At 41.9% G+C, this 56,455-nt stretch overlaps 1 protein-coding gene across 13 annotated transcripts; it reads right to left on the bottom strand.

The window, feature by feature from the left end:
* Positions 1–742: 742 nt before the first annotated feature.
* Positions 743–51,253, bottom strand: DUSP22 (dual specificity phosphatase 22). 13 transcript variants are annotated; one of them, XM_057399343.1, is made up of 7 exons: positions 51,215–51,238; positions 39,315–39,348; positions 31,094–31,176; positions 15,263–15,312; positions 8,935–9,009; positions 7,262–7,433; positions 743–4,531 (listed from the first exon to the last, which is right to left on the bottom strand). In XM_057399343.1, the coding sequence occupies exons 1-7, from the start codon at positions 51,221–51,223 to the stop codon at positions 4,346–4,348; spliced, it is 609 nt and encodes a 202-aa protein (XP_057255326.1). In that variant the 5' UTR covers positions 51,224–51,238; the 3' UTR covers positions 743–4,345. The 13 variants fall into 13 exon arrangements, with proteins under 13 accessions (XP_057255326.1, XP_057255332.1, XP_057255328.1 ...); XM_057399349.1 differs by lacking the exon at positions 51,215–51,238 and adding an exon at positions 45,700–45,706; XM_057399345.1 differs by lacking the exon at positions 51,215–51,238 and adding an exon at positions 45,388–45,610.
* Positions 51,254–56,455: the final 5,202 nt, after the last annotated feature.

Below are 56,455 nucleotides of genomic sequence, written 5' to 3'. Positions count from 1 at the left end.
TTTGCCTTCACGATGAGGGAGTTGAACTGCAAGTTCAGCCTTCAGCAGTGACTGAAGTGGCCATGAGATCTGGGTCCTTAGGCATGCCTAAGGATACCTTCAGAATGGTGGGGGGGTTTAGGTTTGGTTTGGGTTTTTTTGTTTTAACTGCTCCAATGCCAGAATTACCCTCATAGCAGAGCTAGTGTCAAACCAGAAATTCAGTGTGTTATCTGTGGGAATTTAAATGGGGCTTTTCCCCTCCCCCCTTAAAATATAAGCTTTTAATATCCGTCTCCACCCCCCAAGAATCATCATCTGCCATTTAGATCAGCTTCCTCTGACAAACCACTTCTGAGAGCCTTGAGTCTTAGCTGTCAGTAAATCAGCTAAGTTTCACAGATAATTAAGCCCTAAAGCAGTGTGCTATGGTAAAGAAGGCATTTTAAAAGAATAAAAAGTTTGGATTCATCACATCACATACCCAGTGTCACAATGATGGACCAGCAACAAGTGAGAGCACAACATGCAACAGACTCTTGTGGGACTACTATCAAGAGATGCTTATGCTGCATTCTTGAACTCACATGGAAGAACTTTGTGAAGAGGGGAAGTCTCAAGTAGTCTGTGTGCAGGAGAAAAAAAAAAGTAATCGAAGTACCCAAATGAGTTAGTTTTGTACTCTTACTGTACCTGCAGGGATACAAACAGTGACTAGAAGCCTTCAAGATGCTATTATTGATTTCAAGAAATACGCAGCAGATCAGCTGTTAACATTTAATTTTATTTATAAAAAAATTGTGTAACGTATTAAATACAAACATTTGGAAAAAGCAATCAAGGCTTCGCTAAGATGCCCAGGAAGACAAAGAATCAAGAAGCTTACCAGGTTTAGAGTTCTTAGACCAGCTGAATTAATTACTGTAATTTTTCACTGACTTCTTTACAGGCAGTGGCCACTACAGCAACCAGTGTCCTTTTTAAAAAGCAGAGATATGATTTGCTAAATCTTCCGACTCAACCACAAAAAGTAAGGAAACAACTCCTTTCAGGTTAAAAATCAGGGTAATAAACACTAATGCATTTAACCTGTTACCTACATCCTATAACACTAAACATTTGCTTATAATCACATGTGGATATCAAGTTTAGCCCCCCCCAAATCACTTTTACATTTAAAACCTGGGTATCCAATAAGGTGATATAAACTTTATACATTTTCCAGTGAACAATAAAATGAGGACAGTGTTTTGAAGTACAGAAACAAAACCAAGTATCATCTACACGACAAAGGCCAACTACTAAGAGGTGGATGGGGTCTAGTCATGTTCCAGATACCTGGAAATGTCCTACACACTGCCACTGAAAGACTAGTTGGAAGACAAATCATGTCACGTTCTCAGTTTGTGTTAGCTCCTCTCCCTTTCTAACAGGCCAAGGTGGGAACTGTAGCTACTCTCCTTTCTGCACCTTGTGCTAATAAAGGTGTGAACTATCATTTTGCTCTGCATGGACAAATCAGATTCAAATTTTCTTAGACTGCTCTTGCTCTTTTACCACTCTTAAATGCAGTATGCAGTACATAAACCACTAAACAGTGAGCAAGAGAGTACAAAGAAGACCTCTTCTGTCTTTTGAAGAGAGAGGAGCGCTTCCACTTACTGACAATATGGCACTCCCTCCATCCTCCTTCTTTACCCTGTATTGGCTTTCAAGCTGCAGCATAATACACATTGATGTGGCTATATGGCCCTAAAGCCAAATTCAGCTCTAAAAAAATTCTGTTTGTGAGGCTGATTCTTTGGGAATAACCAAGCTATTTTAAAAAATCTGGTACAGAATAATCAGACAAACAAACATTAACAGATGTCTCCCATTCTACCTTGCATTTGTCACAACAGAAAAAAGAATTGCCAATCTACCAGCACTCACAAAGCTTACTACTGCAATGACAAGAGTGCCACAAGTGTTATGGAATACACAGTGTTGTCAGTCAGCTACAGAATGGACTGACTAGATACCTGCAAGAGCACAAGCAGAATGCTTCTGGCAAAGCTGCCCTTTGGGGACAGGCTAAGTTGCACTACATATCCTATTATGAGTAGAGGGTTGAACAAATGGACCAGAATCCTGAACACATGTCAGACCCTGTTACCGAGCAAAGTCATTTCCGATTACTACATCAGCCCTCAGAGCAGAGGCAATTGCCAACATGGGCACTGCTGTGCTGGAATTCCTGAACAGCCAGTTATTTGGTGATCAACATCTTCAAGAGCAAAAGGCTACTCTTACCAGGCAAACACAGAGCAGTTGCTCAATATACTAAGTAGGTAATCATTCATTTAGCTACAAGCTTGAAAACAAGTCAATTCCAGCACCTTTCCAAATGTAATAGCATCTCTTACTGCAACACAGACATGATTATCCTGCTCTTGTGTTCAGTACACTCAGAGCACTTAGTGCAATGAAAACCCTGATGCAGGCCTTTGACTCACATGAAACAAATGGTCAGGCCAGTTCCATCCCATTCCCTTTTTTTTTTTCCTTTTTGACAATTATTGATATACAAGATCCATATTTCATAAGCCATAACATTTTTTGGAACATACTTGGCAACAGATATTTAACAGCGAGAGTTTATTTGACCCCAACAGCCTTGCTCCCACCCAAAGAATGCACTGCCACGCAAAGCAAGCAGGAAATCACATGAAGACTAATCTTGTGAAGGGATGGGAGGTCAAAATACGAAGAATTTGAAAGAGACAACAGTCTATTTAGCGTGCTGACTGCTTCTTGCTCAGTGCATAGGTTTTAGCATGATATACACCACATTTAAACAAATGAGGGGTTTGGTTTTGTTTTTCTATCCTGGCTGTTTGGGAAGTACATTTTATTTTCTGAAATCTTCAAAAAAAATAGGCCTTCCAGCCTCTGAGTCAAAGACAAGAAATCACTGTCTTGGCATCAGTGCTACCCCCCATTACACCATCAGAAGTCAATATACTGTCCATCATCCCTGGTGACATATTTGAAATTACAGTCTTAGAATACACTTGAGTCAGGCAATGGCTCCATTCCAGAACACACAATGTTGCCAAGAGCAGAGCATGGCCCCTAGTTTTAACCTAGTTTAACACATATTTTACAAATGCATTCCTCAAATCTGATCACAGCAAAATATATAGTGGTTTTAAAATGGCAGAAAGTTGAATTCAAACAACTCAATTTTTAAACCAGTGAGAAATATGGGCAGTTTTGAAAGAAAACAAACTCCTCAAATACAGACATTTGTGGAATATACATGCACACTCACGCTCTCGCACACACATGCACCCACTTCACTCAGTGTCAGATTAAGATTACACAAGGCAATTTTCAAGGTTGCATTTACAACCACAATGACAAGAACAGCATTTTTGAGGTAGCTGAAGTCAAAGAGCAAACCACAGCACAAGCAAAGAAAAACAGGTGCTCGCGCTCACACCGAGCCCACTCTTTGGAGACACGTTATCATGTGCGCAGGGGCGTGTGTTGAAGAGGCACGTGTTCCACAGGGAATGAAGTTCAGCAGCACTGGAGACCAGATAAACTTGTCTCCAGAGAAGCTTATGTTGAGAGACAAGATGCTCAATCAAGGGACTACGGCTTAAATCACTGCACATCAGCTGAGCTGTGGTAAGTCTCGGTGCTCTTTGTCTGTGGCAATTATACCAACAACTCTGTCTCACGTGCACTGAAGCAAATACAACTGTGGCAGTTGAAGATGTTATTAGTCAGAGCTGTCTGTCCCACTTCTCTCCTAGATGCTACTGTTGGTAGAAAGGTACATGTACCCATATCTCACCTACTCCAGTTTGCAGCCTAGCATTCAAGCTCAAGCCCACCTCCACAGTATTACTTGTCAACAGACTGTGAACTGGAACAGCAGAGACAGACTTGAGTTGTCCAGGTGCAATAATATCTTTGCCACATTAATAGTGCAGAGACATTAAACTGTCACAGCCTGAATCACCAGACTTCATCTCTCAGAGCCCTTTGCTACCCTCCAACGAACGGAGTTGAGCTAACCTCACAGCAAATGCCAGGCAATGTGGGCCTAAGGCGATAGATACTAGCTGTGGCTGGCTGACTGGCTCAGCCACAGTAACTGGATCATGTCCCTGGGCATACAGAGAGCTTGATCCTGCCCATATTATAAAACTGTGTGAAACACACTCATACACACACACATAATGCAGTATTTTCATCAAGAAGCTTTCGACAAATCAGTTTGCAGGATTACTGCTGAGAGTCCTGAAAATGGGATGGAAATTATGGCAAGATGTTTTTTCAAAGGTAGAAAGAAAAGAAAATCAACCCACTACAATTAGGTCTCTGTTGTGTAGTTACTGTATGAGAGAGACTGCACAGATGAGAAGTTGTTATTCCACTGTCTTCCTCCAGTACTCTGCTGCAGCTCTGCCTGCTCTTTATATTTAGTCAGAAGATTTTTGGCTTCTTGCAGATCCTGAGAAGAGTTTTCCCCGTATTCTTCTTTCAGCCACTGCCTGAACTGCAGAAATTGAACATACATATACAATATGATGAGACAATAACATGAGACTGAAGAAGCAATACTCCCTCCTGTCCTACAGAATTGACAGCCTTTAAGAACACAAGTAGTTTAAAGAAAAACTCTCCAAATATTGCATGTCCCTCAACAACACCACAGAATACTTTGGCATAGGAACACATATTTGAAATCACTGAGATCCCTTATATCCCCTAAAAATGATACACATCCACAACAGCTTGCCTGACTGGAGAAATACAGAGTAAGGAACACTTACTAGGCAAGGACGTATGGATTTAAAAGCACCCTCCTCCTGTTGCATATACAAACAATCAGATAAATTAGCATGGAAGCTAATACAGGAGCTTTACAAGCTATAGAATAGTACTCTATATTACTGACATAAATGACTGAATACGGTTCATGGTAACAGAAGTACCAGGTCCAGTTGAAGGCCAGCCCAGCTCTGTATCCTGGTACAAGTAGTCAGATTTAAATACTGAAGAAAGAATCAGGTGATGGCAGGGCAATAATGCTGTGACCTTTTTCCTAACCATTTCCTCAGCTTCCACCAACTTTCAGCTCAGGTACTTTCAGAGGCTGAGGCAGTATTCTCTGTGTTTGATAGCAACAAATGAATTTTTCTGCCATGAGATCACTTTTCGAATCCACAGATTTTTAACATAAGGTATCTGGACGCCAACAAGCTCCATATGTACATACTGTAAAAAACTCCCTCCCCTTTTTCTTGATTGGGACCTGCCAATTGGTAGCTCCATCTCACATTACAGGGAAGACTGGAAACCACACCTGTTCACTTTCTCTATTCCACTCAACTTTTTAGGCCTTTATTACATCCTTCTCTGTAATTTTTTTGCCAGTTGATGAATTTTAGTCCACTAACAATCTCATTGCTTTTCTCTGCAGAAGCAGCAGGTAGACAGAGACCCCAACCAGTTGGTTCCAGTGGGGACAATATTCATTTTTGAAGCCTTAGTTTTCATAGCCTTGTTCTGTTTGGGGCTTATGGACAGCTTTACCCATAGAGATAATTTACACTGGGTGACAAGAACTCAGTACAGTTACTCCCTCCCATCTCTAAATGATCATAATGTCCTGAGTCAAATCTGAAGCCTCAGACTACCACATGGAAGTTTGGAATGGGTCCAAACCATGCTGTGACCTTAGTGACTGAATCCCTTCCTGTAAAACTGGTATCTAGAGGATCCCATTCCAGAAACCCCACCGGATACCACCCTGTAGTGGCACAGCAAAACACCCATGCTAGTGAAATCAGAGAAAAGTTCACACCCATGGCAGGTGGCATTATTCCACTGAAATCAGGTATGTAAACAGACACCTGCTAAGGATGTGGTTGCTGTTAAGAGACAGTAGGAAACTACAGCCCAGCCAGTGACTACAGGTGGATATTGCTTTTTGCAATCTACTGCCTCCCCCTCAGTAAAAAAGGCAGAATGTGTCGTCCATGGTGGATGAAAAAAAAAAAAACACCAACAAACCAGAAGAGACGTTACTGTCTTTATCAGGCTATTTGCATATAGCCTTAATTGTCATTGCTGTTAGCCCAGACCAATTAGAGCAGAAATGACTGTAAGGGAGGAAGGAGACAAGCCTGGAAAGTCCCCTCTGACTTTTGTCTCTTAAAAATCAGTTACTCTACCATTTACACCAGTCCCAAACGATCCAGGAAACATTCAGTTAAATATTAACAAAAACACAGAAATATTTACAGTTGCAACTGCATCATGCAAAACAAATTTCTAAATTTCTAAACTCTGAGCTCTCTGCAGCAGAATGACAGGCATGGAACTAAAAATGAAAACAACATCCTTCGCCCATGTATTTTGCCTTCCGATTTTGGTTTGCCTCTGTTGTTGATTTTTAATAAGCATGATAGGCATAAAAGTCCAGAGAACAGTAACATGCTGAGCAATGGAAAACAGAGGACGGCAGAGTAGATTCTTAACATAAGTGGAAGTTACAGATCACCCACAGGGAGCAGGTCTTTTGCGTGGGATGTGCTTTTTAAGGGTAAGAAACTAATTTTTGTATTATGAAAACCACTCTGTCTCATCGGACTCTGTCACTCAGTCTTACTGTTCCCTCAATTCCCCTAGTCCTACAAAGCCTTCCAAGGCTAAGGAAAAAAAAAAAAAAAAAAAAATTCATGTTTGAGACTGTTCTACACATCAGAAAATTTATAAAGTCTCAGCCACAAAAGCTAGGAAGAACATGACAAGTACATCATAATGAAAACCTAGTTTAACTCCTGGATAGCAAAGATTTCTGATTATGATTTTTTTCCTGCTTACTATTCCAAAGGAATGTGTTGAGGGGAAACCCACTATTTCCATGCAACTGGTACTTACAGGTTGATCATTCTGCTGCACTCTGAGCAACTCATTTTTACCTCTCTGAAGGTGTCAGTCTTGTATTGTCTTAGCACACATGCAGCAATCACTGCATTGAGAGCACAGCTGGGCAGGAGGTGTTTAGATGTTGTGCTTCATCTCTTCTCTCATCTAGCATCCCCTGACACCTTGAGTTCTACCTGCACCTCCTCAGTGGAGCAGGCTTGGCCAAGAAGCCACTCTCTCAAAGCAAAAACAGGGAGTCAGATAAGCCACCCAGACCACAAAATAATGGGAAGTAGCCTATGATCTGACTTGGGATTTTGTTTCACAGCTCATTTGTTTGCAGTTCATTTACCTGATCAACATCATGTTTCTCAAAGTCCTGTAGCTGCCTCTGGAAGCCCATGTTAGGATTGGCACATGATCTTGCTGCGCGAACAACTGACAGTGCATCTTCCCAACCAAAGTCTGTGATGGTCATGATGTAGGCAACCACTAATGTCACACTCCTGGAGACACCTGCAAGGCTGCATGAAAAAGATGGTATAATAAACTGAAGTAGTGCTGTACTTCAGCTATCACAGTTAAAAACATCACTTCCCAACATCACAGCAGACTGCTGTGCTGCTTGCCATAAAGAATATTGCAATGTTTGACTTAAAGGGTTTTGGGGATGCTTTTTAAAATGTATCAGAACAAATCTATGACAAGAAAGGGGGTTCTGAATACTAATTTGTATGACACTGCAAAGGAACAAATAAGTATGAAGTCTTCTTTAAAACAGGGGACAGTGCACAGTTCCAAGTTAATCTGGTTTTTGATAATCTAGAAGTCAGTCACCCACTTTCTTCTGCTTGTGCAGATTAGAGCAGCAAAGTAAGACTGTTCCCTCTTCCCTACAAATAAAGGCTTCCATTTCATTGGGCTGAAATGAACTTTAACTGAACTGTTGAAGTACATAGGTCTGGTTGCTTTTTTCCTCTTTCTGCTAGCCATTAACTGTGCAACTTCAACTCTCAGGATTCCAGTTTCACCAGATGAAACACTAGGATAAAGTAATAAACATTCACTATGAATAGTCTGACAGTGCTGGACAAAACGTTCCCAACTATTACTATTGTAAGTATAAAGAATATGTTTGAGTTACATTTGTACCAGACTCTTTCACTTGGCATTTAAAGAATAATTTATGCTTTTGAAATGCTTCACAAATTTAAATATGTGGGTTTTAAAACTCTTAACAGAATTCAGGTTAATTATTCGTGTTTTACATACATGGACACTGACCAAATGACTCATGCACAGCCCTATCATGAGTCTGTAGCAAACTGGGGATTTATGCTCAAGATCTGTGTACAAGTCCAGTGCTCATATCACAAAATGACTCTGATTCCAAATACAGACTCAGATACGTTACTTGGACATACAGCATAAAGACTATAACCAATAGCAGAGAGTTAGAAAAAAAAACAGGGTGGGATTTCCTTTTCTATTTTCTACAGTCCCAGGAGCATCTCTCTAATGAGAGACTTGCTATTAACAAATGCAACATCTGAATGCTTCAGCAGTGTAAAGGTAAAAAAAAAAAAAAAAACAAACAAAAAACCCAATTGCTGTTCAAAGGAATTTCTTCTTAACAATTCTGAAGTCAGCAAAATAGCTGTTACAGAAACTAATTAAATCGGAATTATGGAAATCACATTTAGAAACAGTGATTAAAATAATGAGAAATAAATAGTATGTCTCTAGTCAATGCATAAGTCAAATCAATCCTACAACAAGGTTTGATGAGAAGCTCAAAACCAACTTCTTGGGCTCCTTTTATCTCCAGGCAGCTGCCCACCCCAGGGACTCAAAAGTCATAGCATGAGGCTTTAACAGTATTTGTAAATCTTCTAAGCCACTTCAAATAAAGGGGGCGTCTCTGTCCAAAAGGATTTTGCTATACAATGGAGATGAACACTAACTAGTTAAAACAATGAACATCCAAACTAAGGTAAAGAAACCCTTAAGAAGTGGTATACATACCAATGAACTAGGCAGCCTTCACCTCTAAGCCGGCACTCATGGATAAATTTGATGCTCTCTCTGAAATGCCTTGCCCTGAAAACAGAAGCAGAATAAAGAAAGTGCTCTATTTAGTAAAATCACTACTTAGAAAAAGAGAAATGTATCCGAAAGCTCACTGAACGCTGTTTCTAGAATTTTGAACTGAAAACAGGTCTTACAAAGTAAAAGTTAATGTCTGCAAATGAAACTAAAAAACTCACTGGCATAGTTACACTCCACTGTACCTGAAGAAACAGGTAATCTTAGGCAATATGATGTGATAAACACTAACACTTTATTCTGATGACTGTCAAGTCTGTATTTCAGAGTTTTACTCCTCTTTAAACTAGTAACTTGATGTTGCATGTCTTTATGAATGCCAAGTGCAAGGTCCTACACCTGGGTCAGAGCAATCCCAGGCACAGCTACAGGTTGGGCAGAGAAGAGATTCAGAGCAGCCCTGTGGAGAAGGACCTGGGGGTGTTGTTCAATGAGAAAGTGAACATGAGCCAGCTTCAGTGTGCGCTTGCAGCCCAGAAAGCCAACTCTATCCTGGGCTGCATCAAAAGGAGTGTGACCAGCAGGTCACAGGAGGTGATCCTGCCCCTCTACTCTGCTCTCCTGAGACCTCCTTGAAGTATTGTGTGCAGTTCTGGTGTCCTCAACATCAAAAGGACATGGAACTGTTGGAACAAGTCCAGAGGAGGGCCACGAGGATGATCAGGGGACTGGAGCACCTCCCATATGAAGACAGGCTGAGAAAGTTGGGGCTGTTCAGCCTGGAGAAGAGAAGGCTGCATGGAGACCTCATAGCAGCCTTCCAGTATCTGAAGGGGGCCTACAAGGAAGCTGGGGAGGGACTCTTCATTAGGGACTGTAGTGATAGGACAAGGGGTAATGGGTTAAAACTTAAACAGGGGAAGTTTAGGTTGGATATTAGGAGAGAGTTCTTTACTGTGAGGGTGCTGAGGCACTGGAATGGGTTGCCCAGGGAAGCTGTGAATGCTCCATCCTGGCAGTGTTCAAGGCCAGGCTGGACAGAGCCTTGGGTGATATGGTTTAGTGTGAGGTGTCCCTGCCCATGGCAGGGGTGTTGGAACTAGATGATCTTAAGGTCCTTTCCAACCCTAACTATTCTATGATTCTATGAATGCACAGGTGTCAGATGAAACTCAGCACAACTACATGAACAGTTCTCAAGGTATACTGTCTCCCAAAGAGGCACCCACTACCAGCTACACAAACTTACGCTTAAATTTGACTTCACCTTCTCCTTCAAACCATGTACTAGGACACATCTAAATGCTACTATTTTCTTCTTTGCAATATGAAATCTCTCCCTTTTGTCCCTTCTATGAAAAATGACTCGATTCAAGCCCTGTCTTCTTCAGCTTCTTCCAGTCTTCTCACCTCAGAATGCAGTACCCCTCTGCCTGCCCTTACTGAGGATATCAGGCAACCCCTGCCTATAGCCTGCCTCTTTTTTTTAAGCAGTGGAAAAGGGAATGTGGAGAAGCTAAAGACTCAGTTTACAAACCTTAAGGTTTTTACTCTTATTATCCTTTACTTATTATGCCTCTTCATTTTAAGTGGGGCAACTCCAAAGGAAAGGAAGTGGGCAGCTGTTATTACCTCAGTAAATCTGCAGCACCACTTCTTAGCATCCCAGTCCCAATTTGTTTGCCCTGCCTCTGCCTTTCAGACTGCAAAGCCTTTGGGGCAGCCTGCAATTAATCACAGGTGCAAGCAGAACCTCCTGTTAAAAAGAGCTGGAGTTCACTGTAGTCTTTGAGTGCTCCTGCAATTTAAACTTGCAAGCAGTAGTAATGTGTGCGACACAGAGGAAAGAGCTTCTTAAGGGGTAATCAATACCAGGCTTATTGGCAAAGGCGAACCTGAAAGCACACTGCAGTCAACACCCATGAAACACAATGTCCTGTATTCAAGATGTTTCCCCTCTCAGGGTGAATATTATACCACAAGAGTAAAAGAAAAAAAAACCTCAGCCCAGCACCAGCAGCCACACAAAAAATCAGGAATACCCACATAAAGGGAAGCTTCCCTTCCTGCCCAACAGTGCAGCTGCTGATACTATAAAAACTCAAGACCTGGAGGAGGACAATGGTGATTCAATAGAGTGACAGTGCCTGTGGAACTTGGAAAGGCAATAGTATCTAAGCTTGAACATCCAAAAAAGAAGGATCCCAAAGGCGAGGACTCCCTCTCCAAGGCAGCTCTTACATCACTGGATACAATATGGAAAACACAGTCAGAAAAGACCTAAGTAAATTATTTGGAAAATCTCATGGCACAGTGAAATCCCAAGCTTTAAGACGACTTGTCAACTCAGGATTTTGTTGTTCAAGAAACCAATTGAGCATGTAAGACAGACTTATCTGCATTTCTACTCAGACAGCCACTCCACACATTTTCACTGGCTAAGTTCTAACAAATCATGGCACTCAGATCTGCGTGAGGGGCACAAGAAGCTTCACATAAACTAAGAGGACAAACGACACATTGGGCTGTGTGTCCAAGAGGCGTTGCTATTGCACAATGAAGGAGCTCTTATCCAAGATTGAATGGATTCAGCCAGATGAAACTTGGCTAGGGACAACATCCTAATCTTCCCATACACCCGGTCCTTTCTCTTTCTAGAAAATCTGGCCAATGGCATAGCTACAAGCACCAGTGAATTCACTTCTATGGTCTAGCACAGGTTTTGGTTAAACACTTCAATGCTTTGGTTTGAAAAATACCTGCTAATGAGCATAACACCTTTGCAAGGTATTAAATATAGCTAGTAGTAAATTCCATTCACTCAGCTTTATTCACCTTCCTTACTGGTGAAACACTGCCAAGTGTGTTTCGGGTATTCATGAAAAAGAGAAGAGAAACGGCCAAGCTCAGAATCAGCGCTGCTCTGCAGAACCACAGCCCCTCCTCACTTTGAGTCAGAGAGTAAGAGACATGTATTCCTCCACAGCCCTATGGTATCAAGGGTCCCTGCTGCCTCCAAGAGACACAGTTACCTAAACTCATTTTCAAAGTTATGGTACAAACCATATTTACACGAAAACTAAGATTAAGGACCAGTCATCTGCATGGCAAGTGCCAGACACGAAGAATGGCATCTTACACTAACCGCAAAACAGTTGATTATCATCTGTAACAGGAAAGCACTTGACAAATGTGTTGATTTGCAGCCTATTTGTTGGACTGCACAGTTACTTCAAGACAATTTATTACATGATATCTGGCTTTTACATCTCCAGGCTTAAAGCTGGGTCCTGAACGGCATCATCTTCACAGTGGGAAAATACCACAAGAAGAACCACCAGTGGAGTGCCCCTACCAGCACATTGTAAAAGTTATCTAAACTTACACATTAGCAAGCTGGATAATCCAAAACTAGGATGAGGGCAGCTATGATACCAGATCTGCATGTTTGTTTGTTGCTAATCAGACTTCTGTGAATGTTATAAAGGTTAAAAAGAAAGCATCCAAATCAGACAGGAAGAAGCATCTCTCCTTTAGCAATGGTTTAGTGTGAGGTGTCCCTGTCCATGGCAGGGGGGTTGGAACTAGATGATCGTAAGGTCCTTTCCAACCCTAACTATTCTGTGATTCTATGTAAATGCAACAAAGATCCACCTAATTTTTTCTTCATAGGTTATCTGGCTTCTATCTACCACTAACAGCCTGACCATCAGAAGTTAGTCCTTTAGAAATATGTAGCCTAGACAATTAGCTGGAACAGGACAGGAAGGGAACATTTCATTTCTATAGAATTAATGTTTTAGCAACAAGTTCTAATAGGAGATGACATATCTGGAAAAGTCAAAGGCCCAAGGTAAAGTTCTCACAGTCCAGGGAAAACACTCATTTAATGCATAGGAAGCACCTGGAGTCTCAAAAGCAACTGCTTGATTCCTAGGCCTTGGTAGCAGCAGAACATGCAAGTAGAAGCAAGACACTTTGGAGTCACTTTAGTGAACCACCACATGTTAACAGGGGAATCCCTGCTGTATTTCCCTGGCAGTTCATGCCTCTGAGGAAGGGAACTCCGCTAAACAAACTTACTAGGAGTAAATGTGTATTACACATATAAGAAGCCAGAAGTTTCCATCACAAAAATGAGCTGAAGTGAATTAAGAGCTCACAATCCCAAAGTTCAGCAGGTAAAGGCTTCATGCTGGACCTTATCAACCTGCCAGCAGCTGCAAAGTAGCAGCAAAGCATCTGACAAACTTGCTGTTGGGAGAGACAGTGTCATGGTTTAAGCCCAGCTGGTAACTCAGAGTAAGACAGCAATGCGTATCTGGTCAGTTGTGCCTGTCAACCATTGCTGAGAAAACACAAGGACCTTTTTTCTTCCTTTTTTCCCCTAACACCATCAGAATCCCTCTTTCAAAAGAAGAGGGTAGATTCACAAAGATATTGCAGAGGGACCAATTCCCTTTTCTGTTCCCCAGCTATCCCTCCCTCCACAGGGGAGTACAGTTAATTGCTCCCAAAGAAGATTGTGTCAAATCCAAAGACAACTTCCTCTTGCTTTCAGAAGACTGCATATGCAAAGCAAGCAACATTGCTATTTGTGAGCACTGTGACTTGATTTTACTTGAAGATCTGAACTGTGCAAAGCAAAAAAGAAAAATCAGTTACTCATCAAGTTTTAAGTGATAAAAATATATCAGTATTAGAAGTAATGACATTTGCTAGCAACCACCCGATACTAAAGCAAGTGTCTGCAGCATAACAGAAACAACACTCATGCAAATATTGTGTCTTCTTACTGAAGCTGTAAGAGCTTTGGTAGCATGCCAGACAGCTCAAGCGCTGGAGGTGGTTTTTCAATATAGCTCCTTGATATTTAACAGTGAGGGAAGGGCTGAATTGTACACTGATTAATGCTCATCACAAATGCCATTCTATTTCCATTCCCAACTGATCCAGATCTCTATTAACAAAGGGAACAGATTTTCAAAACATTTTCAGAAATGCTACAGACAACAGAGTACCAGCAGACAATAGGAGTATTTCCCTCTAATCTCACATTCTTTTTTCCTTCCCAAAATAATCTTTTACATTTTTTTTATTTATTTTAAGTTATGTCCAGTTGTCCATGACAATGGCAATTGGTCACCTGCCTCCTCATTACAGACCTGTCTTGAAATTTAGGGTTTTGGAGTGTTTTTTGTTATGGGTTGGGAGTGTGTGAGTGTGTGTTTTGGTTTGTTTTGTTGTTTGGTTGGTCTCTTTTTTCCTTTCACGACAGAAATGCAGAATGAAAAGGCAAATCACCACACATGCAGTGCCATGCTGGAATCTTTCTAGGGTATGATACACACATACTCTAAAAATATCCACTGAAAGCATAAGCCGGAATATTGCTGTGATGTGAGAAAAACAGTTCTGCATTTCCTTCCGTACCTACCAGGCCTCTTTCAAATACTTGTTTCTCTACAAAACTTGGTAGCAGGAAGTGGCTGAAACCCCCCTCACCTCTCCCCAACATAAACAGTGAACTCTAGAAGAAAGAGCTGGTCACCATCCAAGTTCTCTTACAAAACCTGTTTTGATTTCTCTCTGGAATCAAAACTTGCTATGCTCAATGGTTCAAAACATTAAAACCAAGGATAAGTCCATGAGTATTTCATGAATGTTAGCAGAGGTGAGAGAGAAGGGTTGGGACGCCCTGGTTTCAGTACATATATCCTCAAGGCAAGAGTCATTGCAGGGCAGAAACTCTCTGCAGTGCCAGCCTACTACCAAGAGCAGCGGGGCCTTCTGAGGTAGGTTTTAAAAGTCTAGAGCAGATAGTTGCAGGGGTAGTTAGCACACTGGACTTTATCTTGAAGGCTGACTGTAAGGAGCTTATTTCAACCCTTGAAGGTTTCATACCTCCTTCAAATATTTTCTTTTTGTTAATGGCTGGAGGTAACACAAACAAGGAACAGACAAGCAAAAAGATTTACAAAAACAATGGCTAAAATAAACTGAAATTAAATCAGGAGCAGACTCACTAAGAAATTCCTGAAGTTTAAGGCCAAAACCAAAGAGTGTTTACAAACTGATCCCCCTACAAACCCTGACACAAAAAAAAGCAGGGTCTGAACCAATGTGGCTGGGATAAAGTGCTACTGTGTTTTCTGAACAGATTAAAAACCCCATTTGTGTAATACAAACCCCATTTGTGTAATACTTGTGAGAGATCAGAATCAGATCTTTCAGCTCATTGTAAAACAGGCATCACAGTACTGAGGGATTTCTGGGGTTCTGCATTTTATTTTTAAAGAAAACTTACAAGTTCTGTGAGGGTGAGTCAGCAGCAGGAATGCAGAGATACTTCATTCCCTGTGTAAAGAAGCAAAAAGGAATGAGAAGAAAACATCCAAGTTAAATACATTTATCTACCACCGTGCCAAGTCCTGCTCTACACTGGTGCAGTTTTATTGACTTTGAGGAAGGCATACCATTATTCAGACAAGCAGACATCATCTCTATGCAGCCAAATTTTAGTTTTAAAACTTTTTTCACATCTGCTTTGTTGCTAAGACACCAGCACATAGCTTAGTCATGCTTATCCCAATGTCCAATAATAGAGCTCCTTAAAATAGAAGCATCTTTAGTAAAGAGGCATAAACCTCTTTTTTATCATCTCATTCTTCTTACATTTCTAGTAAAACTAAATTGCACCTTCTCCTGCCCTTCATCTTCTCTGAACAGAGGCTACAACCTCAAATTGTGATAACCGATTTCTTCTGATCCCATGAAGTCATTTTTCTTTACCTCATTGATAAACCAAACAAAATGCATTTCAGAGAAGAAAGATGTCTGTGGCATGGGTTTTGTATTTTGTTTTGGGGAAAATTCAAGCAGGACAACTGTAAAACTCACACTTTTCTTTCACAAACTTACCCTTAGTTTCTTAGTCCGCTATCATGAAAAGTTACAAGATCAAGTCGGGAAGTCAGATAACCATTTCTGATGCATTAAAAATGTTACTGGTTATATTTAAAACAACACTATAATCATGCACTACTGTTTTGCATTGCCAACACTTGTTTTAACTGTCATTTTATTTTAAAGCTTGTTTTACCCCATAACTGTTAAGAATAAGAACACTTCTGAAAGCATATTTAGCTACCTTCTTAAATAGGACTTCCAAGAATATAGGTTGCAGCTCAGACACAAAAAAAAAAAAAAATAAAAATCATTCACTGGGAGTCAAAAGATGCAGTATGAATTTTTCAGATTTACTTGTAAAGACCAGGATTCATAGCAAAATAGCCACCATAAAATGCACCATAGTTTACCTTTCTGTAACAATACAAACCCCTATATAATAATCCTGCATGTTCAACACACAGGGAAAGTTATACATTTATCTGTAAGATCCTTTGCCAACAAGGTGGAACACAACATGCATATATACCTGGCATTTCGTTTGCCAGCTGGGGTGAGGACAGAGTTTCACTGCTCAACTCTTATGGCATCTTCCCCAACATCACCTTTGCTGGCTCAGAAACCTCTATTTCCCCTACACACACTCTGTTACTTCACTTGCCATCTTGCACCAAAGAGCAATCCCTTTTCTAAAAGGTCCAGATCCCTCGCATCATGATACACCATCATGCTAATCCTCTGCAAGATGCATAAACTTCACCACTGTGGCAGAAAGGACATGGGGAAACCTCACCCCCACGACACTACACATGGTAGAGCCATTTTCTCAACAAAGCAGAACCCCTTCAGCCAGCATCTTCTCCACAGCCACACAGACCTGAGAGCCTGCCCTGTCCTCACCAGGCTTTACCACCACTCTGACAGGCCATCCCCAGCATGCCACAACTGGAGGAGAGTTACTTGTCTGTGGCCTTCTGGTTTGGGGAAGGCAGAGTCGGAGGGGAACACTCTGCAGACAGTACTAAGCACAGAGATGGAGACATGGCAACGCCTGACAACAGAGAAGGCACCATCAGGCCAACACCAAGGCAGTGACAACACATGGCATTTTGCATGAGAGCTGCATGGCAAAATACAGCTGAGGGGAGAGAGATTAAGAACAGTCAGTTTGTAAACCAAAGCAGCCTGCTGCTGTAGGCAATGACATCAAGTACAGTCCCTCCTGCCTTGCATCAGAAGGGATGCCTGCTGTGGGAAACCAGGATGGCTCCACAACCATAAGCTGACCCACAGCAGTTCACACAGATACATTCATTTCAAAAGACAATGAAGCAGTAATACATATATTGATAGGCTGCTGAACCAAAGATGATAATTATATTGTGACAGATGAATAATGTTAATAAGCCTTTTGTATGACACATCTGAGAGGCCTGCCTTCGACATTAGTATCACTTCAAGTCACTCCAGCAGAATGATGGCCTGAAAGTAAATTTACATGCTATTCTCTCCCCCACACCTCTAGATAACGCCATGTCACTAGGTGCACCACCAAGGCCAGAAACAGGAAGATAACTGAAGGTAGGAGATGGGTTAACTCCAGAGCACACTATATGCCAGAAGGTTCTCTCCTCCAGCATGCACTGAAGCAAGCTGTTCCACAGATTTCGGAAGCTGTGGCACATGCCGAGAGCTTTTCACAAGCTGAGTGCAGAGGGGCTTTCAGATCATGCTCACTTTAAAAGCAGAAGTAGCACCAGCACAAGTTTAAGACCCACAATGTTCTTTTTTTGTCATGGCTAACTAGTTCCCACTACCGCAAGCAAGCATGAAACTAGCCTATGAGAGACCGCACATGGTACTGAATGGCTCATCCAGAGCCTGATCCTGGAAGGCTTCAGCACCTACAACTTCCAGTGAAGCCCACACCACGCTTTTCCTTACTTTGTCCACAGATGTTCAGCATCAGGCTATTAGCTTTACTAATACAGCTTTGGAGACAGGCAAAGGTTAAAGTTACTGGAATTTGGTATTTTGACCAACGCATGTCACTTGCATGGTGTTTTTGGAAAGCTGTGGTGATGGACTCCTCCCTGTGAGGAAATAATCACACACTCAACTCAGAAATAGTTATAGGTGGGATTTCAAAAGTACTGTGCAGTGACCTAACCTGACTCCCACAAAAATCAACAGCGAAACTTTCGGTGACTTTGACCCAAAAACACTTTGGCCAGAGTTGGTAACTCCTGAGGATCCCACCCTACCATCAAGTTTTGCTTCTCTTGGTTGAAGTAATAATAACAGAATTAAATAGCATTCATTAAAACTGCATACCTGAAATACAAAACTGCACACCTGAATGACACAAGATTGAGCAGGTATTCATAAATGAGACTTGGGATTTTCTGTATAGACATTCATATGTTGATTACTGGAATTAGCTTTTCCTCACATACAATGGATAGACTTTATTTTTCAAACATATTGGCAAAAGGAAGACACGTAATCACTGAACCCTACTGTCTGTGCCTGTTGGTTTGCTTTGTTTTGTTGGGTTTTGGTGTTTGAAGTTTTTTTTTAAACTACCCAGGATCATAATGTTATTTGTTTATTTGTGCCCCAAGACACTGCTGTCCTTCCTGTGCACATACACTGCAGATAACATCTAAGAACTGTCCCAAAGGGACCTTTCAAAGCAGAACAGTTTATGCCAACCAAACATGTAAATACCTACAACATTTTAGATGGTGTAATAGCACGTAAGAGAGACATGTCACTTTTTTATTGCCTAGTAGTTTGTTTGCCATTCTGAAACTGCAAAGTGTAAGATGTAAGATGGCAATGATCATTGAAACAGCAACTAAAACAGAGTAAGCCAAATCAAGAGATTGTTGAAGAGTCAAGCAGACCAGCTCCTACTGAAAATTTCAACAGGCCCCAAATCAGTACCCAGTCTGCAGTTTCCTTAAACTTGAATCAGGTTGCAGATGCAGTACCCCAAGTTGAACCAAAATAGCATATTAAGAACGCTGGGAAAACAAACAGAAATTATATGTCAATCACATGGAAGTCTTTATTTTATTTATTTATTTTAAAATTAACTCTATTTTGTTCACTAGTAATGACAATTCACTGAAAATTATTCAGTGGAGGAAGGACAGAACAACTCAAAACAGGCATTGTACCACTTTACCTACACACACTAAATTAGGCGCCACAGAATAGGCTACTTATCCCAAAATGTGATATTTGTTCAAAGTAAAAAGCTAGAAATTATAAAAACTGAGGAAATAAAAATATTAATTTTAAATCCTACATGAAGTAGTAAATCCACTTTATTTACTGAATACTGCTGCCAATATGCTGTTATTCAAACATTTCTTCAGCTGACAGTTGTGTCAGTCCTGTCTTACCTCTCCAAACAAGTTTTTCTCCAGATTTCTCATTTAAAAAAGAAAAAAAAAAAATAGATTTTATGTGTGTTCTAAGGTAATAAAACAGTCCGTACATGTGGAATGCGTTCAAACCCAAGCTTCTAGGTCAATGAGATGCTGAACAATGCTTTCTTCTGCTCATTTCAATTCACTACTTCTTCACACTTGTTACTGTTACTCACTTTCCTTTCTCCATCAATCATCTTCACCACCAAACACCCCTACCCTCAACACACACACTTCTCTAACCTTTGTTATTATTCACATCATGATCCTAATTGATGCCCTCATCAAATAAAAGCAGCACTCCCATTTCTTTTGGTGTATTTAATCTGTTAAAATTGCCCCCTCAAAACAAATCAGTAAAATAACATATAATTTACTTTTCTGAGGTTTTTGTTTCAGCAGAGTAACCACCAAAACTAGATTTCTGTCTCTCTTAGGCCCTGAAACTAAGCGCCACAGTTAAACCGATACAGTGAGAGCTAACAGAACTAGAGCAAGTATTCTGATTTCAAGATTGTCAAAGTTGAAACAAGCGAGAGTTAAGTAAAATTCGTAAAATTCACTGTTATTTGAGAAACAGCAATAACACTCGCACAGTTTCATCACAGATTCTAAAACTAAGTTCTGCTGCAGTAAATCCTGGATATTAAAGCAAAAAAAATGAGGTGCACACATATATGCAGAGGTTTCACACTACAGTTAATAAAGTAATCACGGAATTGGCGTTCAGATTACTTTATACAAATGATTTTAGAGGTCAATCTGCTAAGATGGGAAACAGAACAGTTAACTTGTATTTGGAAAACTCAGTAAGAATATAGAACACCACCTTCATTACCATTAGCTTTAAAAAAAATAAAAAGATAATTAAATCTTTGTTATTAAATCCAGTATTCCAGGATGTGTTCAGGAAAAGTAACAGTCCAGTTTAAGAAAAGCTCTGTTTCTATTCTACTTACCTATAATCCATTTTAAAAACTCCAGCTTCATTTTAACTAAACTTTAAAAAATGGGTTTGCTTTGTTTTTTTTTTAGTAGAACACACAGAATTTTGCAGTAGCCAAATGACACATCTAGAAGTTCTACATGTCAGATAATGGGTCAGTGACTGAGAATAGAATCTCTAAAGAGCACAAATGAATTTAATTGCATGATACCAAGAATAATTTCAACTCCCCACAGGATAAGGTGCAAAGACAAATGCAGCACCTATAAGGATGTTTGCTCCTTTGTAATGATCAAAGATGTTCTGAAATCATTCAGAATTATGTTCAGTTTGATTACACATTAAATCATGCTAACAGAGTTTACCTGTGAAAGAAAATTGTCAGCGATTTTCATACAAAACTGAGTACTCTGGCAAAAGAGTATGCATGAGAGTAAGAGGAAGGACTAAAAATGCTACTCAGTATTTCATGTTTAGTGGGTTTCCTAAGTAATTTTTCTTTTTTACAGATGTTCTTCAGAACACTGTTCCTGCCACTGCTATATATACAGTATTTCTGATGTTTTAGTTAGCACTAACTAAATCTAGTTGGAAACCTGAATCTAGAACTTCAAATGTTAAAAGGTGAGGAGAAGGGGAAAAAACCTCAAATTACAAAATTTCTGTTCTCCAGGGGCAGGGGTTGGAAAAAAAAGAAGTTTAAAAAGGAGCAGGATTGTATTTTTGGCATTAAACCTCTCTATTTAAATTTATGTAAAGATATCATCAACGACTTCCAAGAAATTTTTTTTAAACCTAAACCCATAAACTTAAATTTGTGAACCCAGATGCAAATAGCAAACCTCCAGCACCTGGCAAGTTCTTTCAGGTTAGTCAAAACCCACGTGTTAATTTCAGTCGTCACATCAACAGATGAGGGCAGGAGGACTTATATTTGTTTAGGGACATTTCAGCAAAAAAGCTAAAGTGGGAAACAGCCAGCACAAAGCTTCCTTAAACCAAACCAACAGGAGTTAATCAAGGGTTTTGTCCAGTAATGCACCAAACTGAACCTGCTAAACTGAAAATCGTTCAACTGTTTGTTTGTCCTTTCAGTTACTTTCTGCAGCAATCACCATTGGTGCTGATTTTATTAATGACTCATAGAAAATACATTTGTGTTTCAGCCAAAAACAACTACCAATTGACTTTAGTGAACAACACACACAGGTTTAGTTTTGAAAACTATAAATGAAATTGAAATTACACAAAGATTATGAACAGGAGAAAGTGGGATGCTTCTGCAATAGAATTTATACAGTCACTTTGTGTTATATTGAATAATGCAATAGTTTTTACAAGTTCTTTGCTATGTTTGTTGATGGGTTTTTTAGAAAGTAGTCTCAGTGACACTTTTGAAAAGTCTGTATCACTAAGGCTGGAATGTGCCAATCAAAAGCACATCCTATTAAAGCACTCCTTCCCCATCTCTCCTCTCTATCCCCTTTCTAAACTGTAAGGGGGAAATGCTAAAGAGTTACGGATTTTCCTTTACTTGCAAAAAGGGCTGAACTTATTATTTCTAATTCTAACCCTGAATTGAATTCTAACCTGGCTTATCTGAAGCAAAGCAGAGGGGGAGAAGAGACTAATGAATTTATACTAAATTGTGGTTTATCTTCTTCAGAACACACCAAGAGTATTTACAGGACTACATACTTCACCTGAGAGGAAGGACCTTGCTAGTCTGCTCCGAGTAAACGATGTATTCAAGCTCCCAGGCATGTTAGAGCATATCTAACATCTGAGCACTACCTATCACACTTGGTGCCTGAACCCCCGAGGGGATCTGAGTACGGCAATAAAACAATATATCCCACCTGCCTCTTTTCTTCAGGGAACAATGGAACATGATCCCTACACCTCTGGAATATGCTGACATTACAGGCATGGGTTAACACACTCTCCACACCATCGCCTCTACACAGAGTGGGTCAAGAGCATTTACTCTGTTCTGGTCAGCTCTGTATCCAATCTCTGAGAAGCACCAGTCATTTGTTGGTCTAAACATGTCTTGTGCAAACAGGTCATCACCGAAAGCTTGATACAATCCTCATCCTCTTCTTGCCATCTGCCACTATTGGAATGTGCTTCCCTGACAGCTAGTGTGTGCTGAGCAATCAAACAGTGAACTAATTTAGCGCATCACCACAGCAGCCTCTGCCCAGGGTTACCTCATGATCAATGCTCAGCCCAACACACTTCAAAACCCACCTTGTGGAAGCCTCTTGGAGACTTCTTAGTGGGCTATCAATGTAATTTTTGAAAAATTAGAGCTCCCAACTTCCCAAGCAGAGCCAATGCTAGACAGGGCATTACTTTAAACTAGAGAGAATTGTCTGGTGCCACTACACCTGAAAGAAAAATGGTAGCTATTTTGCTCAGCATGGTCTTCTGAAACATCTCATGAGGGGAAACCCTTACCATGAAAAGGCAGTGAAACATCATAGAAGAAAGTTCAGGTTTTTATTAGAAAAAGTGCTTGTATGCTTCCCCTTGATTGTAGCACAAAGGCTGAAAATTGACAGCTTCCAACACTGGTGATAGAAGAGCTTAGTGCTATAGATGGAAATGCAGCAGTCTGACTTGACTAAATTATTAATTTGCAGAGCTGATCTTTATACAACAGTAATGACCTTGCAATATGATATTAGCAACTCTGATTTTGAAGACTGCCTTGCCATCCCCCTTTTAAATAGTTCCCGTAAGTCTTTGGGCTGGATACCAAAGAGAGCAGAGCCTGTGCAGAGCACATGTTGCACAGCCATATCCAGCACAGACTTCCCTCATCATGTCATGAAGATGCAATTTTCATATATGAATGGCCTCCCACAGCTCAAGACTACTTTATGCTATCCGGCATCATAACATGGTTTTAATAGACTGGTGGTTCTCACTTGCTGAGCAGCATCTGTCCAGAATTAGCATGTTTGTTTTTTTTTTTGGTTTTGTGTTTTGTTTTTGGAGGGTGGTGGTTTTTTTTGTTTTGGGTTTTTTTTTTTTGTTGGGTTTTTGTTCATTTGTTTGTTTTGTTTAAGTAGGGCTGATTGGTTTCCCAAATATTTCCCTATTTAGTTATTTTGTGTTGAGCAGTGATACACTTTTGAGTTCAGAAAAATGCTTTCTGGACTGCTGTCTGTGTAACAATATTCTGTCAGGTTACAGAACTACAGAAGAAAGCACTAAGACAGCTTTCAGCACTTCCAGAGTTATCAGCTGAAGGAGCTGGGAACACAACACAGGGTATTTTTCTTTTGTTTAGCACAGGATAACCCTGTTATACACACACCTAAAAAATGAAGTCAATCCAGAATGTGCAACCAGGAAGAAAAATTTCCACAAACCAGTGATGGAAAGAAAGAATTAGAAAACTAAAAGGACATGAAGCTATTTCCCTTCAAGGCTTCAGTAAAAGTTCCCCCATAGTAAACCTCATCACATAAGTGCTAACAGCAGATACGAGAGCTTTCTATAGCAAAAAACAAAATACCTGCAAAAATGCTATCTACAAACTATGCTTAGCAGATTACTTGCAGTGTACCAGACGTATCAGTTCAATTCCTCTAGAAGAGCTTGGTTTGCTTTCCTTTTTTAAAAAACTGCACATGTATAGCGTAAAGCTCATTGGTAAACGTGCCAGACTATCATGCCCAGCTAAAACGGCATTAAAATTTACAACATCCAGCCAGGCTTGAAAAAAAACACAAAACAAAATTCCAGATCTTAATGCAAGCATGAATGCATTACTCACAGCCTACAGGCTGTGACCATTTGATCTTAGAAACACTTCCCAGTTTTGGATACGTGTGCAGTCATTCAGCTCTTCACTGTCCTCCAAAGTTCTGGAGGTACCAGCCAGCCACACACTCTTTTTTTTAATTCATAAACTTAATCCAGCACTTCACTCTTGTGATTTCCCTGGCTGCAAATTTCCCATTCTTAGCACCTTGTAAAACAAGCATATCACAGCATTCAGCAGAGATAAAACAGGTGTAAATAAGTTATACAGCTTCTCTATAGCATCCTTATTTTTCTACAACTTCTATTCCTCACACTTACTGGTTCTTTTCCAGTCACAGCATCTTTTTGTTGCCTGTATTCTATTAATGCATTTCACTGTTTACTCAAGGAGTATGAAAGATAGTTCTGAAAGATCAGCAGAGATTATTTTTTTAGCTGTGCTCTTCCCTTTCAGTTCAGCTTCTTGGATACTAAGCATCTGAAACCCTACTTCTACTCTGATTAGAAATGTAAAATTTGAAGAAAAAAAATAATCTAAAATTTTTATAAGATGAGCTGGCCTGTGAAGTTCTTTTATTTCCAAAGATACAGTTGGCTGCACAAGCTAAGACTGGACAAGAAGATGCTTAGTACAGTCAGCAGTTCAGGAAAATTGGGAGGAGAACTACTGCTCTGGAGATAGCATGTACCAGATTAAGATGGTATCGTTAACTGCATCAGAATACAAAGAAAAAAATAATAAATAACTGTCCTCTGCAGGTGCTCTGGTTAACTATGTAGAATGAGAGGAAAAAAAAGTAACCTTTAAAGCTAATATTTTAAGGAAGTTGGAGAGAATGAAGAGCAAATGTTTCATAGGCATCACTGAATATTTTCTCAGCAACCAGAAAACATTATTGCAACATTCAAAAAATAACATGCAGCGCTCTAAGATCACTCTTTTTGGTCAGAGAAGAAATCCTACAAATGGTAAGACTTGAAACAGAACCATCTGGTATATGAGTATCACTATCACCTATTCATATGGAGACGCCTGAAAGTCATGACAGCTCTGGTACTGAGCAGAGAGAGATTACAACCTCCAACCCCAAAAATTGTGCATATTTTGTAGGGATTTAATTTACTTATACTTCATCCAAATGACTTTAACTGAAATTGTCACAGGTACTGATATATTCTTTCCCCATCTAAAAAAAAAAAAACAAAAAAAACACACACCCCCCCCCCCCCCCCCCCCCCCCCCCCCAAAAAAAGACCAACACACTACAAACCAAAACAAATGTTCTATAGCAACAGAAAAGAAAGAAAACTGACATGCCTGTAGAAACAGCACATATGAAAAAATTACTCTTGATTCAACTTGTCATGGACAGAGTGAAGAACAGAAAGCTTTTGTGGCATAGCACACTACAGGAATGAGAAAGTAAATTCTTGTTGATTTAAGATCTATATTTCTGCGATCATTACAACGTCTCCAAGACGAGTCAAGCACACAGAGCTTCCTGTGATGAAGCAGTGGTCAGTCTGACAATGATAAATAAATTAATGCCAAAGGAATCCACAACCACAGGTGACTGGTAACAGCATTCATACATTTATTAGATCAAACTCCTGATGCAGGTCAAGAGCAACAGCAAAATTACTAGTAACTGACTAATCTGTGGTGGACCATGTGAAAGAAGCTGGTAGTTTCAGTCCATTTTCTGACTGATGTCTACAATGCACACAAAAGCCACAACTGGCACCTCAAAGGGTCTGAGACAGACTGAAGACTGAAATGCTCTGGCTGTAAAATGCAAAGCTCAAAGACCTCTGTAACCCAGCATTACCAGAATCAACTTCTGCACAAAAATGGAGCATGTGAGAAAAACCACTGTTGCCTCTGGCAATATATTTCAGCAATCACTTACCCTCACAGTTAAAGCCTTGCTTACTTTCAGTCTGAACCTGTATGACCCCATTTGCCAGCCACACATATCATGCTCCAATGTGGGTTCTCTGCATAGAATGTCTATCCATGCCTGCCTCTCTGCAGATAACCCCTCTCCAGGACAGGGCCTGAGCAACTCTCTGACCAGAAGAACTTCCAGCACACCTTCCTTACCCAGGACTCATGTCGTACTCCTGCCTGCACTACACACAGCAATTGCTAATGAATGCAACAAAGAAAGTGTTCTTGCTCTTGCCAGTATTTAAGTCTATAGCTGGGGGGGGGGGTACTGGGAAGAATAGTAAGAGAAAATTAAGGATGCTGCATGTGCAGCAGCTACTTGGACATGACAGTCCACCACAACACTTGCTTTCCAGAATGTGAAGCAGCTGTTTTCAAGCAGCTGCACAATCTACATCAAAAGCCTGTTTGACTTGGGCCCACATTCATCTCCATTTAACATTCCTCAGAACAGAGTCAAACACCTGGAAAATCCAAAGGAACACTCTTACATTCAATGGATCTGCAACCAGATTCTTGGTTAAGTAAAAGCTTTGCCTTTACTTATTTCACTTACATCAACTGACACAAAAGTTGTTAAGACTCCAGAGCTAATGCAGTAGAGTAACAACTGGCTGGTAACAATTGAAGCAATAAGGGGAAGAATTGCTCAGGAGTCATTAAGAGTGCTTCCACATTCTCTGTGGGTTCTGATTGATCACAACAGCTTGATTAGAATATATGGATATCACAACAGTCAGACCTTTAGCCTTTTGGTCTCCAACTCCAACAGCTATTTGTCCTACGTTTAAAAAAAGAGTTCTACCAAGAGTTCATACAATAATTTGGGTTAGAAGGGACCTTTAAAGATCATCTAGTCCAATCCCACCTGCAAAGAGCAGGGACATCTTCAGGTTGCCCCATTCAACCTGACTTTGAATGTTGCCAGGGATGGGGCATCTCTATGTTGTTAGTGTTTCACCACCCTCACAGTAAAGAATTTATTCCTAATATCTCATCTAAATCTACTCTCTTTCAGTTTAAAGCCATTCCACCTTGTCCTACCCTTACATGCTGTCATAGCAAGTCCCTCTCCAGATTGCCTGTAGGGCCCCTTTAGGAACTGGAAAGCTGCTGTAAGGTCTCCCTGGAGCCTTCTCTTCCTCAGGCTGAATCACCCCAGCTCTCTCAGCCTGTCTTCATAGCACAGGTTTTCCACCCCAATGATTCTTTTTTAAACAGTACTTGTCCAAGTACGGACCCCTGAGGGACACCACTCATCACTGATCTCCATCTGAACATTGAACCATTGACCACTACCCTCTGGATGCGACCATCCAACCAACTCCTCATTTGTCAAACAGTCCATCCATCAAATCCATCTCTTCAGTTTAGACAGGAGGCTGTTGTGGTGGACCATGTCAAAGGCCTTACAGAAAGATGACAGCCTGTTGGATAGATTCAACAGGTTACCACCAAGACACATTACTGTTTAAAGCACACTCCAAGATATATTTCCCCATCTGCCTTTCAGTGTATCTCACATTTTGAACAGAGATTTTAAAACCTGAAGTAGTCAAGATATAGATTAGAATGCAGGTGGCATTATTCACCTCTATATATGGCTTTTGTGCGGATTTATAAAACATCTGTCAGTATTTCATGGGCAGACATCCAAAGTGACCTGGAAGAGCCAACTTGATTCACCAAGGTTATTGCTTCCGTGCCTCTGCAGGAACACACATGATACTGTCAGATGTTGCTCTTACTCGAGGGAGCGGGGGGAAGACACAAGACTTCTATACATGTGAAATAACAAACCCTGTTCCATACAGTATGCAGTCCTTTCTCTTGGACCCACCACCAGTTACCTGTAGTTTTTTGTGATGGAGTTATAAACCTGCATCTTTACAAAACCACCTAAGTGGTTAAGACCCTGTATAACCATGGTATACTTTATTGGAACAATAGCCTTAGGATGCTTTCTAAACACAAATTAATTTCAGGGTTTATTAGAGGACAAACTTCCTTGAAACAGTTTATACAAAAAGAACTAAGGGGCAATACTGCAAGATAGTTCAGGTCAGATTTTGGCAAATTCTTTCCAGTTTAAATCCCTCAAAACCCTACAGACCAATTCCGTATCTTATACTTAATGCAGGCTGCCAATGTCTAATGGTATAAAAAGTCTTAGAATCCAACTGATTTTTAAACCTACTTTTTCCTGTTATTCCAGCTTGAAAGTACACAACTTCCTAAGTCCAGTCTTTGATAAGGAGCCACCTATAAATCAGACATCCACGAAGGTTTGTAGATGATCATTGATGTAATGTATGAAACCAAATTTGCATAAGAACACTTTTTTAAGTTATTTCACAGCAGGCACATCCTATGTAACCTAAACCAATAAAATTCTTGTGAAATGATTCAATCATTTTCTAATAGCTTACCAACTTATGAGGAACTAAAGGAACATATATCTGAATATTGCAGTATATAAAGCACAGAGGAAACCACACTTTTTAAAAGGTACTGTGAGCATTTTAAATAATCAAGTAAAAGACTGTAACATCACAGAAAGGGGTAATATGATAAGTTATTACCATGGAAAACTGTAGCAAGTTGGTGTTCACCACATACACTGGCATTTGCTTTTATTTTTTTAGCATTGTATTCTTGACCATGGACCATGAAGCCAGACTGGTCATTTTCATTTGGTCATTTCTTTACCCAACATCATCACCTTTAAGTGCTGTATTGTAAGTATTACTGCATCAAAACAGTCATTATTGAAACTTTCGTATCTGACTTTGTGAACTCTTTGAGAGCTAAGGTATGCACAGATACTCACTTGTTCCACAGACAGCCAAAAAAAGGCCAAATTCTCTTTGATAACATTACTACAGCACTACCGAGTTTCTGATGTCTAAAAACACCTTCCACAGTTTGCACTAAACAGAAAGTTTTGTTGAATGAAGTATTTGCAGCATTTCCTACAGGTTAAATAGGAAATACTTCAGATAAAATACTGGCAGCAAAAGACAAATGCAACCACTGCAGTCCAAGAAAAGGCAGCCTTTTACAGGTGATCAACATTCACACACACAAAAAACAATCTCAGGGAGGGCAGATTCTCATATCACTGCAATTCCATGTTTAGAGGTCTGAATAACGTCAAATTTCTGAACCCTAGCTTTTCCACAAGTGAAATCTGGGGGGAAAGCGGAAGAGGGAGACATGTAGGGAAAGCATTCCCATTTGACTTCAGTGGATTTGAGAACAAGCCCTGAGCACAATGTGGATACACAGGCTGTAAACAAACCTACCTACAACCTGACAAAGATGTAAATAACAAAGGAAGTAACACAACCTAGCAAATGTTTTCTAGGCTCTTGCTCCTAACAGAAAGCATTTAGTTGCACACAAACATCACAGTTAGACTATGAATGATAAAGTAATTAATAATCAGCTCCCAGACAAATGGAACTTGCTTCCACTACTTTAAGAACTGGGGAGAAGTTTTAACAGCTGTTTTCCAGACCACTGTCACAAAAAGGAATATATTGTGCACAGAAAACAGAAGGCACAGTTGGAGAAACATTTATTTTAGAAGCACAGGTGAATAAAGCAATCGTATCCTCAAACAGCCACTAGCTGTTCCCATGCCACTGTAATTTTTGATACATTACTGTAAATCAGCTCAAGAACAGATATGGATAAATACAGTCCTTCACATCTTTTGTGGCAGTAGCTAGAGAAAGAAATGGTGACTTGGTTATATTTAACCCACAAAAGCTCCCAGGTCTATTTACCATGCAGCCTCACAAACAGATGCACCACCACAAGCGAGAAGGCGGCTTGTGGGCTGCCAAAACTACCACTTCCACAAGAAACACTGGCCATAATTATCTGTGCCATAATTAGTGTTCCTACTTTTCTAATAATGATAATAAAGCAAAGCAAGCTCCTACTCATTTTAGACAACAGCACCCTACAGGAAACATTAAATGTCCCTTACCCAGTTTATTTCTTCAACTAAGAGCACTCTTGAAATTCAGTACGTTTCAGACTTAATAAGCATCAGGCACAACAGAAGTCAAATGGAAATAATAAAAGTCAACAGCTAAAGCTCTGCTTCAGCACACTCTTAAGTTCAAGGTCTACCCTGAGTTCACTATTAACTTGAGTTTGGTTTTAACCATGACATATTAGGGATGCCTTTTGTTCAGCTTACCTATTGACTTGCCTGCAAGAGGTGGAAATTCTGTAGTTTAAGGACTGAATTCACTAAAGACCTTACTTGAAGAGAATGAAATGCAGAAATTCTCAGCAGCACCTGAGAGCTAACACCAGCTTTACCCACCATTTTGGCATATTTTCATGAAAAGTAGAAAGCAGAAAAGGAACAAACAAATTTAAGGGGACAACTGTTCCCAAAGTAAAATCACACAGCAGGATCTTAAGGTGTAGCAAAGCCCAGCCAAACTCCCAAACCCCCCTCTTGCCAAAGTAAGCTGGTGTAAAGAAGAGAGCAAAACAATCCAAAAGACCTGGAGCCAGGTCCCAGCTCTTTCACTGCTCAACATGACATAGAAATTCAAGTCATTTCAGCTCTTCAAATCAGCTTCCCTTCAGTAAAATGGGGAATAGTACTTCATGTTACAGTGTGGGAGATCTACAAACCTCTGCTATATTAGATGATTAGACCAAATAAGGCTATTTTACACAGAAAAGGACTAGAAACCTCTTACACAAACATCTGCTATGAAAGGGGCCCAAGCACAAAGGAGGTTTGGTAATGGGGGAAGGTGAGAGGTAATGTTGTTGTTTATGTTTTGTTTGACCTGCACACAGAAGAAAACTTACCTTTACTATAAATAAGTAACACAATCCCCCTAGTGTGTTACACTGACACTGTAATTAGTTCTTCCTTTGTCACTTAGATTTTTTACTGTTATAATAGCAACAACAAAATCTGAGACTGGATGCCAAAACTACAGCTGTCAAACATTTCCACAGGAACACCAGTCTCAAAACATCAATTGCACAGAACAAGAAATTAACCCCAAGATGACTGTAACAGTCAACAACAACAAAGCCAGTATTTACCATGGAGTGCCCCACACCTCTTACCTCGACCATAGGGCGAGCACTGTCATGGATTGAAAGGATGTGCGTAATGTTATTCTTACTCAATTGCTCTACATCTCGGGCATCTGTAATAAAGGGAAGAAAAGGAACAGAATTTCTTTAATCTCTTGGAATAGCCCACTCTGCATGTTGAAAATCACTTATCGTGTACTTTTTTTTTTTTTAAGCTTCATGAAGTAAAGCAAAACCCCAAATGCAGCTGTTCTAGAACACCATCAGAGTGGGTAACGGGAAGACACACTTCTAACTCCAAAGCAAATTATATACTATATAAAAAAGAAACTTAAGTGACTCAGGAATATGTTCTTAAGTCAGAAGTTTCATGTATTTTGCATCTGAAATGTAAGTCTGTGTATGCCCATGTGCAGGTGATGGCCATCTGAACAAGCAGTCAGAGCTGTACAAGAAATAGCTTACATCTTCTCTACCCACAAATACCCCTTCAGGAGATGTAGTTTCACTTGGGAGACAAACCTTGCGATATCCAGGGCTGAGAAGTGAAGCCAACTGTAACACTTGAATTGAGGTAAACTCAATTGAGGAAATTGGGCAAACCAAAATGATAACTAGATTCTTACTTCCTGGAGACGAGTAGGGTAAAATGTGCATTTAACCAATACATACCATAATTTTAATTCTGACGAGAGATCGAGGCAATAAACAGCACAATGTGTGAAAAAGCACAATGCTACAGCAAGGAAGTGCAGTTGTAAAAAGGTGGTTCCTAGACCTGTAACCAAGGGTTTCAAACATTCAAAACTGGAAAGCAAACTAGGGCGACTGAAAATTTGATGCTAGATATTGAGAAAACACAGGTTTGTTTCTATGAGAAAGGAGGTAAAATAGATCATCTATCATGAGTGAGCAACCTTCCCCATACTAAACCGTTAATGTGCTAGAAAACTACCTCAAAGAACCACTAATTCAGGTAAAAGTTAGTTTGTGCCCATTTACTTTTGACCTTTTTGCTTGAGAATGGCACAGTACACGATGGCAATTACAGCAGTAGTTTTGTGAACACCTGCCTTCCAAATCTGCCCATACAATCTGTTCACATTAGCCTGGTTGCACACAAAAAAAAGAGCACTGACCACAAAGGTTTCAAACTGTCTCTCTCTAGGTACAAAAATAACAATAGCATCACCTGGACATTCTTTATGTACGTGCAAGAGTTCAATTAGCATCTCTTACTTCATCTTATTCCACTCTACTATAAAGTTTCAGTGCCTTCTCTACATCACAAAGAGAAATTAGGCATTTAATTATACTGCTCCACAGACAAGATCCACATGAGCACAGGAACAGGCAATAAAATTTAAACCTAATCCAATTATGAAAGCTTCTCTAAGGCTAATAGAACAGAGAGACAAGTTAAAATTGCATTGATTTCACTTGTTACTGGTCAAGCCTGCACAACCACCACAGATGCCTAATCCTTCAGGAAAAAAATTAGCAGATTTAGCTCTGAAACAGAATTAAAGTCTAGCTTCACAGAACAATTAAAATTTCCTAAAAAGATGTCAGAGTAAGCATCTCAAAGAAGAAACACAAATGTTTGCCAGGGGAAGTCTTCTAATCCACCTGACCTCCAGATTGTTTAAGTTTATAGGGCAGTCGTGATTCCTCAGAGAACACCTAAGCAGACAAGGACTTGGAAGTCCAGAAGCCAGCCTACATGTCCCTACAAATCACTGCTTTCTGTTCTCCAAAGGTTAAAGGCATATTTCAGAACCTTCTGGCTAGAATTCACTGCGTTAATACATACCATCAGACATGGCACAATACATAGGACCAACAGACCCCAGTCGCTAATTACCAGTATAACATGGTAAGAAACAGCTTTAAAAGAAGATGTGATCCAAATTAAATGTTGGCTGCTTTGAATCAGTGTGAAAGGCCTAATGGACACAGCACAACTCAAAAGGACTGAATTATTTTAGTTCTTCAGTTAATCAAGGACTTAGGCTAAAGGAATTTCAACACATCAAAACTATACAGACAGCGAGATTTCAGATATTACCAGAAACAAGCTGGAAATGGCTAAACCAGACCTACATCCTAGGGTAACCACCAGGTCCTCAATATCTTTAGGAAACAACCACTCAAATCACAAACATACAGGAGAAAAAGCTTCCCAGACAATGACTATATTATCTGGACCTAGACTTTGAACAGTTTATAAATGGGAAATTCCCCTGGTTCCCCTGGCACCTGCCATAAGCCTCTACAGATACTACAGACAAAGCTACTTGAACAGCAGTAAAAATGAGATACCCCGTCACTCATGGTCTCATACCATAGATTACCCAAAAAATTAAGGGGCTATGCAAAGGACCTCCAAAAGCCAGAAGAGTCACTATTACCACAGCACAGTGCTGTACAACTACATGCAGGCTTGCATTTTGAAATCACTGTGCGCAACACTCCATTTCCAAATTTAAAGATGAGATAAACCTATTAGAGTTCATCTTGTTTGCCCCCAAAGGGTCCATCAAATATGGTATTATTCTTCACGGTAGGTTACCTAATATTCCTTCTCATACAGCCAAACACTTCTCAGATGATGTGGACTTTTGAGTAAAGCCTTCAGGAAACTCTCTCCTTACAAAAAAGGACCCATTCCACATTGGAGAAGTCTTCCTCTCTCCCTCCCACCACACCCACATTTTACTTCTTTTCCCTCAGTTTCACCCTATGACTCCTGCCTTATTCTCTTCATACACAGAACTGCAAGCACTCAATTGCAAAAGCAATGGCAGTCATCAAAATAGGACTTTGGGGGGGTAATGGTGGTGCACTGGGTGTGTGTGCCAGAATTTGTCTTTCTGGGAAGTCTTACTGTGTGTCTGGGGAGCAAACAGCCTAGCATATTGTGCTTTCATCCCCCATAAGCAAAAGGGAGACAATACTGCTCCAGCCACTCCAAGTTAAGACATATCAATGACTGAGGGACTCCAACACTAGGCTGATGAAGTCTCAAATGTACATACAACCATTCCCTCTTATTTTAGTATTTTAGTACCTCCACAGAGATCAAGGTGAGGAATAAAGATTTCTCCCTTTGGAGCATTAGATGAGAAGAAAAGCAGTCTTCCATGTCTACTGCTAACAACAAAAAAAAAAAGCATCCTTCTAGGAACAGGGGAAAAAAAGCATTACAGTGATACGGACCTGATCTGCAACATTTAACTGCAACTCACTTGTGAATTTAGAAGATCAAGTGTCTCCACAAAATAACTGAGATTAGTTTATTTTAATTTTGTCACGTTTACTCCCATTAGCCAGCTGTCCCAAACTAAAAGACATCCTCCCTTCTTCCTCCACAGCTCACATTTCTGACTTTGTTGTTAGTCTGAGAAGACACACATGCTCCTCCTATAGCACTGTAAGCTAGTATTAAGTTTTTAGTATACAATTATCTATTTTTTTTTATCTCTACAAAAATAAGTAAGTGCTTAGAGAAAGCAAGTCAGCTCTGTACGGACAAAAGTATGAAGTCTCAATCGGCAGATGTACAGACTACAGTTTCATCATCATTAGATTATTTTTTTAAATAAGGAAACTTTTTGTCTACACTTTATTTTCTGCTTTGGAGAGTACTAGAGATAGATACCTGCCTAAGGGAGAACCTCCTCTCTAGTGGTTCGGAGCACTAAGAGCTATTACTAAGAATGGCCTCCCCATCAGGAAAGCTTTGTTTCAGAGTCCATCTGCACTTACAGACACAGACAGAAAAATTACACATATAAACAAAACCTCTACATCTCCTGTCTCCATTTCACACTATGTTCTAATACATATTTCGTTCCAGCATCTCAGAATGACCTTTTCAGGGAGCAAGAAAGGTGGGGAAAAGGGTCCTGTACTCTGTTTAATGAAAGTAACTATAAGCATCTTCTTTCAAAAGATGAACCTGAAAAAAGGGATCTTTACCCTCTCCTGTTGTCAGTACCTGAAATAAAACCTTAGAAAGGGGAACTCCCCACCTCCCACCCTCCCAAAAAATAAAGCAGCTGATAAAAGGTATTAACTGAATATATAAACACAGCAGAACTACTTGGTGGGCACTGCCTTTTTACACACTTATTAACTGGAAGGGCAGAAATTTTCCCTAGACTCTCCAGCTCATCCACAGCAACACTGGACTCTTTGGGGGGAATTAAACCTCATATTGTGGCTTTCCCCTTCAAATCAGAAAGCCCCCAAATATTCCATTGGAAAAACTTGAATCTTCCAAATATGATTATAAGGAAGGACACAAGCTCTTTAATATTCAAGGTAGAAATACTCCCGAGTCTGTGGTGCTCACTACTGCTACACCTTTTGGTTCGGAACCAAATAAGCATTCATTTAGTGCCTCCTATCAGAAGGAACAGTTTTTTTTTTTTCTATTTGCGCAGAGAAACAGGCTAAAAAGCCCTGTCATATCAGTCTCTTGAGGAACAAAGCACCTATTTTCATCATGAGCACAGATGCCTTTCAAGGGACATCAGGCTTCCAATGCAGTAGACATGCCGCATGCAATCCCACAATAAACTCTTTGTCTTTTGAGAAGACTAAATTTCATCTGTAAGGTACATGTGGAGCAATCCAAAATTTTGTCCAAACTAGAGGCAGGAAGAAGAGTTAACTACCTCTTTCTCTTCCCTCTTTTTTCTCTTAGCCACCACTCTCCCACTTGCAAAGAAGTAACTCCTCATTAACTTTCAGTGAAGAAGCCCAGGAGCTCAGTTTTCTTCTGGGCATTTAGACCAAACTCAAGTCTTGGCATTTTGTATGGGCAACTGTGGTTCTTCTTAAATTTTTCTGCCCTCTAGCTGCCCAATCTCAAATACACTCCCTCAGCAACATAGCACAGTGTTAACATGCTATTAATAAGCAGAATCATGCTTATAGATCTTACAAGATAATAAGCACTTAAAGACATGCCAAGATCTATGATTTTTCAGGAGCCTTCCAGAGACACACTCAAGTTATGTGGACTTGTGGGGATTTTTTAGCATGTTCTTCAGTGTATTCCATATCAGGACCACACGTAAATTTCTATCCTAAAGACGCTATGGTGGTTATAAAGGCCCCTTTCATTCTATGTGCCTAAAAGTTTGAGTGGCAGAAGACAACAAACCTTCCCTGCCACAGATTTATTTCACAAGTTTTTCCTGGGACTCAGTTTATCTCTCAGTCAGAGGTCTCCTCAGCAGAGGAGTTTGCACTTGCTCTGTCTGTCACAGATTGTTTTTAAGTTGGTTACACCTAAAAAGACAGTAAGAAACCCTATACATAAAGCAGAAATATTGCTGAATATTGAATAATAATTCCCCAATTAGAACAACTGCTGGATACCTTCTCTCCAGACAACAGCTATCCAGGATTACAGTGTTTAACGTTTTTAACATCCTGCCTTCATTCAGCAGGGAGGCACCCATCTGGAACAACTGCGCCTATTGCCAGTCTGTCAGTGCCCCCAGGGTTATCCCATGCAGCAGGGAGACAGGAGTGTGCATAGAAGAGTCATTTTGACCTAGCTATAGAAACCCTGCCTGCCCGGGCTGCCGGAAGAGCTCTCCTCCAGGGGGCAGATCAGAGCACTTGTGAGAGATTCCCCTGACCCGCCTTCCGCAGACGCTCCCTCCTCTCTACTACCCCCGGCAGAGAAGCCAAGACGGTGCTACGAAGCCTCAGCACTACGTCTGGCAGAGATGCAGAATGCCAGGGATTCAGTATTACTCCTCTTACTGAGAAGATGCCATCTTATTCAACTCAAGCTAGCAGTCTCAAGCTGAAGAAGGAGGAGCCTGCTCTAACGTGCATTCCACAAAATAATTGTGTAAACCATGTCTCTGACAGTATCTAGACATTTCAACTGCCCAAACTGGGACACTCTAACCAATCCCACCTATACATTCTGCTGAGCATTTCTCAGCCAAGGATCCCCTTTACAACAGCCTCAAAATTTATTCATCACATTTTCAAGAAGTGCCACCTGTCAGAACATGCCCCAGGAACATGGCAATCAAACTCCTCCAGGAAAGTACACTGGAGATTCACCAGCACCCTGCTCCTAACTGGGATGACCTCACTGTACAGAGGGCTCATGCAAACTGCTTTTAAGCAGGGCAGGAGGGAGGAGGCGCTGAGGAACAAGGCATGCAGACAGCTGGCTGTTGTATTAGTGAAGTACTGTAACACCAACCTTCTCTCTTCCTCTCCAGGTAAGACAGCTAACTTAAGATTATAACAACAGACACTCATGATGGTAGAACATAATGGTTAAATGCATTATGAGCAAAGGTCATAGCAATAAATAAATGAACATTTTGCTTGTGTTCTAAATCAATTTGACAAACAGAACATCAAACACAGACACTGGGATTAAAGCCAACCCATCCTTACACTCTATGGCAGTAGCTGAAGCATTTCAGCCTCTGTTTTTTTTTCAGCCTGACTTCCAGAAGCACTGCCCACTTACACCATCTTCATGTGCATGCCTCTACTCTGCATGGAAGTGCCCTGACATGCCATTTTAAGCACCATTTGCAAGGCACACAGTTGAGTGGCCAGAGAAGCACCAGCCAGAAGGTCGCAGGCCCTGGCTTCCGCAGAGATGCTGACTCACTCTGCAACCCTGGCCAACTCCCCTTAGCTGGTTCATCACCCAAAACCAGAACTGCACCAAGAAACAGATGCTCTGGCTAAGTATTGCTCTCCTGGCTGGACTACCAAGGGCTTATTAGATGGCCATAGTGAGAGGGGCAGATTGAAAGACAAGTTCCCTGAGCCCATCCTGCCAAACAGCTTGAAACCTAAAGGACTCCACTACAAACATCCTCCCATCCTACCCCTCTCCTGAATTTGACAGGAAAAAAAAAAAAAATAAAATAAATAAAAATGAGGAAGCAACATGGCTGTGACCAACTTAGTTTTGTCACTGGCCACCCTTGCAGTGATACATCTAAGTGCTCTCAAAACTATCCTTTTTCCCCTTGTTTTCCTTTCATCTTGCTAGCTTGCTTTTTTCTCTCCTTTCATTACCTACTTCCACCAGTATAAACTCACCTCCATCCTCTCATTTCCCTTACCATGGCATGATTATCTCCCCCTCAAACTGATACACTTGGCGTTTGCATTCCAGTGTGACAAAAGGCAGCTTTTAACTTCACATGTACCTCTGGGCTGCCTCTCAAGGTGCTCAGCTCCACTTCCCAAGGGGCAGCAAGCACAGGACCAGCAACACAGGTCAGCAGGTGCAGAGTCAAGTAAATTGGGCAAAACCCACTGAACTCACAGGTTTTGGGATAGAGGGGAAAAAGCTGAAGGGGGCATGAGGCAGAGAGGAGGTGCAGGACCATCTAAATCTAATGCAGATGTTGTCCAGTATTAATAGACCGCTGTGATATCAGCCAGACCAGGAAGGACAGGATATCACAACTGCCTCTATGAGTCCTGCTTTGCTTTTGTACTCAAGCATAGCAGAAACAGTCTACAGGTATGAAAACAATTGTATGGGCACAACTGGAGACAATCAGCTCAAACTGCTGCTGACAGGGTGCTTTCAGAACAGGTCATTTATTTAGATGCCTACATGAAGTTTCCTAAAGTTTCCTAAAGGAACTTCCTGAAGTTTCCTGTGTTTTCTAAATATGGTTCTGTCTTTCTGTACACAAAAAATAAGCCTCATGAAAAAAGGAAAAAAAAAATCCATATAATATTACATCTGTGACACAGACAAGTATCAGTGGTCAGACAGCAATATGCAGACCTATCAGTCTCACAGGCAGTGATAACAGAACTCTTTAGCAGTTGTTATAAATAACCAAAATAATGAAAGCAATGAGCAGGAGGCATACTAAGCATTTACTTATAAGGAAGGCTTGAAATAAGCCTTACAAAGAATCTTGTCTGGCTCACAGGCTGGCCTGCCTGCCAAGCACAGGAATCATTTAAGGCAGGCCAATGTTTAGGAATTCCAGCTGAAGCATGCTCCGAGGAGATGGTGTTCATTTTTCTTCTCTTAAAGTACTTGCAGAACAGCGCATGGATGAGAGAGCAGACAAGTTCTTCTTTAAGTGCTACCAGGTGCATGCAGAAATGAAGCAGATGGGATTAAAGAAACTGCAGAAATGTAAGTGAATTCCATAGGCCTGTAAAACACCTTAAGGCCCCTGCTAAGTAATCCTAGAGATAATGATAAAACTAATCTTACCTTTAAAGTTGCCAACGAACAAGCCAGGCAGAATCTGTGAGAAAGAAATATAGTATCAAATACAGATATCTTGTGGTAAGACAATTTGACAAAGTTCAATTTGCATACAGGATGGAACATACTACTTCAGCAGACTATTGTCAAACACAATCTAAAAAGCGCTGACAACATTTTGTGCCTCTTTGCAACCTTCTCAAACTCCATAGCTTTAGGTACTCCACATTTTGAGAGCATGTGTTGGCAGCCAGAGGTTTTAAATCATAGGGACACTCACACAAAGGAGGCTCTCAAAGGATAGCAAAAGTGGTTTACAAATACCAAGTGGGCCTCACAGCACATCCCTCCCCCCAACAGCAGGAAAAGAGTTACCCTCATTTAACTAATGATGAAGCTTCATACAAAAAAGGTGATTTGCCTAAGGTTGCTAAGCAAGCTGGACAAAGCACTGAAAACCATCCTTCAAGTCTTCTGAAATGCAAAGCCATGCAAGTCAAGGGCTGCAGCACTGTGGGGTTCTCCATGTAAGAGAACTGATGAAAGTCCTCAAGTTGCGTGCGTCTCTCCCAAATCTACCCACCTATGCCAAAGCTCCCAAAAGTCTGCACAGTGCTCAGTTACAAGACTTTAACTGGGCACTTTCAAGGTCACCCTGAGAACCAGCCTGTGCAGTCTGAGGACATGTGTGTGTGTGCGCGCACATGCACACACACACACACACACATGCAGAGGCAGGTGACACTGCAGCACTACCCCTCCCCTCCTTTCATAACCCTCCCAACTTGGGAACAGCAGTAAGGACATGAAAAAGAAACAGGCACACCAAAACCACATTTTCTGGCCATGAATTCTGTTCTCTGCCACCTGAAGTCTCTGACCCACACCCATATCCTTTGAAGAGACCAGAACTGCAGTAGTGAAACCATATGATCCATCTACTTCGGTGCATGCAGAGCATACCACCAATACAGATATGTCAGCGCTGACTTCCTAAAGCCTTAGCAACACCTAAGTGTCACCACAACAGCAGCAACAATCTCTCAGGCACAACTATTTAAAGGGAAAACTCCACCCATTCTGCTCAGCCCAGCAGCCGCGAAGTTCCGAAAGTCATGAAGGACTTTTCATAGGGGATTATCACCCCAGCCTCTCTTTCACTGCAGCCTTCCCACTGAAAGGCGACCCAGCTTACCACCAAAGGTTAGCAAGGCGGTAAAAGGGCCTGCAAAATAGCTTATGACCTGCCTTAACTCCAGGGCTTTCATGTGATAAAAACATGTTCACTGTTACTTATCTAGCCTTGCAAAAAACAAAGCCTGGAGCACTTCTCACACTCTCTGCAGCTTCACTTTGTGCAAACATTCCTCCCTCTCAGCTTTGCTAGATGATCTCTCTTATACCAGCTCTAACCACAGCACTCAGTTCTGCCACTGATACTGAAAGACCACTTGCTGTACCCTGAACTGCTTACAAATCAAGGGCTGCTTGACAACACCAGCTAGATAAGAGAATGTTCCTTTAGGCTGGTACAGACACCTGTAAGTTTTGCACAGATAATAAATTCAGCCAGCCTTCTCTTTCTTTCCCTCTTCATTTGTATAAATTCAACATTCTTACAAAGGCATCAGAAATCAGCAGGGCAGTTTCCAATGCCGGGCTATCAAGTAGGTAAAAGAACCCTTAAAACATTCTGCAGTCTCTTTCTGCATCCACAACACTCATGGTTTCATGGCCGAATTCATTATTTTAAGCACACCTGATGACTCTGCTAGAAGCGGAGCTCTCAAAGGCTACCAGCCTAGGCCAGGAATCAGAAGCCTGTAGCTGCTCCAGAGTACCCAAAGGCCATTGCTAAGGCCCAAATTCTGCAAACAGGAAACGTGCTCTAAAGCAAAAGACTCAAGTTATGAATGAATTTCACCAATCAGATCATCCCAGCCAGCTCCCTCATCTTAAGCTTAAAAAAAATAAATCATGAGAAAAGCCTGTCTGATATTTTTAAATAGCTATCTGGTGTTTCCTATCTGCAGCACAAATCTCAAATCACATCACCATTACTGTAAACTATAGCATTTTAGACTCCAGAACATTATTTCTAACATTGAATATGTGCTCTCAAGAGAGGATAAAAGCTTAAATTCCAGTCATAGTCATTAAGGTTAGTCATTATAAATTGAAGATACCAAGAAACTGGAGGGTGTTGGTGTTGCAAAAATAGGCTTTTTAGATTGTTGTTGGCAAAGGAGGAAAAGTCCAGAAGTTTGCATTTGTGCATCATGAAGCAACGCTGTATGCTAGATAGGAAATTAGGACACCGTGCAACCAAAAACACATGTTACCCGTGTTGTCCTAGTCATTCTAGAAGCAAGAAACGTAACTATGGGTGAAAGCTACCTGGAAAGAAGTGAATCTTCATGCCGTGCTGACTAATACTTCGGCACTAGACTACGGCTGGGAACTTTCAGCTGTGTCATCGCACACTGCCTTCAGTAACTGCACTCCAGGCTGTGCAAAATGAAGGCCAATGGCTGCTACGGGCGTGTGAGACAGAAGGGGTGGGAGTCAGAAGAGAAGGAAAATAAGGTGGTTGTTTTTGTGAACTTTTCAACCACTACTTTATGAATAAAAACAGTAGCCTCCTTATATGACCCGAAACATTAAGAAAATGACCACGGACTAAGTAACAGATGTAGAAGAATGCACAACCAAGAGACACCCGTCGTTATTTGTACATCGCATGAAAGCACCTCACCTTCTTCACTTTGCACAAAGGCAGCGCCCTGCAATGGAAGATAGCTGCTCCAGTTAGTAATGTTTCTCTGGAAAGAAGTCCAGAGAAGTCCTTCCTGAAAACACACCTCTCTGGAAAATGGCTTCAAGGGCTCCTTTGCTACTGTTTCCTATACAGACATACACTTTTAATAAAGCATCTAACTCCTGGCCCAGTGTTTGCTTCTAGATGCAATAATACCGATGGGTACTCCAGAGGAGTTCACTGAGCTTTCTCTGGAGATGGTCAGGTTCTGTAAAAGGAGAAGATAAGCCCACCTTGTCCATCAGCACAGGCAAGCAGCACAGGTCAGGGAGTGGAATTTGCCACTCACATGAACTGGTGCAGCTTCACTGGCTTCCATAGAACTGGTTGCATCAGCTCTGACTGTCCACAGTCATTTACATTTCTTATGCATCAACTCCTATAACGAATGGGGCTTATCTGTGTTTTTGTGGAGATAACACACAACCCTTCAGAAAAGTCTGCATGGATAACAGGCAGTTAACTCTAACATGGTGAACAAGAACTAAAACTCAGGAAACACTCTTTACTAAGCATATGCTGTTCACAGATAATCAAATCTAAGGACTGCAGTCTCTTGTCACCATCCCAGCCACTAGACTTCAGCTCCAGAAAAACACCTTTGTAATTTGTAAAGACAGTTCAGCATGAATTTTGACTACAAGTCAAAGTCAGACATTAAGCATGAAGACAAATCAGGCCAAACAATTTCCCAAGTCAGACCCCATTACTCATCCTATAAGACGTAAAAAGAAAAGCACTGAAAATTAATAGTAGCTAAATCAACACACACTCAGTAGCCAATTTTCCTATGAGCAGAGTAAGAAGGGTATTTATAAACCAGTGCTTTCAGTTTAATTTAGGAAAAGTGAGGAGGCTCAGGTGGGCTTAAGGAAAATAAAACCCTAGGCACAGCTAATTTTACAAAGACAACTAGCAACAAAAGACAAACCCACCTAAAAGGAATGCAAGGCCTCCAGCCCTTGATCAGCACTAATGGCCACAGAAAGTCAGGTGTGACTGCTATTTGCTATGAAATACATCAATATCACATGATAGAAAAATACAAGGGGACCATGCCACTGAGAAGGGCTCAGCACCCAAGAGCAGCCACAGCAGCTGTAGCAAGCTCTGGAGCTTTTCCTTACCATACCCGTTACAGGTCACCACTAATCCTCTTCCCCTGGCATCAGTACAAACAGATTCCCTAAATGAAATAATCCACCTCCGGATAACCTGCTTATTTTCTTCTACCATCTGCATATAGCTCTAGCACAAAAAAAAAAACAAAAAAAAACACCACCCCACACACTTCAGTTTGAAACTAATGTAATTTGTATTGATAGACTACACTGAGTCAAGCAAATGCCCCAATATCAGCATTGATGACTCCACACCTTCCTTTGCCCCTCCAGCACGCACTGACTCGCAAGATCAAAAAGAACAGATGATCCAGGGGCACATTCTGAAGGTGGCAAGTACCAGACCTACACACGGGACCCCTACAAAAATAACCCTGATGGCCAGTACCCAATGTGGTTGTAGCCTCCTTAAAGGAGCCAGCTCTTCTGAGAACTGCTGAACATTTCCTCTTGGATACAGTCATAAGAAAGGAGGAAAAATAAAAGTAGTACTATGCTTGTCCTGAAAGCTCCAGCTGGTATGTGTCAGGGCAACAACTAACAGCATTAAAATAATCAAATTGCCTGGAGTCACAGATTGCCAACTCCCGCCCCCACAGTACCATAGGAAGATGTAATGCAGACAAAGAGTGCTAACCATCAAAGGGCTGAGAACTGTCTGTTTTCCCCCTGCCGGAGACTGCAACTTTAGCATGCCATATCCTGTCCCTCTAAACGTTTTGATAATTTCAGGCATTCTGAGAAAAATACTACAAACATAGCAGAAGCCCAAAAGAAGTCTCTCCAGCTGTGTTTCTTCCTAACTGGCCAGTCCCTGTAGGTACCTCCTAGGAGTGGCCACTTATCACAACATTATCGCCAGACTATAAAACAGAAAAATGAAGAGGACCAAGGGAGGTTCTACCTCCTAACTTGGTTGGACTAACTAGCCAGATCTTTCCCCTGCCTAAAGTTTCTATTTCAATGCTTCTAATCCATAGGATTTAAAGGCGTCACCTCCCAGGTGGCACACTAAGCATTCCGGACATTCACCAGTCTGGCTTCCCAGGGGCAAAGATGCCAGACTTGGACAACTCATGAGCAAGTATTTCTAGCTCTTCTCCGCTTTGGCAGAGGCCACGCTCACAGCAAAGCTACTCCCAAAGCACCCAAAGCAGGATGTTTGACAGAAGAAATGACTCAACTCCTGTTCCTCACAGTAAGCTATATATAAAAGGCTAGTTCCCACCACACTTTCAAACCTGGGTTTAAAACAGAGGTGGAGATACTGAGAAAATCACAGTTGTCCCTTGATACAAACCACGACATGCCAGGGGAATCAGTGCTTACAATAAGCCCCCACTGCCAAAAAGCCAACACCCTTTGCAAAACAGATCCATCTTCCTTCCTCGCTGCGATCCCCACTGGGGCCAAGCGCTTTCCTGTCCCACCGGCACGGGGGCCAGCCCTCTGGCTACTGCCCGTACACACCGGCTTCTCGGCGCTCGCACCGGCCTGCCCGGGGAGACCCTCGAGGGTCCGCGGGAGGAGAGGCCTGGAGAGTAGGGGTGGTCAGGGACGGGGGGCAAGAGACGGACAAGTTGAACGATGGGTAGCCGAGCTGACAGCTCCGGTTCCTGCAGCAAGCCGGGGATGCCGGCTCAGCCATGGCAGCCCCAGCGGGGGACCCCGTCTGTGAGGGGCCCGGCGCTGAGGCTGACCAGAGCACAGAGCCGGGGCGCACGGCGGCTGTTTGCGGCCGTTAGCGACCGTTGGGGGCACGCCCCCCCCCCCCGGCGAACGCAGTGGGCTCGCTTCGCCCGGTGAGGGGAAGCCCGGACGAGCATCACCGAAACCAGGGCCCCCCTCCCGCCTGCCCGCGTTGCGGCTGGGAGAGGCGCGCCTCGAGGGAGCCGCGCAGCCGGGGCTCCTTCCCTCCCCCCCACGCAGCGGGGCGGGGGACCCCTTAAATCGAAGGGAAGAGCCTTTCCTGCCCTGGCCTTTGTTCTTTACGCGGGGGCCCGCGGACTGCCCCGGCGGCGCCCAACGCCCAGGGGCGACACAAAGAAGGGGGCGCGGGGAGGGACCGCCACCCGCGGCCACCGCCGCGCCTCGCCCGCACACATGCACTCACGCACAGCACAACGACGAGCGGCGTTACCTTGTTCATCCCATTCCCCATGGCTTAAGCGACCCGCACGCCAGCACCGCGGGAGAAGCCGTCAGCTGCCGGCTTAGCGAACTGCCGGCGGTGGGTCAGCGTGCATGGGACACTGCTTGCCGGGGGTGACTGGGGAACCAGCTAATTGTTAATCAAGGACGGCTGCGGCTTGCCGCTGTGGGGAAGGGTAAGGCGCATCTCCCCCCCCCCGCCCTGGCTGGGGCTCTCTGCTGGCTGCCTGGCCTGGAGACAGGTTTCCACTCGGACGTCCCCAGGCGCGCCAAGCCGCGGGGCCGCGCCACCAGGAACTACCTCCTCCCGCCGCCGCCTCCTCCCCCAGTGCGGTTACAGCCCTGCCGCGCAGCGCCGCCCTGGGGCTTGTAGTCCACACCGCCGAGCCCCTTCCGCGCCGCCCGCCCGCAGGAACTACACATCCCAGCGCCCCCCGCGCCGCCGACCTGCTCCACCTGTAGCGGCCGGCAGCAGCCGGCGGGCGACCGGTGCGGTGCGGCGCGGCGCGGCCTCACCCCATTCCTGAGGGGATGAGGAAGTGGCGGCAGCGGCATTCGGCGGGATCATCTCCCTGGTATGAACCACCCGCTGCCATTGCGCCCGGGGAGGGCAGAGCTGCGGCACGCGTTGCTGGAGCGGGGAGGTCCTGCCTGCCTCTGCGGTCCCGAAACCGAATTTATTTCGACCTCAAACGGGCCATGGCGGCAGGCGCAGTGGCCTGCCTGGAAGAAGGCACCAGGCATTGGGTGCTAGGGCTGCTGCCACAGCCTGCCGCTTGCCTGGCTGTGCCTCTCCGGTGTGCCGAGGGTTGGTGCGAGGCTGCAGGTGTGAGGCCCGGGCTGCACGCAGAGAGCAGGGCCTAGCAAAGCGACCTCTGCCCTGTCACAGTATGCTCCTGCCTTGGTCTCCTGCCGTTTTGAGCCCAGCCATGCCACAGGTGTGGTGGGTTGGCAAGTAGGAGAAGGACATTGGTGTTCCTAACTGAGGCAAAACAGAGAGGAGAAAGCAAATAGTCTGAAGCAAACATTGCAGAATCGGGTTGGCTGAGGTGGGGAGGGACTTCTGGAGGTCACCTGGTCCACCCCTCCTCCTCAAGCAGGGAAAGCCGCTCATGGCAGTGTTTTGGCAGGCATGGCTTCAAAGGCATGCTTAGTCCTTCCAAACCCACACTTTGCTCCCTGTTAACACAGCTAAACGTGACATGATACAGCTGTATCCCATTAGCCACGGGGATGTGTTTCAGGGAGGCGTGATGATGGGCGATAAGGTGGTTGGTGAAGGAAATTTACGCCAGAGAATTAATGTGATAAGGAATACAGGCAAGGCTGTAAGAGACACACACAGTTTAAATATACAGCCACAGGCTATTACTACATAAGATCTGTCCCATTAACCACTGCATTTATACTGCCCCCTGAAAAGTTACAGTCTTAGTGGTTCAAATGCAAAATGATGGTGCTGTTATAGGCACCATCAGGTTCCCTATGCATTTGTACATGCATCAGTGTGAAATGTGCATAAAATAAGGTCAAGATGTCATTTGCTGGGCACACTTCAGTAGGACTGGGCAGGTCAGGGGCATTTGCAGCCCAGTTTAGGCAGTGGAAGGCTGAAAGATGGAGAGCAGGGTAATGCTGACAGGTATCAACTGATGGATTAACTGTGAAATGATAGATGGGTGGCGGTGGAACTCTTGCATAGAGGCAGTGGTTGCCAGTATAAGCAAACTCGAAGGGAACAATCTCACAACCTCCGGTTGCAATCAGATACGAGGTGTTGCCAAAGAGGCCATCCTCCCCACTACTGTCAACAGCACCCCTGTGCCCCTTCCTTAAGCAACCCTGAGCACCTGTCTGACCCAGCACCAAACTCATGCAGAGAATAAAGACCATAGAAAGCTGGGGGTGCCAGCCTACTTTCCATGCGGTCAGACCAGCGCACATGGAGACAGGAACAGGACCAGCCACCTCAGCAGTGGCTTGTCACTGGATTACTATGTCCTCAAAAACTAGTGCTGCTTCCACAGAAGCCAGCAATATGCTTGTAAACCAACAGAAGTTAAGCCATCAGACTAGCTGCCTAGAAGGCTGGAAAACTCTTGCCTTGAAACAGCCATGGCATCACCACAGATGCTTAAATTTCTGGAGAAGGGAACATGCCTAAGAGCAAGGCTGCTTGAGGAATGCAGCCCAGGGCAGCTGAGGCAGGACAGGCCTGGCTAGTGAGGAGGCAGGGAGCTAGCAAGAGGTTTGCTGGGTAATCTTGTTCTGGGGTTGTAAGAGGCAAGCAAGAAGCACGGACTGGTGAGGCTAGGCTGCTTCTGCTCTATCTGAACTGGGTGGCCCTGGGAGCACTGCCAAGCTATAGCTTAACCCAGGTTAGGGGAGGCTCAATGTGAGCCAGCCCCTGCTGCTTCCTGCATACTTGGGTCTCCTGCATGGAGCCATGGCAGTGGAAGCCAGTACACGCTTCAACCTAGATCTTTTGGGATTAGGACCTTGGCTTCATCTTATGACTCCCCCTGTCCCCAGCCTCTCCGACCTAGCAGTGTGCCTGGCCCTGCCTCAGCACACAGCAGAACAGGGGAACACCAGTGAGACACTAATTCTGTTTTTTAACTATTCCTGAACCTATCCCTATTGAGGCTCCACAGAGTTTGGGGGCTGTATTATGCCATCATGAGCCTCAAAACCATCATAGCAGTCTCTCTGTAAGGCCACAAAGGATAACTATTCCGGCTTAATATACTGTACTTCTCCCTTCCCCCTCAGAACTGCTCAGAAGCATAGCAGTGAGCTTGATCGCAGATGCTGGCTTTAATATTTCATTGGCAAAGCTCTCCAGAATGTAATTTACTTTATTCTCATGCTGTGCAAAATAGAACTGAGGTCCAAATGGTATGAATCATGGCTTGCAGTAATAACTACTAAACACATCATGCCCCCAAAGTGATAGGATTCCTTGTCAACAACTTTGGCAAGTAGTTTCTTTTTTGTGAGAAAGAAAGGGTAAACAATAAATAATGTCCATGATAACTGCAGGGATCTGTGTTGTGCTATGAGGACCATATAACTGGAAGGCCTTACGGTCAATAAGCTGGAAATCTGGACTCAGCAATTCACTTCTCCATAACTCAGCTTCTCTATCTGTAAAATGCAAATAACAGGATTTCTGACCTTTGTACAAAGCCCTAAAAAGTCCCATGCACAAGTACAACAATCCATGTGAAATTGTTATATCAGGAAATATGGATGGAAGACAAGTCTATCTAACTTAGTATCTGACATTTTTTTTCTGAATGGGAAGTGTTATGCATTCCCATTCTGAATGGAAACCTTGATTCTGTTTTATTTTCAAGTTTCATGTCTCACTTCAGGATGCCTACTTCAGCCTGCAGTGGTTTCCCTTATTAGAATGTTATTGTATGCATGCAGCATTTTACAGCGAGAGAGAAAAAATTAGAGTGGGAGAGAGTAACGTACTGAGATGAAAAAGCAGTGGGAGGAAATCCACTTCTCTCTTAAGCTTTTACCGTGATGTATAGTATATACTTTTCCTCTCCACACATCTATTCACAGAGGAATCCTGATACTGTTGCCAGACCTCTCTTGACAGTTATTCCAAAACACTATTGTTTTAGTTCTTTACCTGTTGTTTAATAAACTACTACATGATGCATTTATGGGGGCAGATTTGCATCAAGCCTGAATTATCATGAAGTGTTTATTCATTGTCATTTCTCAAGACCTTATTCCCTGTGCTTAGCATCTGCACTGTTTCTAGTATTTTGGAACTCCATTTTAAAAAGCGAGCTGTCCTGGATAGCTTGAATAAATAGTCTGATGGATGGATAGACTGAATAAATGAACACAGAAAATAAGAGCAAAAACCTCTTGGTGAATCTCATAGATTTCAGTATCCCTGAAAAGAGCTCACTTTAGCATGGCCTGTAGTCCTCCAAATCTGTGGATCTTTATACTTCTTGTGATATGAGGATGATAAATTAAGTAGTCCCGACTTCTTGACTTTACACACGAATGTATTTGGCAATGGCAAGTCTTCAGCAGCAGCAATTGCCTTCTAGGCAATTGCCTGAAAACTAACAGTCAAACTGATACCAAAACTGAACCTTGTTAAAAAAATTAGACAAAACTTTTGCTTTGGCAGTACACTGAGCTTACTCACTTAAACATAAGTAAGTAAATACTCTCTGCTTCTTATCTTCTGATCTCACTTTCTGTAAACCCTGAGCTCACATTCCACCATAGGCAGAAGGCATGTTGGCTACCCATGATCTGTCAGGAACTGATAAGACCTGGGCTGGGTTCCCCTGAAGCGGCGTCACAACTTAGTTCTCAGAGGAGGCAAGAAGGGAGATAAAAAGGATGTTTGGTCAGAAATAGCCAGTGGGATGGTTTTCCTCTGAAACAGAGCAATTTGACAGAATGGAATTTTTTCATCAGAAATAAATAATGAAACCTTTTCATATATAGCACTAGGCTTGTTTTCTGTCTGTGCTGAGAGGGAGGTCAATGGAAGGGAAAGAGCTTGGAGGACTTATTGCCCTTTCTTTTAATATTTCTACTTGGTAATAAGCACTGCTAAAGCACATCAAAGCCTGTTTTCTGGATAGAAGAGGTATCCCCTGATTTACTGCCATGTATCCACAGAGCAGAATTCATTGATCATTTGATAAATTCACTGTCTTAAGGCCAAATTTGGCTTTTGTTATGTCACTCTGAATCTGCAGTAACTTTGTCAAAATCAGTGGTGTTGCAGCAAGCTTTAAGTCCTGAAACTGAAGGGAGTTACCGCTGTGGTTTACTTCAGCAAAAACCAGCTTTCAACAAGCTATGAGTAGCTGGAAGACCATCACCTGCTTCTGCCTCATACTCCTTCCTCCTCCTTCCACTAATAGATAATATAAACAGAATATGGAGTACACTGTGGTGAAAGGACTGAGCCAGCAGATGATGCTCCAATGTGGCACAAAGGAGGGCTTGGCAGAAGGCAGGTCTCAAAAAAAAAAAGAACCAACAATTCAGACAGGAGGAACAAGGAACAATGCTTAGAGAATGGCTGAGAAAAGTGTATAGGATAATTTAGATGTAGGTTAGCTGCCATGGCAACTGTGTACCAAATTACTGCACTTGTGTCTCTGAACCTGCCAACAGCTACTTTTGTTCGCATGTACTTCAGGCTTAAAAGAATCCACCTTAAAACACACGATGGATTACAAATGAAGTGCAGATACTGGGATTGCTGTGGGGTGCTTGGTTTAAATGTTTAGAAAATAGAGACAGAAAAAATAATACACCATGAAAATTCTGATTTTAATCTCTAAGTGGTTAAAAACTACACAATTTCTTTAACATTTATAGCAGTCAGTTCTAACCCTTAATTTGTATAGCTTTGACTTGCATATATTACTAGGTCAACCCCACACCTTTAGCTCCAATGCATATATAAGAAAGAAGTTGGTCCTAGCAGCAGCTCTGTTGATTTTTCACTGTAAGAAACAGACACATTATAAAAAGAGTAAGACATTTTATTATAATCCAGGATTCTTTGGAAATACGGTAAAATATTAGATCCCTAAAGAAAAGAAACAAGGCTATCAGAAAGCGTGCTGCAAGGCACATGTGTGTTATTAGTTACTAAGAATAGTCCATTGCTGAGTGTGAGGGAAAATATCCAAATGCATTTGCTTGATAAGCTAGCTATGTATTTGTTTCTCTGGGCACATGTCGGAGTGTCCTCAAATGGAAAATTAATGTTACAATAACTTAACCTCTCTTCCAGTTCATGTACATACCCAGTTCATGTCCCTAAAGGGACACAGCTTTCCCAACATCTCTCTGCAGCACCCTGTAGACCATAGTATCCATTGGACTTCACTTACATGGTCTATGAAAACTCTTCAGAGTAGAAAGAGGTCAGTTTTGAAGTTCACATTGGAACTTGGTGAACATCATTGACATGCCAAGCCACCAGCTGAGAGCCATTAGGATGTGACCCACTGAAGCCAGCAGGAATCTTTGAATCGGCTTCTATGCAGAAGACAGTGTGGTCAGAGCCAAGAGGTAGTTCACCATCCTTCCACCATCATGGTACTCAGCATAGACTGTAGGTTTTGGTAATCACTGCCTGCCTCCTGCCAAAACAATGGGTAGAGATCTTTATTTTGATGACATTTTCCCAATAGCTTCTGCTTAAAGGGGTATGTCTTAAAATGTCCTGTGTTTGGAAAACTGAAAACTTTTAAAGCTACAGTTCTTGATTACATATTTTATTTTCTTGGCCAAGATGTAAGATAGTAGCCCTTAAATACTACTTATGAAAACCACAGTCCAAATACTTACATTTCCAACGCATCCACTACATTCTCCAAGTAGACTCAGTTACTCCTGAAGCCCTTGCATTGTTGCATGTACTGGTGGCTCACTCCTGATACAATACTATCCAGAGTTAGCAATTTGCTTTTTCTTGCAGAGTTTTCAATTGGTTTGGTTATTTTGGCCTGTTGTAATTATCTACCTGATGGTGAGAGGAGAGCCCCTCCAAAGTTGCTTCCAAGCTACTTGCTTACTTAGAAAGTCTGGCAGGATGTCTCCAGTGCATCTGAGATTCTGCACAAGCAGGACACTTCAGTGCGCTGTCTGTGAATGTTCTGTGAGGCAGCTGAGAATGGGAGATTAGTGGGTTGCAGAGCCCAGAGCCCACTCTTAGGCAAGAAACATGCCTCTTTGGGTGTATGAGTATAAACCATTAAGATGTTCTCAGGTTAAGTAGCAGACCCAGTGCCCCTTGCCTGTCTTCTGCAAATTATAATTAAAAAATGTGTTTTCTCTCTAAGTATATGGTCACCTGAGACATTCTGGATCAGTATGATAGCAACTGCTCTCAGCAGCTGTTTAGTACCTCTGGGGATGTGAACCATCTCAAGCTCAGGAAGCAGTAACAATGCCAGGACTTCATATTCTACTGTTCATTTCTATATCTGTCTCCCCATACTTCTGCAAATTTCCATTCTTCTAGCATCATCTGCTGAGCACTGTGTCTGCTGGGCAAAGTATCAACTGCTAACAAACTATTCCACTGATAAGGCCTGGTTAAGTACAGATTAACATCTGATGTTGATATGTAAACCTGTGCTCCACTGCACAAGGTGTAAATTCAGGGTCATTACACTAAAGACATTTTCAGACATCATAATCTGCCATATGCCTTGTCCAGTACAACAGTAATCAGTAAATTTATGTCACAGAAGAGAATTACTAGTGTGAGATCAGTCTCATTTGCTTTCAGGTTGGCAGTTTATTGATCTTCTTTTCAACAAGTGTCTGTCCAAGGGAAGAACTGCTGGAATTGCCGATACTGTCTTCCTTGTTGTCATGCTTTAAGTCCAGCTGGCAACTGGGTTGTACCATGTAGATACGTGTATACACTCTGTTCACTAAGCTGAAATATGTCTCTGTACCTACTGGACACCTTGCAGTTGCAGGACGTGTTGCTCACATCTGTCTCTGAGCTTTTTAAGTGTTTCTCTGATGTTTCATTGTGGTATTTTGGAGTCTTGGTCATCCCCTTTGCTAAAGCACCAGCAGCACCTAGCAAGCTTTTAACCTGTTAGGGGTTAGTTCAGGTCTCCCTGTGTTCTCTTCTGAGGCTTTTTTTGTTTGTTCTGATCCTTCGGTCCATTTGTCTGGGACTTGGTTACATACACAACTTGAGACATTGGTTCTCAGGTTGTACGCTTCTTTATAGTTTCACTTTCCTTTGTGACTGCAGGTTAGATCTACTCTCTTGGACAGTTCATTTTACCTAAGGATGTAAGAGCAGCTGGTTTAGGTCATAGCAAAGATCCATATAGCTTCACATCTTCTCACAACAGTGGCAAGTAGTGGACATCTATGGGAGACAGGGTGAGTACAAAGGGTTCCTTCCCCTTTTATATTTTCCAGTTTCTGGCAACCAGCAGGTCAGGTTTGTGAGTCAAGGGCACACCCAGTGCCTGGTCTGAATGTTAAGCTGGTGTTTTTATGTTAACATTTACAGTGATGCCAAGAACTCTCCTTGAGTGACAGCTGCTCATTCAGAACCGTTTGCATTGGTTAGGGCTATATTTTTCTCAAATGCACTGTTTTGTATTTATTAGCTATGTATTTTCTCTGCCATTTTGCTGCCCAGTCAGTTGAGAATGTGAGATCCCTGTGCTACCTTCTCAGGCAGCTTTTGTTTTTGACTATTGGAAGCAACTTTGTATCATCAGCCACGTTGGCTATCCACCATCTCTTCCAGCCCATTTGTCAATGTGTTGGACAGTGCAGGACCTGGCACAGTCTCCTTCCCCTGCCTTCCTCTTGCAACTTCCTTTAATTGTGAAAAATGATCAGTGGTTCCCACCGTTGCTTTTCATCCTCTAACTAGTTAATAATTCATAAAAGGACTTTCCTTCAAACTAAGGCTTTTTAATGAGCCTTTTGAGGCTTGGGAATCCTGTGTAAAGGTTTCTGAAAAATGCCACTATACAAATGCTGGGGGAAATTGTACTGGGGAGAAGGGTGGGGAGCAAGGAGATGTGTTTGCCTCTGAGACCAGTAAGTTTTTAGACTTCTGATGTCTAAGCTTCCCCTTAACCTACGAAAATTGTGTGGTCTGCCAGAGCACTACTTGTGAAAAGCAGTATATTTCCACTGAAATAAATCTGGTGATGTTGATGATACTGCCTGAATGGTCTGCTTATCAGTAGATTTACTGAGTTTTGTTTCATTAACTCATGTCTTTGAACATGGGTCTGTAAGCAGAAATACTTTTGTCTCTTCATTGTGAACAATTCTACTCTGTTCAGATGGAGTCAGACCCAGCTGGAGAGAATGCAATAGTCAAACGCTAATTAGACTTGGGTAGGGTTAATGCAGCCTTCTACTGATGTCCATGAAGGCACACTCAGGGTTTATATTTTTACTGCCTAACAGGAACAGCTTATGCTGCCAGTGAAGTCAATAAAACTTTGTCATTGATTCAGTAGGAACAGGAACACATTTGTCATAAAAGATTCACCTGACCTAATCTTTTTGTAAATAAAGAAAGAAGCTATTTCCGGAAATGTCATACTGTCTTTTTTCATTTTATTATTATTATTTCACCTGCTTTGATGGTTACCTTATTTGTCATCTGGCAGAAAATGAAACTCATTTTATACTCTCTTAATATTCAAATAGAGCTATACTACATGTCAATGGGCTTGTATTTAGGAGTGGCTCCAGCACTGAGTAATTTTAATATATTATATAGTTGATAATATCTGACTAAATATTCTAAAATATGTCACTATAGAAATGAAGGTAGGTTTCCTGTGTGGCTTACAGTATCATACTAAAATACTAAAAGAAACCTGACTGGCTTTCAGTTATGAAATAATAGATACTGAGCCATTTTCAGATTTGCTCCATATTGCCAAAGTGTTTAAACAGGTGTGTTTCACAAAGTTTGTGAAACAAAAACTCAGCTGAAAGCAAATCAACATTAGGAAGCAAAACCAGTGCTGAGTGATAGTGTTTAAAAACTGAGAAACAAGAGTGGTTTTAAACAGCAACTGAAAAGATGCTTTGATGTTTTTTAAGCACTCTAAAAACATGTTACAATTTTCTGCAGTTGTGTACAAACACATTGCATCTTATCTTAGTGTTGCTTCTGTAGTTCAGATTATACCCATCAAACATTAACCTCTTCTATGAGCATGTCAGCAGTTTTTGAAGATTAGGAAAACATGTCCATGAGCCTGACTGCTAAAAAAACTTTTTTTTTTTTTCCCCAGGGTACTATCTTATGGATACAAATAGGGAAAAGTGGCAATGAATCTAAAAGCCTTGGTATATTCACAAGACCAGCAGTTATCCCATTGGTTTGCAGGAGCAGGCAAACCCCTCTGCAGCAAATGCAAAGGCAGGACAGATAGTGTTTGCTGAATTCAAGTGATACCTGTAATCAATACCTTCACTGGACATCAGCTGAGAAAGGACCCTTCCCTTGCACTGTGAGCTGGACACCTTCTGATCACCATGCAGAATGACAAGTGCTCTCCCTCTGAAACATGACAAGGCTCAGCAGTAGCATAGGCAGAAATATTTGGGTCAGAGAATGCTAGCAAAAGCCAAGGTGAACAACATGACCGGAGGAGAAGTTAAGAAAATCTTAAGAATTCTGTCTGGTTTTACATAAGTCCCTAAAAGCCTTGAATTCATTGGAATTCACTAAAGACAAGTCACTTCATGCTATAAAGTGTACAGAAGCCTTTTGCAGAAGCATTTATAATGTGTAGCTCTCTGACATGACTTAGAAAGATAAGACATGAACAATGGAGAGTTATTAACATGAATAATTTTCCATGAAAATTGGAAGCACTGCAGAACAATAGGATGGATATGGCTTAATGGCACCAGGTTGTCTGCAGGGCTGAACATAAGATATCACTGTAGGAAAGAAATAACAAAGACAAAAGTTACTAGAACAAAACTGCTTTCAGAAATATGCTGTGGCAGCTGGACCCCAAGATCCCTTTTCCTGGAAGTGTTTCCAGAGATTCAGCGCCCAGAAAACATGCCTGAAAAGCCAGAGGTAAAAGACATGCAGATTTTCCAAACCTGAAGAACTTCAAAAACCCAACACATGAATCTAAACATCTTCACCTTATTCACCTTCATTCCACATCTTGGGTCAGCCGGATGACAGATGTATTTGCAAAAGTCATCTTAGCATCTTATATTAAATATGTTATCCCCTTCAGTACAGGAAAAAAGAAGAAACATAAAGAGATGAGCAAATTAGTATTTCCACACATCATTTTGTGTATTGTCTTTTCTGAAAGCAGTGTCTTCAGTAGGAAGGATGTAGGTTAAAGGAGGGCTAATGGAAATTGCAGGCATTGGGATAAACATCCCCTGGGGTATGTAGTTGCTGCTATGACTTTCCCAAGACATATTTCTGCCATGTATGTTGCTATGACTCACAGCTGAGCAGCAGAGCTGGTGCTAGGCCAGGTGGCAATAATTTA

The sequence above is a fragment of the Pezoporus wallicus genome, unplaced genomic scaffold (genome assembly GCF_028554395.1).
Source record: "Pezoporus wallicus isolate ANWC-B61680 ecotype Strahan unplaced genomic scaffold, APGP_CSIRO_Pwel_v1 contig_818, whole genome shotgun sequence".
In the NCBI taxonomy this organism is placed as follows: domain Eukaryota; kingdom Metazoa; phylum Chordata; class Aves; order Psittaciformes; family Psittacidae; genus Pezoporus; species Pezoporus wallicus.
The sequence above is the reverse complement of the archived record's forward strand: the minus strand, read 5'-3'. Positions and strand labels throughout refer to the sequence as shown.

Coding starts and splice junctions, on each gene's coding strand:
- DUSP22 (XM_057399344.1), bottom strand. CDS start 45,821: ATGTGTAGTTCCTGCGGGCGGGCGGCGCGGAAGGGGCTCGGCGGTGTG. Junction 15,313..39,314: donor GTTCGTTGGCAACTTTAAAG/GTAAGATTAGTT, acceptor TTCTTTACACAG/GGAATGAAGTATCTCTGCAT. Junction 9,010..15,262: donor GACTCACCCTCACAGAACTT/GTAAGTTTTCTT, acceptor TTCTGTTTTCAG/GGCAAGGCATTTCAGAGAGA.